Source organism: Pseudonaja textilis, chromosome 6 (genome assembly GCF_049901715.1).
Source record: "Pseudonaja textilis isolate UNSWEBS1 chromosome 6, rPseTex1.2, whole genome shotgun sequence".
NCBI lineage: Eukaryota > Metazoa > Chordata > Lepidosauria > Squamata > Elapidae > Pseudonaja > Pseudonaja textilis.
The window spans coordinates 40,874,263-40,946,351 of record NC_141995.1 but is presented as its reverse complement, the minus strand read 5'-3'; the positions used below and the strand labels follow the sequence as shown (position 1 = coordinate 40,946,351).

Genomic DNA, 72,089 nt, shown 5'->3' with positions numbered 1-72,089 from the left:
ACAAGGCAGTTTTCTAGAATTTTCTTAGTGATATTTTTTTTAAAAAAATTAGCCAATTATATTAATTTTATTGATAATCTGTGTTTTACTAATATTCCTAGACTAATTATAAAATTAGTCAAACAAAGTATGTACAGTTTTGATGTAGCATGGTGATAACCACCAAGGACCTTTGTTGTAGCACTATCTGCTGTGTGTTCAGCAATGCAATATCTTCATTTCATTTGACATACAACTCCCCCAATATTTTGGCGCTCTCTATGTTGGCTGGGTGTGGTAGAAGGTGAAATCCAAATAGATCTACCCCACTTGTGCATTCAAGCTTTTATTCCTTGCTTATTAAAAATGTTTAGATTCATAAAGTAATTCTGTTTCCACTCACACATGATTTTAAATCCTCTTTGCTTATCACCAATCTTTTTAAAGTGAAAGTAAAGCCAGCTTACCATTGAAAATTGTCAGTTACTCACCAGACTTAGAGAATATTTGCTGAACAGGATAACTTTAATATTAATCTAAATGCATTGTTTTTTGGTACTTATATATCCATCCTGTTTATTTTATATTTAATGTTTAATTTGGGATTATATTTTGTATTTGTCATTATAATTGCAATACAGTCAATAATATATACTTTATGAAATGGAAATAATAATTAGGAATATAAAAAGTATAAGTAAAATTCATTGTGGATTTGGGATATAATTCTGTTTAAGCTTTATGTGCTAAAATGCCATAATTTTCCTTTTCTTCATAATTAAATATTATAACATTTTACACAGAAGTAAAAGAAGCTTTTCCAGAATCATGTATCAGTTAAAGATTTCTAGTTCCTGGACATAAATTATTCTTCCTGTAAACCAAAATCGTTTTTTTCTGTTGCCTGACAGTTAATTTTAGTAAGCTGTGTTGATAATACCTAGGTTCCTAGTTCCAAGTGATTTCTTGATCCAAGTTTTTCCTCTTTTCCAGAATAACAGCTGCCAACATCTACTGTATTTAATGTATAGGATTTAGTCAAAGCTGAGATACTAATGTGGAATGCAAGTTTTGTTTACCTGTGATTTTTGTTTTCCAGATGGAGCAGATGGCCTAAACCTGTTTCATTTTATTTCTAGCTAGCAATGAAGCTGGTTTTGTGATCATTTTATCCATGTTTGTGGCATACTGGAAATAGTAGCTATTCTAAAGAGACAAAAACTGTGTCATTTGCATAGCTGACCAAGGGAATACAAGAACATAGTATAACAGAGTTGGAAGGGACCTTGGGGGTCATCCAGTCCAGTCATCTGTTCAAGCAGGAAATCTTATACCATTTCAGACAAATAACTGTCTTGTCTTTTCTTCAAAGTCTCCAGTGAGACCCACAGCCTCCGAAGGCAAGCCATTCACTAGGTGAGTGTTCTCAATGTTAGGACATTTTCCTTAGTTCTATGGGTCTTGTGATGGGTCTTGTGATAAGGAGATTACATCAGGTCAGGGTCATTAGGATGTGAACTGCTGGGGGGGGGGGGGGTTGATTGGGTTGGTTGAAGGTTGGTGCTGTCCCTGGTCTCTGGCAGTTGATTTGGATTCCGAAGAGTTTGTTGGCTGATTTCAGGTCAATGTATTTGTTGATGGAATTGCTTGTGGAGTGCCAGACTTCGATAAACTCAAGAGCATGGTGGGTGGTAGTGTGGCCGATGATTGTGAAAATGTGGGACCCTATTTTCATCTCTACTGGTTTGGTAAGGAGTATGGCATGGACCACCCCACCCCATCATGGATTCATCCAACTGGGAGAAAGCTGTGAGATTGTTCAGCTGCCTAAGTCATATTCCCAATTTCGTTACCATATTCTGACTAATTAAAAACCTAGTGCACCCCCAGTCTAATAAAACAGTTTGCTCAAACTCATTGGTTGGACCTGCCCCAACATCACTGGAGAATGGGATGAACTCATCAACCTCTATACCTTTCCATCTCCTTTCCTTGGGTTTGGGACCACATGTACATCATCACATGGTTTCTTACACAGGCATCGATGTGGATCTGGGGCCTAAGCATTCAGCTGCCCAATGGCCTGCCTGGTCACATCAGAAGCACTCTGTCACACTTCATCATAGGTTGGCAGGTTGTTGGGACTCTGATCCTCCTTTCCTCAGTTTTGGGATATTTCTCCATCCATTCTGGTCCATTCTCGAGCACTTCATTTGTGGAAAAGGGTTAAGTTGATGTCAATCTCACTGGCTAGGATGTACCACCCTTGCAAGTTTCTTGGGGCCCTCAGGATAGGCGTATGTACTCCAGTTCCAGGTTTAGGCCCTCTTGGAAGTAGTTCATTAGCAACTGTTGGGGCCATTCTCCCAACCAGCTGGCTAATATCCAGAATTCTTGAATGTCGTCCACCACTGACTGCTTTTCCTGATTAATGACTTAGATGCAGGCCTCTGCCTGGCAGTTAGCCAGTGACTCTTAAAATTGTCTCCACAGGGCCCTCATTCATGTATCAAAATGGTACCATTTATTATCATCATTATTGTGTAGAGTCACCTACCAGTCACCTACCTACCACATGTCAGTGCCACACAGTCAATTTAGGCTGTATCATCTAGATAGAGTACCCCATGTCACACCATATAGTGTAAAGTCTGCACTAGAAAATATGCCAGCTATTTCAAGCTCCCATGGTATTTCACTACCTGGGTGAGGGGTGGGGGGTAGTTTCTCCAGCTCAAGAAAACAGCTGGTACTGGGAGTCCAGCTGAGAGGCAGTAATGCTGGGGTGGCTGGCACCAGTAGGATGGAGAGAATATCAGCCTCAGTGTCAGTCAGCCATCAGGAACTCTCCCTGGGCTTGTTGGGATAGATCCTTTATCATTGGCGGCTCCTCTCATCTCTTGGGGCCCCAGGTTATCGATGTTTGCTTTCATCTGCTTGTGCCATCATCAGATTTCATCAGCAGGCCAAGAAGGTGGTAGCTCTTGCCAAATTCATCACAGCTTTAGGGCCTGAGGGAGCTGTAGGTCTCCTTATGTGCCCTGCAGGCCACAGGGCAAGGAAAGGCCTTGCTGCATTCCTGACAGGGGAAGGACTTCTCTCTTATTTCAAGGTTTTCACAACTGCCCCCCAATCCTGTTGCAATTGCCTTTCCAATCTTTGTCTCTGCATGGTCCCTAAGGGAGACAATCTCCACAGTAGGTTAGCCCTCTAGGTGGATTGATGATGCAGTTCTGGCCTAATGTCAAATTTGCCTCAACTTGGGCTTCTAGTTAAAAATGATCCTTAATTCCATTTGTTGAGAAAGGTACAGTTTACTAGAAGTCAAGGGAATTGCAGTAGTGTAAGGCCAAAACTGAGAGTCCATGCCAGATTTCTGTCAGTTTTCACAGATAAATCTTCTCACAGTTCAGTTTCACAGTTCGTTTTACTTTCTCCCAGACCTTCCCTTCCAGTTTCCTCCCATGGTTCATGGAAGATTGACAGTGAGATGAAAGTTCTGACATCTATTCTATTCTGTTCGCTAGACTAGATATACCCAATCCCTACAACCATTCTTCATATGTTTTAGCCTCCAGACCTCTAATCATCCTAGTTGCTCTTCTCTGCACTTTTGCCAGAGTATCAACATTTTTTTATATATTGTGGTAACCAAAACCGGAAGCACTTTCCAAGTGTGTTCTTACTAAGGCTTTGTAAATCAGCACTAATATTTCATGTCATCTTGATTCTATCCCTCTATTAATACACCCTAGGATTGCATTGGATTTTTGGCTGCCGCCGCACATTGTTGACTAAGTGATTGTGCACTTGTACTCCAAGATCCTTCTCACACTTACTAGCATTTAGCCACATTTCACCTAGTCTGTACCTGTATAGTTGATTTTTCTTGACTAAGTGTAAAACCTTACTTTTATAATTTCATTTTTGGGTCCAATGTTCAAATCTGTTAAGTTTCTTTTGAATCTTAAGTTTACTTTCCGCAATGTTTGCTATTCTGCCAGTTTAGTGTAATCTGCAAATTTGATGAGTTCCCTTTATATTACATCATCTGGATCATTTATGAACATACTAAAGAGAACTGGGCCTAAAATGAAATTTGGGGTACTCTATGCTTATTTCTCTCCATGCGGATGTATGGTGTGCAATTTCCTGGATCTGTAGAAGCCAGATAAGAATTAAAAATTACAAGTATGTCTTCAAGTTAGAGTGAACATTGCAAAGTCAAAGTCAGAACCCCCTTCGTTGCCTCATTTACATTATCCTGTACAGAAGATAAATCATGGGTGTCTTTGTTCAAGAAAGAGAGATTTGCTTCTCCTTTTTTGTCTGCTCTGTGGCTCATTATACCTCTGTTTTTCATAAGCCACTAATTTGGCTTATGAAACAGTTAATAGACCCCTAACGTCATGTGTTTCTGATATACCAAAAATGCACAGTCAATTAGTGTGAAATTTGGCATGAATTCTCTTACAGAAAAATTATTGTCATTGTAAAATTCATTATGTTTCATTGTCTCAAAGTCACAGGCACTTAAACAACTGAATTTTAAAAGAATACAGCATATAACTCTGCATTGCATTGCATTGTACTGCACTGATTTCTTATCTGCGTAAAGCTTTAAATAATCAACACATTTCATCCCTTTCTGCTGAAAATACTAGTACCAGATATTCAGTTTTGAAGTGGCCAGGACCAGACCAAAGAATTTAGTACATATTTAGACTTCTGGGCAAATGTCCAAATCATCTCATGCAGGGGTGGGATCTAACACGGTTAACTACCAGTTCTGTCATTTACGAGGTTTGGTGATTTATGATGTGCTTCCCTGTATGCTGCCTGCACATGCCTGTAAATCATCATCAGCATGCTGCGGGCAGAGAAGCAGCCTTTCAAAAAAATCCTTTTTCTTGCTTTTTAAATTGCAGCTGTGCCTCTCACGGCCACTGAAGTGGAAAAAAATCAGGTCAGGTAAGAGCCCAGGTGGGCAGAAACATCAGCAGACATAGAACCGGTTCTATGTCTGCTGCTCTTCAGAGCTACAGGTGACAGAACCGGTAGAAACCCACCCCTGGTCTCATATACACTATTAAAGATAGTTCTCAATGTAGCATCTACTATTCAGTTATGATTCTAAGTTATGGTGGCCCTGAACAGAGGGACTTAAGTCTGATCCCTAAAGTTATGGCCAATGCAGCACCTATCTGACCACACCATTAACATTCAGGCAGTTGTCAACCTGCCTGTCCTTATGGTTATAGGAATGCTTCAAATCCTCCCATCCACCCAAGTATCTTCCCATCTATGCCCTTTTAGACCTCTGCACACCACAATCCCTCATTCCCTAAATGACCTCCTCTGACTTCTTTCTTCCTTTTCTAATCAAGAACACACTTTGTGAGACCGCTGCTGGCTACACAAGGTTTTCTTCCCCAGGTCATGCATAGATATTTACTAATGAAAACTGGGGAAGATGGCCTCCTGTGTCCAGTAGCCATCTCACAAAGGGCAAGGCTATCTCATCAATAGTAGAAGAAAGAGGATGATAGGGCTCAGCTGGCTCAGTGACTGGACTGAAGCAGCAGTGACTTCATGGGGTGGCAAGGACACCCCTTGCTGGACTGTGATTGGGCTTTGACCCAGAGCTGCAGCATGGCAAGAAGTCCCTTTCCATCACATTGCTGGGCTTAGTTAGGACTGGGCTTTGTGTTGTGATGCAGGGGCTTCTTGCATCACACTGCTGGGGTTCCCAGGTGTGATGGCTTTGTGCCATGCTGTTAGACCATCCTGGGCAAGGCAGATTTTCACAATGTTGCTGGGACAGCCTAGGCAGCAGAGGCTTCTAGGGGCAGCTGTGGTTTCACACTGTGCTATCACTCGGGGGCTTCTTGCAGCCCTAGAACTGTGGTGTATCAAAAATCTGCATCACAGCATATTCTTTTCTTGGCCTCTCTGTGTTCACAGACATGCACAAATCTCAGACCTTCTTTCTTTAGCCTTCCTGAGCTCACACTGCACTGCAGCACCCTCCAACTCACATGTGGCACCTCTGACCCCACTATGGCACCCCCACATTCCTTACCAGGGGCTTCTTCTAAGCATCTGAAGTTAAGACAGCAAACAGGGCTGTGAGGGTTTCTATAAGCAAATCATGTCATATGACATTGCACATCATGACTTCAATGCTTAGTGATGGAAATTGTGGTACTAATTGTTGTCATAAATTAAGGACTTCCTGTGTTTCATATCCTGGTTCACATTATTCAAAATATTAACATTTATTTATATATGTGTGTCATGTGATAGTGCTATCCTTTTTTAGAAAAGAAATATATACAAACATTTCTCTCATTTAATAATACATACATTTATGCTAATATGTTCAGCAATGTACTATTGTGTTCTAGTATCACTGAAGACAGATAATGAAAAGTTAGTATGTCAAGCTTGGTTTTTCAGCAACTGATTATGGATTGGCAGATTTTCAAAAATATGATTGGGCTTATACATTGTCATTGTGGAATAAGCGCCAAGTAGAACATCAGCCTTTCTAGATTCTGTAGAATGTTTTTTGTATTTCCATTAAAGAATGACCAATTGAGTCATTCTTGATTCAATGGTAGAGATAGTGAACATAATATATAGTATACAATGGTTTTATTTCTAGATATACAAGCAACCAAACATATTTGGGCCTTGTTGAATTATAGGTTGGGTTTTAATGTGAGGCCCATGAATTTTTAACTTTAACTTAATTGAAAAAGATGTAATGTAAAAATAGAGAGCAATATGCTGTATTGGAAACTGTGGGAAGAACCTTCTAAAAATATTTTTAAAATTTTCTAAATTTTTAATTTTTTAATTTTAAGAGGTTTTTAAGAAGTAGTCTTCAATATCTTCATAAATAACTTAGATGAAGTTAGTTAGAAGAGGAACTTATCAAATTTGCAGATCACATTAAGCTAGCAGGAATAGCTATCACCAAAGAGGATCCAAAAAGATCTTGACAGACTTGAACAATAGGTCCTATCCAACAACTTAATGTGGAGAAAAGCAAGGTTTTATACTTAGTCAGGAAAACCCAATGGTATAAGTACAGATTAGACAAAACCTAATGTCAGCGGTCCAGCTAATTCAAAAAGATAATTCTGGGGACATTGTGTTTCCTAAAAGTGAAGCATTATTGAATATACTACATTGGCACAGAAGAAGTGAAACCCGCTCTGAGTTTCCTGTGTGAAAGCTCACACAGTTAAACTTACTTTTCCCTTTAGTCACCTCCCCTCAGTTCATTGCTTCTTTTGTTATGAGAATGGCTGCAATCATTCAAACACTTGTGCGGCATGACCTTTAGGGTGGCAGCAGGACCTCATGATCTGCAGACAGAGTCTTGGCATTCCATTCCACCCCAACCTTCTAACCACCCCCCTCCTGGCACCTAGCTCAAGAACAGTAATTGTGAGAGAAATCTTGGAGTCCTAGTGGAAAATCCCTTAAATATGAACCAGCAGCATGTGTGGCAGCAGCCAAAAAGCTAATACAATCCTTGTAAAAACAGGGGCATAAGAACCAAAGCATGTGAAGTATTAGTACTACTTTATAAAACCTTAATAAGATCTTAGTAAGTTTTGGTCGCCGCATTATGAAAAAGCTGAGACTGTGGAAAAAGTGTAGAGAAGACCAGTGTGGAATTTTGTGTTTCAAATTCACAGTGGTGGTAATATATATATTTTTATTTATTATTTAAATTTGTTATAACTGCAAAATCTTAATACAAGCATATTTTAATGCCACTGTATGAACTAAATATATTGACTGCATCTGAAAAGCTTGCAGTGTTTGTATAATTGATGGAGTTAACAGCTGAAATTAAATTTGCACCTGTTTTGTCACAAAACTGAAGAACATTTTAAAAGTTGACATTTAGGAGATATGTGTGTGTGTGTGTGTGTGTGTGTGTGTGTGTGTGTGATTTCCCAAAGAATATATTTGTAAGGATGAACGCACACACTCTCTCCCCCTCCTTTCCTATTTCTTTCTCTTTCTTTCTTCCTCTTTCTCTCTCTCTCTCTCTCTCTCTCTCTCTCACACACACACACACACACACACACACACACACACACACACACACACACACACACACACACACCCCTGCGCAAACGATGGCCCTGGCCTTTTGCACAGCCAGCCACACAAAATGGCGCAAACTCACCACAAAAAAACCCACACAATAGCCTAATTCCTGGCCCTTCCCTTCCCTCTCCATCCCAGCCAAGTCTCTGGAATCCCCAATGCTGGCAAGATCATCTCCCCTAGTGAGGATGGGAATGCACCTCCCTGCTAGGCCCCTCAGAGCTTAGGATGTGGCTCCCTTCCTCCTCACCATGCCCCAGCTTTTTTATCTGCTGATCTTCTGAGCAAAAGGAAAAGCATGTCCTCACAATCTCATGCCTGCAGCCAGAGCCGGGTTTGGAAAGTGCATGCTTGGGGTGGGGTGGGGTGGGAGGAACAGTCCTTCTTAACAAGCTCCAAACTGTTGCTGCTGCAAGCCATGAATCCAGGCTTGGAACAGTTTTGGAGCTTAATGGACCATTCCTCCATCTGAGTCATGTGTTTTCAAGTGGCTCCTTTAAACTGCCCCAACGGCTGTATTCCTCATGGGTGCTAGAAGTACCAGCTTCCCCCCCCCCATCAGTATGTGCTCCCTCTTACTCCAGGCACTTAAACTCACAAGGGAAAGTGATACTTCCAGTGCCCATGAGGAATCCAGCCTTGGAGCAGTTTTGGAGCTAAACAGATTGCTCCTCCACCCCCAGCTGCTTGAAAACACATGGCTGGGGTGGAGGAGCAGTCTTCCTTTAAACTGCTCCAAGCCTTGGTTCCTCGTGGGCACTGGCTAGTTGCCTTCCCCTCAGCCACCAGCTGCGGGGGGGAAGTAAGGATGTGGGGATGGTGGGGCGCCCGTGACAAGCTGGAGTGGAGCTGCACTGGGCTATGGTGGATTAGCCAGCCACGCGAGCACGGTGGGGATGGTGGGGGGGGGTAGCAAGCTCCAGGGACAGTGGGGGCACACCAGCAAGCTCTGGAGATGATGGTAGTCAGGTGACCGGGTCAGGGCATGGCCAGCCAAAAGTCGCTATTGGTTTGGTGACCCATGCTAATTATCGCTACCGGTACGTTAGAACTGGCACGAATCGGTTGAATACCACCACTGACTGAAAAGCATAATTATATTTAATACTTTTTTTTTAATTAAAACTGTTTCTTACTGAAGTTAACACGGAAAACTTCATCAAATAAATGCAGAAAATGCTTACAAGACAATGTAAGTATACACACAAAACACAAACAAAATGCAAGTGTTAGTTGCACAAAATCTGATAATACAGAATTAGCATGCAAGGAGTTTTGTTTGCTGTTAAACTCAAATGCACCTGGTAAATAAGGTCAATGAAAAACAATAAATGTCTTAGGAATGTAGGAAATCCATTTATATTGACTCAGGAGTTTCTTCCTGATTTTTGAAGGCAATTACAACTGTGCAAAAGGCTTCCATTGAAGCTCTTGTGCCTGCTTTTAAATTATTTACATGTGAATCTCACAAAATCCAAACATCCTATTTTTTTCTTTTTGTCTTTTGGTAGGTCTTAGCAAAGTTTATGATCATCAGTATCTAAACATTTAGTGATCTATGCTATTTCGAGATGGTGGTGGTGGTTCTTTTTTTATATGTACTTTAGGCAATAATAAATTGCAGAATAAAAGTTGCCTATTTTATGTGAAATATAAATGAGGGGTGATTAAATAAATGTTGTATTATTACATTTTTTAAACTTCAGAATAATAAATTGCCCCCATTTTCCAAATTATAAAATAAGGAAGTCAATAGGAACAAGAGTTTTGCGAATGCTATGTTAATGAGCCACCTGATGAGTTAAAGGCCAATCTGAAACTAGCAACTTCCCAGTTAATATTCAGATTGAACTTCAGTACTGTAACTCTGGATGTTATAAAAAATTCCAAACTCCTTGCTGTAAAATGTGATAGAAGCAAATGTCCACTGTATTTACTCCTCCAAACCTCAGCAACTGGACCTATGTAATTGCAAATGAAGAATAGTTTTTTTCTTCTGAGAAGAATAAACTCAGAGCCAGCAGGGTTACACTTCTTGTATGGAGTTGAGAGGTCTTCAGTCTTCTTTCTTTTACACATAAGCTTCTCTGAGAGATAGAGTCTTCACCAACTGCTTCTGGATGATCCAGATGGCACAGGACACCTAAACAAGAAATCCTGCCAGAGATTCTGTATCAGGAAATGGCCACTTCTGTAACAGCCACAATAGTTTTTGTATTATGACTTATGTATTGAAACTTGTAGTGATTGTGTGTCAGCATTCAACAATATTTTGGCACCCTTTTTGACATGATCTGGAAAACAGCTTGAAGAAATATTGTCTAATGATGAAAGGTTCTCACTTGCCAATCACAATGTCAGAGTTTAAACAAATCATGCTATGTTTTACAAGAGTGAGTCATACTGTTTGACTTGGCAGCATTCAAACGAAGATCAAAACAAAATAACAGAAGTTATTTTATTTTTAATTTCTCAGTTAGCTTCATGAGCTTTAAAACATTTGTATTCTTGAAATTGTACCCCATGTGTCAATATGGATTAGCTTCAAATCTAGCACTGACATTTCACATACATTTGAAATAGCTGTATGAATAGGTTAATATAATTTATATGGATCAAACTGAAATACCAACTTGTTTGCCTGCCTTGAGCCTTTAGAATCCATTCCTCCAGATTATTATGCACCTTCTATTCCTCGCTATTGAATTTTTCCAGATCCAAATGGGAAACTTTGGTTGTCAAATTTATCTTAAATTTTTCATTCTTTCCTAGCCACACAAAAGTTCTCTTTCTACCAATTTCTCTATGATTTAAGCAAGCTTACTTGAGGTAAATGGAAAGGCTGTATTGATTAAAATGGGGAATATAACTTACAATTTTACTGAGGGTAGAAGGAAATAAATTGGAATAAATTCATGGAATAGTAATTTAGAATTATGTGAATCACAGTTATTTAGATGTTCTGAGTTCAGCCAAAGTCATAACTCCCCATTATAAACTTACTATATTGATAGAATAGAAAATAACTTTCATAATTGAATCTTCTAACAACCTATGTAAGGCACCTATGTCAGATAATCATATTATTAAGTAACCTTTTATTTTTCAGTCAACCATACAATATTTGAAATGGAATAGAATAGAATAGCTTTCCTTTATTTGGTCATGTGTGATTAGACACACAAGGAATTTGTCTCTAATACAGAAGAACTCAGTATATTTGCAAAACAACAGAAAAAATAATAATACTTAAAGTGTGCAATCAATAAAAGGGGAAATAAGAGGTAGTAAAAGGATAAATAATACTACAGCCACACTGTGGGTGTGGATAATATACATATTCATTAAACAGAACTTAGTAGTCAGTATGGTTTGCAACTGTGAGAATTACTTGTTCAGCAAAGTGATGGCATGAGGGAAAAAACTATCCCTGTGTCTAATTGTCTTGGCATACAATACTATATAGTGCTGTACCAAAGGAAGAAGTTGAAACAGCTGTTTTCACGATGTGAAGGGTCTGCAAATATCTTCTCAGCCTTCCTTTTGATCCATGCTATGGAAGACAGGCTAGTTACAATTGCTCTTTTTGCAGTCCTAACTATCTGCTGGATTCTGTACCTGTCCTGTTTGGTTGCTGTACTACACTAGACAGTCATAGAAATACAAATTACAGACTCAATAACTTCTCTTTAAAATAACATCAATGGCTCCTGAGCAATTTGAATTGAGTTCCTGAGTTGACACAGGTTACATCAATGCTAAGTTCTTTTTATGCTGATCTATAAAAGTGATGCACAGAGTGATATGTGTAGAATTTCAGAAAGTCTCTATTGGTTCTATTCCACATTTTGTGCCAGACTCTGCTGTTTATTACCGAAACCTTTGCCCCAGGCAGCAGTAATTAATCAGCAATTCATTTTTGTAATACAGAAACTGCACTAGAAGGTATGGATGTGGACGCATGTAGATATAAAATAAAGCAAAGGATAACTTTCACTTCATCCTTTTGAGAAGACATAGCAGCACTTGTTGAAGGGCTGGTTTTGCTTGGAGTGTCATTGAAGCAAAGCACTTTTTCACTATTTGCACTGTTTGTGTTATTTGTACCATTATTACTTCTCCTTCTTCCCATAAAAAGGACTGCTTTGGGGCAATAGAAGATACAACTGGGACAGTTGAAAGAACTATGGATGGATTTAGAATCATCAGTCAAAAAGTTTACACTTTAAGCATTTTCTTCTCTGCTTTTCTTGTTTTCCTACCAAAGTAAGCAAACCCGCTGTTTTGCATTGCATATTTCAAAGTTACAAGCCTAGAAAGTGTTGGTTGTATTTTTATTCTTATAATTTACAAAAGTAAAGAAGAAAGATTAGCTTTTACTAATGCTAACTATCATTTTAGACAGTTGTCCTGTTTATTTTTTAAAAAAAGCAGAAACAAAGTTGCCTCTTGTCTCTATATTGATCAATTTTCTAAAATAAGTCCAACTTTCCAGAACAAGCCTCTCAAGACTTTTTCTTTAGCTTTCTTAGTTCTTGAGTGACACTACAGCCAATTCTTGGCAGAATTGTTTACAATACTATTCTAAACCCATATTTCATAACATGTCATGGCACAGTTCAGGAAAATGCTGATTTTTGTTATTGTTGTGGAAATGAGTGTTGCAGGTTTTTTTGGTATGATTTGAAAAGTTAGTGTCAGTTCTGCTATCTACGTCTTGATGTCTTGCTGGCATCCTGCCATCAAGTGCGGGGGGGGAGGGACAACTGGGAAATAAATATGTATGGGGCAGAGATAGGAAAATAGGGAGGGGAGATGACAACTGACAGACCAGAGGTGCACAGAACCAGCCGGTGCTAGTCTTCAAGGAAATGAGGCCTGAGAATGGAATGTGGATTGCATCCAATCAATTCTCAAAACACATATGCAGCTCTCCATTGGGTGAAGATGAACCGGTCAATGGGGAGGGCCAGGATGATGGGAAAAGTTTGTATCCTTTTGTATGGGAACTTTAGTTTAGTTCCTGTGGCCAACCCAGTTCTAGCCTGACTTTATTGCAGCCAGCAACCTTTAGTAAAAGAGCCTAACACTTCAACCAAATGGAGTTGAGGGTCTTTCTTTCCTTAGAGATCCAACTGGGGCAGGTCTGACAGTTTGTCTCATAAATGTCTTGGTTCCTTAAAGAGAAAATTTCTTAAAAAGTTACTAATAAGCAAGTGGGAGTAACTAAAACAAAAATACATACTAGAACAAAAATACAACTCCAGATAGATAATTTTTAAAAAGGGGTGGTGGTGAAGGAATTAATAATATGAGATCAGGGACCAGAAGAAGCAACAAAGAATAAGAAAGTTAAGTGACATGCAGCAAATCAGATTGACCCAACAATCTAACAGGTCAATAAAAGTATAAGGTGAGGTAGAAAGCAATGTGTGACAGATGCTGCTGGCAAAGGATACAAGAATAAGCTGCACAAAAACTCCATTTTCTGTACACTACGCAAACCCAAGCTACATAGATGTCTTCCCTTACAACCCAGGTTGAGTTTGGCCTTTTCAACTGTGGCTAGATATGAAGGTAATTATGAGTGAATACATGTTTGAACTTCATATATATATATATATATATATATATATATATATATATATATATATATATATATATATATATATATATAGAGAGAGAGAGAGAGGGAGAGAGAGAGAGAGAGAGAGAGAGATGTGTGTGTGTGTGTGTATGTATGTATATGCATATGTAGGTCTAGGTGTGTTCGGGTCTTTTCCTGTGTAAGATTAAGAGTATCTTGGCAACGTTTTTATCAAGGTTCCACTCGCCATCTTCAGGCTGGTGCTTTCGGCTTCATGCCAGTGCAAGCAGTGTGTGATCGGAGCTGCCGTCTCTCTATAAATACTGGTGGTGGGGGCTGGTGTGCTGGGCTGGTTGGCTGCACGGCTGCCTCTTGATTGTTTGATGCAGTTGATGTTGGTATAATGGGCTGTGTGATGGACTTGTGAGTTTTGTTGTGGAGATATCCTGGATCTTGTGCTGTAATCTCCTGGGTTGTTTGTTTTATAGTGATCTTTTTTCCATTAACCTCTTGTGTTTTAACAGCTTGAGTAATGGGTTGTGTGATGGGCTTGCGAGTTTTTTTTTTTGAAAATTTTATTGATTTTTAAAAACAAACATAAACAAACAAAACATAAAAACATAAAAACATAAAAACATAAAACATCTTTTTTGAAAGCTGCATAATCCCGGGTTACATCTCTTCATACAGACACAAATTCAAATTCATGCTCATTTTTAAATTCCATTCCATATCTTAATACTATTCTACATTTTCTGTATAGCTTCTCCCCTCTTTTAACTTTCTTAATTTTATTTTATTTATTTCATCTCAATTCAGATCATTGTACTTATATTCTTTGTCTGTCCTGTTTCAACTGTCTATTATCTTTTCTCATTAAACAAAATTTCTCCTGTAATCACTGATTGGAGTATGACGCCTTTATATCTTTCCCCTAAAATTATAACACTTAATATAATACATAACTTCCATTTGGATTCTGCTTGGTACATTCAAAAACTACACACTGTATTTCGAAAAAAGAAAAAAATATAAATATATAATATAATTAAAACAACAATCCATTCCAATTCAATTCTATCATTAATATTAATGTTTATTTAAATCTTAACATTTTACACATTACTTTTCAGATAAATATCATACTTCTATGGGAACACTTATAAACTTTCCATAGTTAATTCCCCCCCCCACTTCACTTATATTTTATAAAACATTGAGTAATTAAAATGTTCCTGTTCCTTCCTAATTCAATTCTCTCATTTATTTTATTTCATTTATTTTGTTCACAAAAGTTTCACTAAATTACACTGACTATTTTATCCCTCTTTTTAATCATATATTGTTTCCAATTTTCTAACATCATTTCTATTACAGATATAACAATACAATCTTATGTACCTTCACAAAATCCCTTTTTCAATTAAATTTTCACCCATTATCTCTGAATAGGTCTTGTTTCTTTACATCTTGCTCCAAACCTTTATAACTTCTCTTCCTTTCCTTCTTCCCTTTCTTCTTCTCTCTCCCCCTTTACCCCCCTGTCTCTCCACCTCCATTTCCCTCTTCTGTATTCCCCTTTTCTGTTGCTTTCCAACATTATATCCACTTTTCAAATTATTTTCCCCTTTTTTGGCTGTTTTTTTAAGTCTTAAATTCTCCATTCTCTTTCCCCCCCTTTCCCCTTTCTTCCCTAGATAGAGTTACTTGTTCATTAAAGTCTTCTGCGAAGACTTATGTATACCAACAGGGAACCTGCAAATATATAGTAACAATAAACCTTAGTTCACAGCTAAACTTAAGCAGCTACACCATCCCAATGAGGAAGCTTACAGAAAAGCTGACAGAAGGTGAAAGCTATACAATCAGGCCTGAAACATATTGACAAGAGTGATCAGAGCAGCAAAAAGAAGCTACTTTGAAAAGTTAAGGAATGAGTTCTCAAAAATGAACCAGCAAACATGTGGAAAACTCTTAAAAACATCACTGGATACAGCAAACCTCCTTCCCAGAGAGAAGGAAATCAACAACTAGTAGATGACCTGAATGTGTTTTACTGCAAGTTTGAAAGGAAATTACAGCCACCTATTTCCATACCCCCCATCTCAAACACACCAACCACAGCCAAGCCTCCTACAACTGTTTCCAACCCATTGGGTTCACAACATCTGGTGATCACAGAAAAAGAAATGCAAGATCAATTTCACAGACAAAAGCCAGGAAAAGCACCAAGGCCAGACAAGATAACTCCTTCTTGCTCACAAGTCTGTGCTGACCAATTGGCCCGCATCTTCACCTGAACCTTCAATAGATCACTAAAGGTGTGCAATGTTCCTTCTTGCTTCAAATGCTCTACTATCATCCCAGTGCCAAAGAAGCCCTCCATCAAGGAAATGAATGACTACAGATCAGTTGCTCTACCATCTGTAGTTATGAAAATCTTTGAAAGGCTAGCATTGTCCCACCTGAAAACCATCATGGATTCACTGTTAGATCCCATGCAGTTTGCATACCGAACAAATAGATCGACAGATGATGCTGTTAATATGGCTCTGCATTACTTCCTACAACACCTTGAATCTCCAAATACCTATGCAAGGTCCTTTTTGTAGACTTCAGTTCAGCATTCAATACCATCATTCCAGACATTCTTCTAACTAAATTAAACCAACTTGTGGAACCTGAACACACTTGTAACTGGATCATAAGCTTCCTAACAGACAGGAAGCAGCAGGTGAAGCTAGGCAGAATCACATCTGATACCTGTACAATTAGCACAGCCCCCACCCCCCCAAGGCTGTGTGCTTTCTCCACTTCTCTTCTCCATACATCCAATGACTGCATCTCAAACAATCCATCTGTTAAAATACCGAAGTTTGCAGATGACACAACAGAGATTGTTCTCATTTGAGACAATGATGAATCCAAATACAGACAAGAGGTTGTACAACTTGTCTCATGGTGTAACCAGAACAATCTGGAACTGAACACACTCAAAACCATAGAAATGGTGGTACACTTTAGAAGAAACCCTCCCATAGTACCACCTCTTACAATACTAGACAACACAGTATCAACAGTAGAAACCTTCAAATTTCTAGATTCTATGATATCACATGACCTAAAATGGACACCTAACATCAAAAATGTCATAAAAAAACGTACCAAAGAATGTTCTTTCTGCACCAACTCAAAAACCTCAAACTGCCCAAGGAGCTGCTAATACAGTTCTACAGAGGAATTGTTGAGTCTATCATCTTCACCTCTATAACTGTCTGGTTTGGTTCTGCAACCCAACAGGACAGACACAGACTTCAGAGGATAATTAGGACTGCAGAAAAAACAATTATTACCCACCTGCCTTCAATTGAGGACCTGTATACGGCACGAGTCAAAAAGAGGGCTGTGAAAATATTTACAGACCCCTCACATTCCGGACATAATCTGTTTCAACCCCTTCCCTCAAACAACGCTATAGAGCACTGCACAACAGAACAACCAGACACAAGAATAGTTTTTCCCCGAAAGCTAAACACTCTGCTAAACAAATAATTCCCTCAAGACTGTTCAACTATTTACAAAGTGTGCACTATTATTACTGTTAATCTTTTCATCACTCCTTATCACCCATCCCCACTTGCGATTGTAGGACTGTAACTTTGTTGCTTGTATCCTTACGATTTATATTGACTGTTTCCTAGTATGATTTGATTGTTGATTGTACCCTATGACTATCATTAAATGTTGTACGTTATGATTCTTGATTCTTAATGAATGTACCTTTTCTTTATGTATACTGAGAGTATTTACACCAAGACAAATTCCTTGTGTCTCCAATCACACTTGGCCAATAAAGTATTCTATTCTATTCTATTCTATTCTATTCTATTCTATTTCCTATTCTATTCTATTCTAAGAAAGGAAAGGAAAGGAAAGGAAAGGAAAGGAAAGGAAAGGAAAGGAAAGGAAAGGAAAGGAAAGGAAGATATAGATGGAGACAGAGATGAAGAAGCAGCAGTAAGAAAGAGCGGGGCTTGTTAATGGTGAACTCATCCTCTTTTTGTCTCTCATCCTGCTCATCATTGGTATTCAGCACAGTCTCCAGTAGCACAGCTGCTATGGAAATGTGGCCTTCAACACTCCTGATATGAAATGAGATCACTGGAAATTGATTTATATTCATTGGCTATTCGTCCACATAACCAAGTGCTATCTACTTAAGCAGGCAGCAATTTTCCTGGATTTAGCAAAGAAAGATCTTTCATAACATCTGTTGCTTGATCTTTTGTCTTCTTTTGTTTTAGTGGAGATGCTAGAATATGGGAACACTCTGTTAGCAATCCTTGGTTTGTAAAAGAAAGCTTCATCATTGCATTTCATTTGTGAAAGTCTGCTGTTTGAAATTTGAAGGTTATTGCATTTGTTTTCTAGATTCTTTGCACTATAAAAGTATACATTATGAACATATTATCTTCAAAAATAAAAAATAAGTTTGCCAGAAGAACTTTTAATTAAAGCAACCAACACAAAAGAATAAGTCCTTTTTGTGAGTAGGTAGGGAAATATAAATTTTACATTGAACAGAAGTGTGATTACAGATGAATGATTTGGGACTAATTTGCATTTGTTGTTTACAAAGTCAGCTATTAGCCTGGTGTGATAAGCTTGTCCCCAGGTGTCATAATTGTATTTTCATGCTGCCCATTTTCCCCTTTTCGTCTTTAAATAGATGTTTACCAAATGCCCCAGCAACTGTTTGTAGCCCATGGCAGTGGCACTATTGTAATTCATCTAATGCTTACTAAGCGTGACTAGAAACTTAGTTGGGAAGATACAGACGCACACACAAACAGATTCACACACACACTTTCATGGATTCACATACACACACACGTGAGTAGACACTGAAAAATAATTTGGATAATAATTTATCATCCAATTTTCCCTACATTTTATATAACAGCATACTCACTTGTTTTTCTTTCAAGTGTAACTTTTTTTTCTTTAACCCTAACCACTATTACAGGGCTGATATTGTAGAAAAAAATTAATTTATTCTTGAGATCCTGAACAAAAGATGGCATATAAATAGAATTTAAAAAATAAAAAACTGATGACAAAAGTTTTGTATTATGACATTTTGATGTTAAGACTCATAGTCAGAACATATTCTAAGTGAAAGAATAAGTGCATCAATGTGAAGAGTTTTGTTCCGAGTAAAGCACATCTTATGCCTCTGCTATCTGGGCCACATTAGTTGCCAGTTCAATTTAAGGTCCAATTTAAGGTGATTGTGTTGATCTTTAAAGCTCTACTGTCATTGGACTGGGATATTTCAGGGACTGCCTCTTCCCAATTTCATTTGACCATCCTACCAGATTTAATAGAACAGGAATGTTACAGTATCTTTCCTCTAGGGAGTGAGATTTGGTGGTGTCTAGGAGGTGGGCCTTTTAAGCTGTGGCACACATATTGTAGAGTCTTTTCTCTAGACATGAGGTCAGCCACATCACTTCTGAGTTTTTAAAGGTCCCTTAAGGTCTGGTTGTACCACCAGGCCTTGGGATCCCAAGAGATGGGTAAGCTCTATTATTATTAATATCCTTTCATCTATTATTTTCCTCTTTAAATAGTTTTTAATGTTAATAATTTTACAGTGGTTTCAGAGGATAATTAGGACTGCAGAAAAAACTATTACTACCCACCTGCCTTCAATTGAGGACCTGTATACTGCACGAGTCAAAAAGAGGGCTGTGAAAATATTTTCAGACCTCTCACATCCTGGACATAAACTGTTTCAACTCCTTCCCTCAAAATGATGCTATACTGCACACCAGAACAACTAAACACAAGAACAGTTTTTCCCCGAAAGCCATCACTCTGCTAAACAAATAATTCCCTCAAGACTGTTCAACTATTTACAAGTGTGCACTATTATTACTGTTAATCTTCTCATCACTCCTTATCACCCATCCCCTCCCACTTGTGATTGTAGGACTGTAACTTTGTTGCTTGTATCCTTACGATTTATATTGACTGTTTCCTAGTATGATTTGATTGTTGATTGTACCCTATGACTATCATTAAGTGTTGTACATTATGATTCTTGATTCTTAACAAATGTACCTTTTCTTTATGTATACTGAAAATATTTACACCAAAACAAATTCCTTGTGTGTCCAATTACACTTGGCCAATAAAATATTCTATTCTATTCTATTCTGTATTTATTGTATGCTGGCCAGAGTCACTTTCGGTGAGACAGCCAGCCATATAAATTTGATGAATAAATTAAACAAATAAATAAGAAATTTTGCCTTATACACATGATTCATTATTTCAAAAATAAAGCATGTCAATACCTACTTTTTATGAAACATATCACCCAGAGACATAGATTTTATTATATGATTTTTTCCCCAAAGACACCATTTTCTAGATGCTTTATTTCCACTGTTTATTGTGTACATTTTAGATTAAGGCATTCTATTAAATTCTCTTCATTTGCAATCCATCACTGTCATGAAAGGAATACATTTTGGCAGATCACTTCATTTACTTTCCAACAAAAACCATGGCAGATTTCTTTTATATCTTCATAATTGTGTATGGGCCATTAAATGAATGATACTTGGGACCTGACTGCCTTATCTAACAAGGTTTAATGCTGCAGCTCAGCCCTTGCTCAAAATTACCATGATTATCTTCCTCCCTCCCACTCCTGTTCTATAAGTAACATAATGTTTCTGGAAATAACAAAAAACATTATGTCCAAACCTTTCAAACTCAGGCACCAAATTTCACAACACATTTGGTGTGATAGATGCAAGTAGCCCTTTACTAGGATATATGGCAAGACTATTAAATAAAGCTGTTGTTGATATCTGAATTTTAAAATTTCAGTATCAAAACAAGTGGCCCAAAATAGAATATCTTTTTCTTATTAGGGATTCATCTTTTGGAAATTCAGTAAGATTACCATGGAAAACAATTCATCCATTTGCTATAAGAATATTACATTCATACACATATATAATTTATTTCTTTATATTCTGATGACACTACTAAAAGAACTTTATGGGTCTGGAATTTGGATAGCATTCAGCATATAATTTTCCACTGCTTTTTCTGTTTTGTTTTGTCCTATATAGGAGCAGCCATATCAGTAACCTTTACCACTATCTTTATTTTTATTGAATCTGACTGAATAATTACTTTTCATTTTAAGAGAAGAATTAAATGTGTATTAGATATGTAAATAATGCATAAGTCCCTGTAATTGAAGAGTTAACTTATATATGAATTCTATTTTGTACATAAGAGATGTAATTTGTGCACTGAGGAAATATTAAAATAAATTGGCACTTCATTCCACTGTGGGAGTTTGACTTCCTTTCTCAATCAGAGTTTTTCACAAGAATTAAGCAAATTAGGAAAATAAAGGTCATTAGCTAAAATTAGATTGCTCACTATTTAACAGGTGTTTGGTCTATTTTACCCTGAGGGTAGATCACAATGCTGTCCAAGAAGTTAATTGTGCAATAATTGTACAGTTTGCACATTAATTTCTGACAGTTTAGACTATGCTGTACTTTTATTGAACTTATTGGCAGTTGCTTTGTTTACATGTGACCAAGGGTAATTCAGTCTCTGTCCCAAGATGACTTACCAATTTATTAGTCTAATTTTGAGTAATATAATAATTTTTTTAAAAAATCAGGGAAACACAACTAGATTTGGCAGCTTAATATTAAGCAAACCCCTGGTGAATTCTTGTATTAGGATAAAAACACACACACACACACACACACACACACACACACAATTGGTTTCCCCAGAAACATGGCTATCCCAAATCTTCTTAAAAATAGAAGTTGCTAGTCCTTCTGAAACTCCTGTGGTTCTTTCAGGAATTTTGTTATATCAATATTTCATTTAAATGTGTCCTAGGGGAGAAGTACTCCTAATTACAAATTGATTTTAGAAAGTTCAATGGAAAATTGTTTATCTAAAAGGTCCCATTGCAGTTTAAACAATGATTCAAATATTTTATATGATCAGCTCACAGCAAATTTGTCTTGACTTTTACATTTGATGGCAGTCTCTGTACCATGCAGATTCATCAAAGAACAGTTATCACAGGTAAAGGACTTCCCATAAATCTGACTTAGAATTTTGAGTTCTCTGTCTACCTTAATGAATCACAAAGGACGATGTCCAGATCATGAGATTTGGTTGGAACAGATTATAAAATGTAATATATTGCAAGGTGACTCATTGCACCAATTTTCCCATTTCAGAGGCAAACTATGTGTTGTGTTGCAATTTAGATGCAGGAACAGTTTCACTCAGGAATGAAGAAAGACAAAACAAGAAAAATTGGTTTTGTTTGTTAGTTTCAGGTGTAACTGTGGATTTCAACATGTAGTTTCTTCATCAAGGGAATTGTTCTATTATGTTGAGTTTATAATAAGGGAAATGGTTTCTCAACAAAGCAGGAAGCTATTGTGCAACCAGGCATTGATATGTGACAAGTCTTCCTGCTGTTTTCTTTTATGAGAAAATAATAAACACAGGTCATAATAAGAAGTTTATACTGTGAGCAATTTAGGTTGTATAACTGTACTCATGGCCCACAAAGTTAATGTTATTATCATTATATGAGCTTTGGTGGCACAATGGTTAGAGTGCAGGACTGCAGGCCACTTCTGCTACCTGCTGGCTGCCTGCAATTTGGCAATTCAAATATCACCAGGGTCAAGGTTGACTCAGCCTTCCAACCTTCCGAGGTTAGTAAAATGAAGACCCAGATTGTTGGGGGCCTTATGCTAAATCTGTAAACTACTTAGAGAGAGCTGTAAAGCAGTATATAAGTCTAAGTGCTATTTCTATTGTTTAGATGAACCATATATTAATTATTGTTGTGGCCAAGACAGTGACATTTTCTACATTGCTATCATCAGCAAGCTACATTGAGAAAACAATATGGTATCAGGTTAAAAATAATTTTGCAAAATATTAAAGTACCTATGTCCTTTTATCAGCTTGGATATATAAGGGGTGGGATTCTACCAGTTCGCACCTATTCACTGGAACCGATTGTTAACATTATAAGCAGTTCGGAGAACTGGTTGTTAGAAGAAATTGCTGGCCTAATCCTGTAAGGAAGGCAGGAAGGAAACATTCTGATGTTGCTTACAGAAATTGCCTCTCTGTTAACCCTTATTACATTCTTGGCAGGACTAGACTTCCTGTCTCAGGAACGTCTCTGAAGGTTTTTTTTCCCCTCCTTTGCTGGTACTTTGTTGTGTGGACTGACCATTCAAAGTTACAATGGTACTGAAAAAAGTGACTTATGACCATTTTTCACATTTACAACTGTTGCAGCATCCCCACAGTCATGGGAGGCCAGGCAAGGAGTCCTTTACCTGTGATAACTGCTGTTCTTTGATGAATCTACATGGTACAGAGACTGCCATCAAATGTAAAAGTCAAGACAAATTTGCTGTGAGCTGTTCATATACAATATTTGAATCATTGTTTAAACTGAAATGGGACCTTTTAGATAAACATTTGATGTGAGTGATGTTGAGTTGGCCATGCTCAGCCAGTCACATGAACACCAAGCCATGCCCACCAACTAAGCCATGCCCACCAACTAAGCCTGCCCACCAACTAAGCCACGCCCACAGAATTGGTTGTTAAAAATTTGAATCCCACCCCTGATATACTCAAGAAGCTGTCTATAGCTGGGGCCATATGTGTGTGCAGGCACAGTTACTTTGGTGTTTTGAAGAATTTGCATGAAAATAAGAACTCTTAAGTTAGGATTTCTCTTTATTGCAATTTTACTATGTGATTCCATTTCTGAATTAGCTGATAATAGATAAAACTCAGAGTTGCTTTCCTGCATCCTATAATTAGACCATCAAATTTGACAGCATTAAGACTTGTGGACTTCAACTCCCAGAAGTCCTCCTCAGTCACATTAGCGCAGGAATTCTGGGACTTGAAGTCCACAAGTCTTAAACTGGCCAAGTTTGAAGACCCCTGAATTAGACCCTTTTTGCAAAAACAATTTAGGGAAACTAGTTGGCAAAAATATCATCTATATGGTACAGTTAAACCCGCAGGAAGTATCAAATGATGACATGTATTATCATAACACAAAGAATATGAATTACAGATCTTTCTGCTCCAAATCACATAGCATGATGATTTCATTTGTTTATTAAATACATTTATATAATTGCTGATTTGTTATACATGCTCTGAGCAGTAAACAAAGATGAAAATAAAAATTAAATCCCTAAAAAAGAAAAATAAGTTGACCTCCCAGAATATCAACCTGCTGCACCCATAACATTTCCAGAGCTCCAATAACATTCTGGCTCCAATAACTTGGAGGTATCATGACACTTTAAAAGACCAGTAGGATAGAGGCCATCTGTGCTGATTTTGTGGAATGGGCAGAAATCATTGGGGAGTTCATGAATCCAGAACTTGACATTAAATAAATGTTAGAAATAAATACCAGTAAACAATCATTCAGTGTCTTCTAATAGGGAATTTGCAGTTATCCAGAAGTAAAATGGATTAAGTCCAAAGAGTCTCAAATATGTATGAATAACATAGCAATCCCACAAGTTTCCAAAATGAACCTTTCTATATAGCATTATCTATTAGTCAATGAGATACTGTAATAAATGCAAAAGGGACATTTGGTTTTATCTGTCCAGCAGCCTTATAAGTGTTTTGAACTGTCCATTCCAATTCCCTGTATCAGTACTTGATAAAATATGATCTTGTAAATCATCAGTGAACCCAATACAGAATATTTTCATATGGCAATCCATCAAGGAGCTTAGCATGCTACTCATACTAAGCTCCTGAGTTAACTCATAGATGTTTTTTTTAGCCACATGGAAGTTATAGTTTCAAATCAATTTATTTTTTAAAAAAACTTTAAGAAATACTATCTGGTTTTGTAATAGCTTTATATTCTCAAATGTTTTAATTAGAGAACATGAAACTGTTCTCTGAAACTTCAAAAGTTTTTAAAGAGCTTCATTAAGCTCCTTAATATTGTCAAGGAATACAAACACCGCTATACTTTCATATTCTCTCAAAAAGCTTTTTCAAATGGAGCTCAGGCAAAACTGGGCATTTAAATACATTCTAACGATCATGTTTTAAGGCCTAATACTCAATCGTCCCAAGATGTAATAGCTGGAATTAATGAGGAAAAATTTCCATTAGGGACACTGCAAAACTTTAATTGATCAAAGTTGCTTCATTTCTCTTGAACACCATTCAACAATAAGAGGATTCCATCATCAGTATGGTGCAGCTTCTCTTTTTGATATTTACCTTTCATGAAGTTTTAATATCAGCATGTTATGAAAGCCTGTGAGCTTAAAAGAATGGCATAAGGCAGAAAATGGCTTTTGAACTACAATGGACATCAGAGGAATATTTTGATTGCAGTAGACCAGTGTCCAATTTTTCCAATATTACCAAGGGAGTGCAGTATTATGGCCTTTTTTTTTCTTTTAATATAATTTTTATTTCATATCTCTGCCACATCCGCACACACAAACACAAGGCACATACATATAATGTATGACAAAGTTCCAGGATCTCTGGCACAAAGCTTTGGAGTGAAAGTGTACAATACTCTGAACAGATAAGGATTCTATATTTGTCTGCTATGTTAACACAGTGGATCTCATTAGTGTGCTTACTTTTTTAAGTAAAATGTTTTCTTGTCCTTTTAAGGAGATAAGGTCATTAGTGCCTTATGTTTTTATTTTAGGAAACTCTTCTGCCTGTGAAACAAAATTCTGCATTATCCTTATTTAACACTAAGTAGCACACAGAGAACACCATTACCACTAACAGCTTGTGTTATTGGCAAGGATACAATAAACAATGTGCAATGTATTTGCTTTGTTAATTTCTTATGCATCGTGAGTTTAGGAGCTGCAAATGCCAAAGGAGGAAAAGGAATTTTATTGGCTGATTATATATCTCTTTCTTCCATCATTTGGTCCCTAGTATATGAAAATAATTTACAGGGTAAATTGTTGGATCATTTGAATGTAAACACTTTTTAAAGTTTGAATTGATAGTATTCCAATGTAATTTTGTTAATGTTTTCAATTGTAAATGTATCCAGATGTACTCAGATGAAAATGTTTTTAAAAGGTCACTCACATTATTTCTCACTTTAATATAATTACAGTGTATTACATTTCTTAGACTGGCATTTCCAGATGGTTTCCCATCTGGTTATCAACTGATTCTGCTTAGATTTTTCTAGATAAACCTAAGATTGCTCAGCCTGCCAGCTGGCATGGCCTAAACCACTTAGGGGTTTATACAAATGTGAAATATGTGTGGGTTGGAGTACATTTAAGCAGTGGTGCAATTCAACCATTGTAACAAGCAGTTTGATGAGCGCACACTATGCACACATATGCACAGCATTTAGAAAAGACAATTTTGAGCTATAATACTTACCTCCTGCTGCAGTCCCGGTGAATAAAACAGCTGATGCACAGCAAGCTACACTGCTGTGTGAATCAGCTGTGCTCAAAAACAAGGAAATAAAGCACAGGAAAAGGGCAGGGGAAGGTAGGCGGGGCCAAATAGTCACCAGAACTACTGGTTCACCCAAACTGCTCTGAACCAGTAGAATCCCATCCCTTCATTTAAGGATCTATATGTAATCACCAGGACTTAAAATCAACTTTATGAAGTTATATCTTTTTTTACAAAATAGTTTATAATAATGCTAAAAAACGACAAAATAGAAGATAGATAGAAGATAGAATACTTTATTGGCCAAGCGTGATTGGACACACAAGGAATTTGTCTTGGTGTAAATAGTCTCAGTATACATGAAAGAAAACATACCTTCATCAAGAGTAAAGAGCCATAAGGTACAACACTTAATTATAGTCATAGGGTACAAAAAGCAATCAAATCATACTAGGAAACAGTCAATATAAATTGTAAGGATACAAGCAACAAATTTACAGCCATACAGTCACAAGTGGGAGGGGATGGGTGATAAGGAGTGATGACAAGATTAACAGTAATAGTAGCGCAGACTTTGTAATAGTTGAACAGGGTTAAGGGAATTATTTGTTTAGCAGAGTGATGGCTTTCAGGGAAGCCATCTGTTCTTGGGTCTAGTAGTTCTGGTGTGCAATGCTCTATAGCATCGTTTTGAGGGAAGAAGTTGAAACAGTTTGTGTCCGGGATGTGAAACAGTTTATGTTTGGGACCCTATTCTCTAATAAACAATTTGGTTTCAGGAAAAAACAATCCTGCAATCTGCAACTCTTACATTGCAAAAACATATGGACTACACAACTTGATCAGGGCAAAGCAATAGATTCAATCTACATAGATTCTGTAAAGCCTTTGATTCGGTGGTACATGACAAACTACACCTAAAACTAAAATCTTATGGTATCTCTGGACACCTTCATAACTGGACAGAATCATTTCTGTCAAACAGACAACAAAAATTTGGGAACATCTTATCAAATTCTCTACCTGTCAACAGTGGTGTACCCCAAGGCAATGTTCTAGGACCAACTCTTTTTCATATTGTACATAAATGACCTCTGCGATCATATCAAGAGCAACTGCATTCTCTTCGCTGATAATGTAAAGCTATTCAACACCACTGACAATACTGCTGCCCTTCAAAAAGACCTTGACTATGTGTTATGACTCCCCTTCAAAATTCAAAAGAACAAAACAGAAAGCAGCCGTTTCACAATTAAATCAAACGGAAAGAAGTCTTACAAGATAACGGCTGGCAGAAACCACAGCATAAATCTTTACTCTGTCCGGCAAACCAGTCCTGGCAATAAATCTCCAGCCTCAGAGCTTCTTGCTGTAATGTCCTCACTCAAATAGTCATTTTGTTCTTGGCAAAATGTACCAGCCCAGCTGTGTCCTTTTATACTCATTGAGGCAACGTGCTAATTTACTGACTCGCTCTCCTCATTCACTCCAGCTGATTTTGCCTTCTCAACCGTCTTCTATTTTTTACATTTAACCACAAATTTTCCAAGTTCTCATCTCCACTAGAAGACTCTCTCAAAACTTCCCTGTCGGCCATTCCCGGCTGTTGATCAGATAAGGAACCAGAGGAGGTCAAAGGTCCTGACAATTCTAATACATCAGGTCTGTCGTCCTTTGTCATGTCCATCTCCTCATCCTGGTTATCAGTCCAATCAGTAAGCCAGGCCGGCTCATATTTTTCTGCCATGACCTCCTCACTTGAACTCATATCAGTCACAGGAGCTGAATCCAAGCCCAGAGCCACAACACTATCCCTCACCACAGGGCCCTTCCCCCGGGTCTGACAATCCGGATGCTGTTTCGAAGGGAAACGTTCATGAAAGTCCCGAATGATGTCTGGAGCATGAACTGCAGATGCATCCGTCCATGAGCAAATTTCCGAGTCATCCACTCTCCTCGTGACTAAATACTGGAAACAACCCTTGAGCCAATGCGAATCAGTAACGCTGACCACCGTGTCATCAACCTCCGCCTCCTCACGGGGCATTGATGGGGAAGTTGTACCAGCTGGAGCACGCAGAGGACAGTCCGGGGAGTCAGGAATCAAAAGAGAGCAATGGAATACAGGGTGAATATGCATGGAGCACGGTAAGGTGAGCCGGTATGCCACAGGGTTGATAACCGCCTCAATCGGGAATGGACCGATGAAACGATGGTCCAATTTCCTAATTGGCCGATCGATCCGAAGGTGTTTTGTGGACAACCACACCTTGTCACCCACAGCTAACGGAGGCAGTGCTCGACGTGACCGGTCCGCAAACCGTTTATAGTCCTCTTTCGCTCGATCAAGTTGTTGCCTTACTAAATGGTAGACCGCTTGTAGTTCCTCCAGAAAATCTTGTGTCTCAGTAAGCGGTGAATCCATCCAAGTTAATGGGAAGAAGCGCGGATGATAACCTACGTTCGTGAAAAATGGCATTACCCGAGTGGAGGTGTGCTGCGAGTTATTAAAAGCGAATTCTGCCAATGGGAGGTATTTCGCCCAATCGCTTTGTCGCTGATTAACAAAACACCTCAAATATTGGGTAAGAATGCCAATCACCTTCTCGAACGTTCTCGCACTGTTAAGCGAGGGTGAAGTGCGCCTAACTCCATCGGCTCCTCAACATTAACCGTGGGTTGGAAAACTCTCGGTTGCGTGGGTTGTGCACAAGAAAACGAAGATGGTTCCATAACGAGCCGTTTGCGTCCACGTTGCTGTAAACGAGCTTCAATTCGTAAGCACTGAACTATCAATGCATCCAAAGTTAAAGCCCGCTCTGTATGGACCAGCTCATCTTTGATGGCATCAGACAAGCCTTCCTGGAATGCAGCCATATGAGCCAGTTCGTTCCAGTTAGAGTCCATACACAGCAAATGAAATTCTGCAATGTATTCCTGCAGGGAACATTTCCCCTGATTAATGTCCCGTAACCGTCTGTCCACAGTTTGTATCTTAATTGGGTTCTCAAACATCACTCTCATTTGTTGGAGAAAACCCTGGAAATTGTTTAACAACGGGCTATCTTGAACTAACAAGGGAGTAGCCCAATTAGCAGCCTGCCCGGTTAATAAACTGATCATAAATCCTACTTTAGACCAGTCGGTTGGGAAGTCTTCAGGCCTCAGAGAGATAAACAATTGGCATTGACCCATAAATGCCGGGAACCTGTCCATTTGCCCAGAAAATTTCTCCGGCATGGATACTGGGCTTTTCCTCACAGGAGGGGCAGGGGGAACAGCAGCAGGGCTTGATAAGCTGGAAACATAATTCAGCAATTGTGTTACCTGATTCTGAAGCGTCACATTGCTTTGCAGTAGCTGATTAATTTGTTGTTGTTGCTGCTCTACCAAATGCTGCAGTTGATTTGAATCCATCTTGCTTTAAAGATGGTTTGTTTGGGCCAGGAACAATAATGTTATGACTCCCCTTCAAAATTCAAACGAACAAAACAGAAAGCAGCCGTTTCACAATTAAATCAAATGGAAAGAAGTCTTACAAGATAACGGCTGGCAGAAGCCACAGCTTAAATCTTTACTTTGTCCGGCAAACCAGTCCTGGCAATAAATCTCCAGCCTCAGAGCTTCTTGCTGTAATGTCCTCACTCAAATAGTCATTTTGTTCCTGGCAAAATGTACCAGCCCAGCTGTGTCCTTTTATACTCATTGAGGCAACGTGCTAATTTACTGACTCGCTCTCCTCATTTGCTCCAGCTGATTTTGCCTTCTCAACCGTCTTCTATTTTTTACATTTAACCACAAATTTTCCAAGTTCTCATCTCCACTAGAAGACTCTCTCAAAACTTCCCTGTCAGCCATTCCCGGCTGTTGATCAGATAAGGAACCAGAGGAGGTCAAAGGTCCTGACAATTCTAATACATCAGGTCTGTCGTCCTTTGTCACGTCCATCTCCTCATCCTAGTTATCAGTCCAATCAGTAAGCCAGGCCGGCTCATATTTTTCTGCCATGACCTCCTCACTTGAACTCATATCAGTCACAGGAGCTGAATCCAAGCCCAGAGCCACAACAACTATGTATCAGAATGGTCAAACAAATGGCAACTTCAAATCTCAACAAATAAATGCTCTGTCTTACATATTGGCAAAAAAAAATCAGAAAATAAAATACAAACTGAATGGTTCAAGAACTTGTTGATGATCCAAACTCTGTCCAGGACCTTGGAGTACTCATTTCTAATGATCTAAGTGCTAGAGCCCACTGTAACTACATAGCCAAAAAGGCATTAAGAGTTGTTAACCTAATCCTACGTAGCTTTTTCTCTGGTAATATCACACTACTAACTAGAGCATACAAAACATTTGCTAGACCAATACTTGAATACGGCTTATCAGTCTGGAACTCGCATTACGTATCTAATATTAACACAGTTGAGAGTGTCCAGAAATATTTCACAAGAAGAGTTCTCCACTCCTCTACTTATTGCATAATACCTTATGCCACCAGACTTGAAATTCTAGACCTAGAAAACCTATGCCACCTTTGGTTTGATCTAAGTATAGTGTATAAAATTATATATTGCAATGTCCTACCTGTCAATGAATACTTCAGCTTCAGACATAACAAGAGCACACAATAGATATAAACTCAAGGTAAACCGTACCAAACTTGATTGCAGGAAATACGACTTCAGCAACAGAGTGGTCAATGTCTGGATAATTCTACCTGACTCTGTGGTTTCTTCCCCAAACCCCAAAAACTTTAACCTTAGACTGTCTACTATTGATGTCATCCTTTTCCTAAGAGGTCAGTAGGGGGCGTGCATAAGTGCACCAATGTGCCTACCGACCCTGTCCTATTGTTTCTTTTTATTTTCTTATATGTATCCATTTCATGTATTCATAACTATGTTTATATTTATACCTGTTATCTTATAATCACTTGACAAAATAAATAAAATGTGAGGGGTCTGTAAAATATTTTCACAGCCCTCTTTTTGACTCCTGCAGTATACAGGTCTTCGATTGAAGGCAGATTGATAGTAATTGTTTTTTCTGCAGTCCTAATTACTCTCTAAGTCTGTCCCTGTCCTGTTGGGTTGTAGAACCAAACCAGACAGTTATAGAGGTGCAGATGATAGACTCAGTGATTCCTCTGTAGAACTGTATCAGCAGCTCCTTGGGCAGTTTGAGCTTCCTGAGTTGGCGCAGAAAGAACATTCTTTGTTGTACTTTTTTGATGATGTTTCTGATGCTAGGTATCCATTTTAGGTCATGTGATATAATAGAACCTAGAAATTTGAAGGTCTCTACTCTTGGTCCAGTGTTGTCTAGTATTGTAAGAGGTGGTAGTATGGGAGGGTTTCTCCTAAAGTCTACCACCATTTCTACAGTGTTCAGTTCCAGATTGTTCCAGTTACACCACGAGGCAATTTATATAACCTCCTGTCTGTATGCGGATTCGTTGTTGTCTTGAATGAGACCAATCAATAAAAATACTAAAAATATTATTGGCCCATACTGACTGAAAAATAAATATTGTTCCCTAGGATAAAAACTAGATCAGTGATCATAGTGAAGACAGCTTTCTTTATGTATAATGAGGATAATTTCTCTACAAATTTTTATAAAAGAATTCCATCTTGTTGGGCATGGATTACTTGCACTGCTGCCAAGGCAATTCCTTTCAGTCTTGTGGAATGAATCTGCACAGATGAAAGACTTTCATTTGTCATTGTTGAACATCATCTTATAGAGTTTGGCCCAATATTCAAGTTTGCCAAGTCATTTTAAATTGTCATTTCTACAAATTTGAACATGCATTAAAGTTTGGTATCGTTTTTACATTTGATAAACAAACATCCTTTCAACTCCATCTTTTAAGGTAACTTAAATATTTTTAACAGCATTAGGCTAAAGGCAAGCCCAAAGAGCTGTACTTTACATTAACCTACTTCATGTTAATTCAGAACTATTTATGAACACTGTATTCATAAATACAGTGTATATTCACTGTATATGAGTGAGATTGCTCAATCTAACATTGAATGAGTGAGGTTGCAAATGCACTTAGTCAACCAAACCCAACATTGATATAAAATGAGCTAATGGTAGCCCGATACAATTTGTTCTTGATCAAACAACCTTGAATTCCATTTGTTTCTTTTCTCAATTATGTACTGTAATGTCTTCAATTTTGGGGACAAGAAACTAATATATTATGCAGTACTGCCTTATTCCTTTCTTTTCCATACAACAACCACCTGTCCTTCTTTAACTTGTGATGTATCCAAATATCTATTTTGTTATGGTTACTGTCCTTCCCAGCCTCATCTCATTTCAGGCTTTAGGCTTTCTGTTTGCATCAGGTTTCAGATTACCTTTTCTACTTCTTCTTAGTAGTTAACCCCTGTTTATACTTCCTAACCCATCTCTTACTGCTTCTCAATTTGCCAGCGAGCTTATTATTCACTGATATTGAGTTCTTCAAGCTTCTCAATTTTTTCCTTTTCTTTATGTTCATGTGGAATGTATGTTCATATGGAAAACCTCAATGGTATGTTTCAGTTCTCCAGATGTTTGGCCTGGTGCTGTTTTTATGTAGTACAAGCAAAGTGGCTCCTGCTTCTCCCTGAATTGAATCTGTTATTCCATATGATATCAACCACTTTACTGTACATGGTGCAGAATCTCAGAAGACATTTTTGCTAAAGTTAATTGGCCAGTCAAATCCATAAGAAGTCCACTTCACTTTTTTTTTTTTTTTGCCTGAAAGTGAATCACTACAGAGTGAGTGGTGTCTTTGGAGTCCAGGCAATCCCACAAAATGAAGCAGTAGTATTTCAAATAGCCTACTCTTTAGGGTAACTAAATCTTAATTTTTAAGGTCTGGATGGCTATAACAAATACAGAACGTAGTTTACAATCCTTCCTGGCTCATTTAATGAAACTTAATGGCATTGTTAATTAAATTTCTGCTAAGATAGTGGATGCTTCTGAAAATATTTCAGAATGGACATTGAAGTGAGCCTGAAGCAGTGGGGAAAAAATCAAAACAGTATTTGATGTTCCTGTCATGGACAAGGGGTGAGGACAATTGGGAGAATGGGTGAAGTATCATGTGCATGCCTGGCTCTGGTTTATGAAACTAGGAAGAAAGGGGTAGACCAAATTAGAGTGATATCATAGAAAAGAAAAGATAAAATCAGATTAAAATTTCAATTGGAATATTATGCATGCATTGCTAGAAAGGATAGAAAAGATGTATTTGTCAAAATGTCCTTCACTTTTCAAGCATTAAAAGACAGAAGATCCTATATATTTAGCCACAGGTTTTATATTTTACAATGTAGCCACCAGCATATTTCCCAGTGCTACAGCAATATCTATTGATTTAACCCCACCCTGCCACCCTTTGTTTAATTCTAAGGCCAAACCAGAAGAGAAATTGGGAGACTCTGTAACTGAACATCTTCTGCCAGCACTAAATAAAAGCTTTCATGGTAACATTTATTTCTAAGTAAAGTTTAGCATCAGTGGGAAGCTATTTGCCACTCTACAAAATTAAGGAGAATAAAATAAGGCCCTGTGACTTTTATCATCTGCATTAACTTCTTAACTGAATGAAGGGACTTGTACTCAGCTAAAATTGCAAACAAGCAGATAGCAATCCTACTACATGCAGATGCTACAGCAATCTGCTCCAGGAGAGAAATAGGTTTGAGGCAATCACTGCAAGACTTTGCTAAATGGACCATTTTATCTGTGATGGAATCAATTACAAGAAAACACAGTCTTGGTTTTACAAAAAAAAAAGAGAGAGAGAAAAAGACTAAAATGCCTAATTGGAGTTGAGTGTAAACAGGGATGAAGCTTTCCATTATGCTGGCTTTCTTAAACAGCAAGCCAAGTTCATAGCCAAGTGCTGCACGCAGAGCTGCTGTATTCTTATGGATATTTTATCCATAAGCTCCCATTTTACCCCAGTATACCTTAAGTTGGTTTTAAATAATACAGTCTCACAAATACTATATGGAGCTTAACATGGGTCACTTTTCAATCTACAAATATGGAAATAATTCAGTCACAATTCTTAAGACGATTGTTTTGAATGTTACTTCAATAACAGTTAGTGATTCCAAACTGGACTTTTGAAAGTGGGGAAAAAATGAATTGCAGTATTAATTTTGGTTAAAATTTGAATAAAAATTCTTGTTTCTGAGTAACTTGGGATTGTTTTTTGGAGGTAAGTTCTAATTACACAGCTCTTCTGATGGCAATCTTGCCACTATAGTTAGAGGATGTCAGAAACAATTAAAAAACAAAAAAAATGAGATATGGATTACAAATTAAATGGGTAAGTCACAGGCAATATTATCCTCAGGAAATCTATTGGGAAATTTAGAAAAATATCACATTTTAAAATAATTTATCTTTGGAAACTTTCATTTTTCTTTCAGTTGTAAATTTTGTAAGGACATCAGGTATTACTATGTGTTGCTATTCATTTTTATTCTTGCCATTTCAGACCCATAAATATATATAAAACTGGCCAAATTAAGGTTTAAGAAGAAATATGTGTTGCTGTTCTTTGATGTAGATCTCATTTTAATAGCCCAATTGAGAGGTGAGTAAGGAATGAATGACTACAACGTCTTCTGGTCCAGGAATGGGTGAAATTATCATAATAATTGAAGTTCTGAAAGGATTTTTTGGTGATGGCTAACACTTACAGGAGAGGTTTAGGGCTCACTTACTGCAGGGATCCCCAATCCCTGGGCAAATGGTGAATGAGTGGGCAAGCACGCAAAAGTCAATTTGTGCAGGCAGCGGATGTGCACACTTATGTGCAAAGCTTGCACCTAACCATCTCCTCTCCCAGCTATCCCATTTCCACTGCCACTTATTCAGAGAGCTGGAGAGGTTGGGGACTGCTGATTTACTATATAGGTGAGTTTGCATTAGGCATATATCTTAATTCAGGATCACAGGTAACTCAATAGCAACTTTTCTATGACTACAGATCTGTTATAATGCCTGCATTGTGAAGAAAAAGGCAAAGGATAAATATATCTCTAAAATTATTAGGAAATTGAACTTTTAAACTATAGATGAGGTGTCAGCAACCTTGGTGTTCTACTCGCTGAATTCTACCATCAACCATTTATGAAGTTTTGAGTGAATAAACCCATTCAAATTATTCTGGTCTAGATATTATCTTGAACTGTATAAGTGCTGGGCACCATATGGAAATATGTGTAGAAATTGATGCTCTTGTCTAAAGCAAATAAAGTTCTTGTGCCTTTTCAACTATTTATCTTTCTTTTTATAACCACCTCCAAGGAATCTGTACTGACAGTGGCTTTTGAGATCATTAATGCACGAGTGTCAAACTTGCGGCATCGTGTTTCCATCATGTGATTTTTCATGATGGTTTTTTTCTTTTGCAGAGTAGGGGTGGGTGTGGCCTGCATGTGACACATCTAGCCGGTGGGCCACCAGTTTGACACCTCTGATCTAGGGCCTTTATCTAGGGCTGAGTAAAGACCTATCTTTGGCAAACAATTGGACTTGGAGATCCTGACAAACTATCTGTACTGAGAAATATGCTGGTAAATCTTCATTTTGCCATATCAAAATGTTAAGCAGCTTTAACACTTGTTCATTGTAATGCTTTATCAATTGCAGTTTTGCGAGGAAGATTCTGGAAAATCCATACAATGTATGATTTTGTCACTGAAAGTCAGGAGCAATTGAAACAACAGCCCACATACTTTATTGTCAATCTTTGTTCACACTATGGTACTTTCATTCCCTCAAGTTTCAGGTTGCATTGACTCTTATTTTCTAAGATACCTTCTAGCTGCTCTGAATAATGTATTCTTTGACAATGCCAGAACATTTGTTTAAAGCTGGTAAGAACTATCAAGAGCAGGACCAGTGCAATCTGATTATATGTTTAATTTATCTTTGTTTGATGTCTTTTATTTTTAACTTTATTTTATCTCTTTCAACTTACTTTACTGATTTTGTTCTGCTATGTTTGCTAGTCTGGTCAATGACCAAAATAAACTACTTCAACTTTTTTGGCATTTGAGAGTCCTTCCTGTGAAGTATAGGAAGAGAGATTCAGAGGTGAGCATTTTCTGACAGAATTACTCTCAAGTGTATATTAGCCCCAAAAGTAACATAGGCATTACCATTTAAAGCATTTGGAAAGCTTGTTAAAACCTGTATGTTTTGAGGAGTACTTTGAAAGAGTTGAAGAGAGATTGTTACTGGGATGTATAAATGCTAAGAATAATTAAAGAGGCTTTAAAGAAGCATACATGCATAGCTTTATTGGAGAACCAGGAGGCATTACATTGGAAAACATTCATGGCCATCCCAATGAACTCATGATAACAATCTTTTTTTTTTCTGTTTTGTAAGGGGATAATATTGCTTATAGACATCTTTTTAAACTGGAAAATTTCATATTAACAATTAATAAACAAATTATGTATTGTAGGTAGATGACCCAGACTAAATAAAACAGAGTGGAGCTATAAGAGATAACATATAAAAAGAAAATAAAGTAACAGCTAAAAAAAAAGACAGCCTGATCTTCCTTTTCCTTTAGTTGAAAAATATAAAATGCTGACAAACCACATATATCAGAATCAATTGCCGCAAGTCAGGGATACACTTTTTTTTCTTTTCAGTGTTATAGAATATTTAGCATTCCCTGTGCACACAAAAGTGCAATTCACAAATACTATGGTTACAGGCAAGATGGAAATATACAATGATCAGTCTGCAGTGACATTAATAATATGGTAGCTTACAGAAGTTTGAAGTTAATAAGTCCTGCAGGATCCAATCTGGTTGGTCAGGACCAGAGGCTTTGTCTTCTGAGCTTTCAGACTTCATGCTAGAGCCCATCTTCAGGGAACTTCTCTGTAGCAGAGTGTGTGCTATTCTGTGTGTGGTGACTGACCCAGATTGGATCCTGCAACATTATCCTGGGACATATATATTTGCCTTCATTCATTAGTAAGTCCTTTTAAAAAGAAAGGAACATGAAATGAATCACCATCTGAAATTATGCTGAGTTTAGAATTTTAAAGGATTACTTCTTAAAAGGTATATTTAAGTGGAGCTAGCTTGAATTGAGTCAAATATAAAGATATCAGTGGATGAATTTGAAGAAAACTGTCAAGTCCTTAGAGATTAGAAGGAATCACTTTTGAGCAAGAATGTAGTCATTAATATATCCTTCTTTCTATTGTATGTGTTTATTTATGATAATTTATTTCAAATATAGTAAAGTCAGGGACACTGACTTAAATAATATCTAACTTGGCTTTTTCAACTTGGCAACCTGCTTCTGCAATCCCCAGTCAACACGACCAATGGTGTATGATGAACTGTCCAAATAAAAATGGATAGCATGATGATGGGAAAGGTAGGGTAAGTGAATGGAAATCCAACTGCCATTATCTCCTGAAAATATCTCAGTATTTTCACTTTTTGCTCCATAAACATGCTTTATTCTGAAACATTTCTGGTTTATTATATGTATCTGGAAAATGAGGGATTGTGTCTATAAGCAAGTGGAAAGCACTATGTTTCTTTGCATTAGACAACAGCCTCTTACAAATCAGTAGCAAATGATGTATAAAAATCCCTTGGTACCTTAAAGAGGAAAAAATTACGCAGATAACAAGATAAATCTTGAGTACATTTGTCTTTAAAGGAACAGTTTCTGTTGTTGGTCTCTAACATGTAGGGCATTATTCTTCTCTAAATTGTCCTCAGTACTGTGATAAATAGAAATCACAGGATTGTAACATAGACAAAATTGTTCAAGTAGTCACCAACCTCTGAGAGCACAGAGTTAGACAAAACATGTTAACTTCAGTCAAAATGTACAGTATTTCAGTCTACATTTCTGTGGAACAGACCAGGGTATAAGAACAAAAGTGTATAAGAACTGCATGTGAACCATGTGTGTATCTCAATGAAGCCTTTTGGATCTTTTGGATTCCATGAAATTATGTGGGGGATTGCAATCTACCTAAATAGGTATCAACATCTCTTAATTAAGAATGAGTGTCACTATTAAAACAGCCACATTTTTTTCTAAAGCTGTAGACTCCTGAAAAAAAAGGCTGCTTTATTGAATAATAGAGAGAATAATAGTCTATGAAATTCTCAGGCAAGCAGTAGGGACAAGAATAACCTCAAAGGGCAATAATTGACAACTATAGGGGTGAGTGGAGCAAAAGGGCCAAATAATGATGATATAATACAAAAGCTGCAACTTTCATGTTTAAATGTCTGGAAGTAAACACATAATTAAGGTACTGCATTAAGATATCACTTTATATATCACTGCACTTATCATCATGTTGGTGTTGCAGCCACAGGTCCCACAAAGACAATAATACACATTTTATAAATTAAAACCTAGTAAGAATAAGAAAATTGGTGTCTTATTCCCTGTGATACAGATAAGCAACACAATGCTTTAAGCAAGCTGGCTGAATTTTAAGGCAATGTTAGTAAAAAAAAAAAACAAGTGGAAAACATCAGATTTCATACTCATTTTCCTGCTACCTACCATTAGATCTGCAATGTTCAAAGTGAAGGTACTTTTTTTTTCCTGCAGAAGAGCTGAACTGAAAAAGAATATAAGCAGTGGGTTCCAAGCAGTCATAATTTTATTAATCACATATTTAATAGCATATTTCTATCTTTTTCCAATGCATGAATTCAGACATAAAAAAATCCAACAGTTGGCCAATAATATCCCTCAATAATCATGAATGCAGGTACTAAAGATACTTTTCAACTGGATTTAACCTTGAGGTGATATTCTTATAGAAACTGAAAGGAACAAACATTTTTAATTTCACATAGAACAGAAAGTTGTGAAAAATACAGTGAGACATCCTACAGTAGAAGAAAAAATTTTCTACATTGCTAAATCACACCTTTGGACTCTTCCTTTTTTTTCCTCCAATTATTAAATTTGGGAAAGAATGATGAAGAAAAGGAATAACTGCAACTGAGAATTAAGCCCATATAATTTAAATTTCACATTATTGATGTTTGCAGTCCAAGCAATAGAATAGAATAAATAGTCTTATGGGAACAAAAAGTATTTAATTAGGAGCTGTTGCCCAGTACATTAATTTTGAACATGGCAATCAATTGATAATGTGACTATGTTGCTTTGATTCCAAGATGCTTTCTGGAAAAAAAACAAAAAACCACTATAGCATGAGAGAGGCATAAGACCAACCTGATAAAAAATAAATAACACAGCCAATAAAATCAGAATTGTACATGTAAGTAAACAAGACATATATGAAGGAGGAATAAGTCAAAATTTATCAAGAATCTTAATCAGAGAAAATAAACATACAGAAGTGTTTAGGAAGACTTCTAGCCTTTTCTATCCATGCTAATTTTAATTAGGTAGGTAACATATTGAATAAAACATAAGTCCTGTTTTGTCTTACTACTGAAAAATGAAGAATACACCATTCTTTTAAAGCTTGTATAGATTCACTACTAAGAAACAAAATCAGATGTAAACTTAAATATAATTTCATTGATTCAAAATACATCAATATAGACTGAAGTAAGGAATGATGCCTGTGAAATACCCATGCAATTAATATTTGTTTAAATAAACTGGTAGATATAAATGCTGCTTTCGTGCATACATGATTTATCATGGCCTATAAATTTTGATCTTATAAAGGAGTATATATTTTGCAGATCTAAACATGAAAGAAATTTACAGGGGAGTAGATCAGTTTGTAATTACATTTTGGGAGGTCAAGTATATGTCTGGATTCCTGCCTAGCAAGGGAATGAAAAGTATGCTAGCAAATTTAGCTTGGAATTGCAGCTTTTGGCTACAATTGTATATTTTATTGAAGGGTGTTTTTATATTTAAATATTTTAAATCAAGAATCTAGTAGCAATATTTGACTTCATGGAGGAACAGGAATTTAAAATTTAAATAGTGAATAATTAAACTAAATATATATAAAGAACACAGTGTTAACTAAAAATGCAAAGAAAGAAAGAAAGAAAGAAAGAAAGAAAGAAAGAAAGAAAGAAAGAAAGAAAGAAAGAAAGAAAGAAAGAAAGAAAGAAAGAGGAACAAAAAAAAAAACTGGCCAAGAGAGAATACTGTAAATTATAAATAATTTTGAAAAGTGCATGCAAATCTTAGAAATATTCAGCACAAAATGTGATAAAAATATATAAATTTTGCAAATTTTAATTTTAAACAACAAGGAAATAGCATTTCAGATGTTAATGGTACAAATAGGTAATAGAAATGATATTTAGATGACTGCTTCCAAGATTTTCTCTTGTTTTTGCTTGATTATTATCAAATGCAAAGGCTATGTATGTTTCATTAAAAGCAAAAGCACTTAGATTTATATACCACTTTATAGTGCTCTATAGCACTCTCTAAATGGTTTACAGAGTCAGCATATTGCCCCCAACAATCTGGGTCCTCATTTTACCTGCCTCAGAAGGATGGAAGGCTGAGTCAACCTTGAGCCTAGTGAGGTTTGAACTGCCAAATTGCAGGAAGCTGACTGCAGCAGAATTAACTTGCAGTACTGCACTCTACTCATTGCAGCACCACTGTTAAATGATAAACCATTGAAAATCAAGAAATAACTGTAACTGCAAAAATGTTTTGTTATATGCTAGTTGGAAAATTTCTACTTATTTCATCTTCTGGAAAGATACTAGAGAAAGAGTCAGATTTTTGTATAAAGGAAAGCTATTCCATAAAACTAGGTCTTCAACCAGGGGTGGGATTCAAATTTTGTAACAAATGGTTCTGTGGGCGTGGCTAGGTAGGTGTGGTTATGTGACTGGGTGGGCATCGCTTCTTCTTTTTTTGGCAGCACCCCCTCCTTCTGGAGCCTTCTGGAGGGTATTTTTGCTCCCAGAAGGCTTCCCTGGCACTCAGGAAAGAAAAAAAAAATGAATCATGGAGGGACATGCAGCAACCCACTGCTCTCTGTTTTGGGCCTTCTGGGCCTCAGGCAAGCCTCCTGGGGATACATTTTTGCTCCCAGAAGGCTTCCTGGAGCCCAGGAAATAAAAAAAAAAAACAGACCATGGGGTGTCTACATCCCTTCCTCCATTTTTTGCCTTCCTGGGCCTCCGTCGAAGCAGTAATTAACTTATGGGAATCCCAGCACAGCTGATCATAGGAACAGCTAATCTTGGGAGGGGGAAAAAATAGAAATATGTTAAGGAGTGACTGGACAGGGAAGAACACAGTCAGTGATGTTGGAGATGTGTGCAATGTTGCGCATGTGCGATAAGGACTGACTGGGCAGGGCGGGGAGGTGCAGGTAGAGAGGGGTGAGGCCAGCCAGAGGCACGATTTGCCGGTTCTCCGGAATGTGCAGAATCATAACAACAAGTTCTATAGAACTGATCCGAACTGGTAGAATCCCACCCCTGTCTCCAACTAAGAAATAGCAATTCCTAGTTGATTTAACAAAACCAGGACTTTGAATAGCACTAGAAAACACATCATATATTTGAGACAGCTATGCTGGCTAAAAAGTGGGTCATCACATGATAGCTTCCAAATGGTGTTCAAAAGTACATGCAAAAGTCTTGAGTTGATGAGGGCATGAGTCACCAATTCAAAATCCTTAAGAGTGCCACATTTCAACTCTATATCCGGTGAAAGTCAAGAGATGCTATTTTGAGGTGGCTATAAAGTTTTCCAACATTTATTTCCTTTTGATGTCCATTTCCTTATTGTGTGTAGCTAGATGGTGGAAAGAGAGACAGTGAGAATATTTTCAGCAGAATCTGAGGTGAAGTGTCATTTTGGTATTAAAGTTGCTTAGTATTACTACCAATGATAAATTATATTGCATTATAGTTATGATCACTAGGATATCTTTTAATTAAAATAATTTTAATAACTTGCATTGCAACCATCAATAGCTTGCACTGTGCATTCATTCTGACATTACACAACATAAAATTATCCATCTGAAAAGGGGTTCAAGGAACATTTTTCTCCCTGAAAGATTGTCACAAACTTTCCAGGAAAAAAATAGTTTTAATAGTGTAAGGCTTTTACATGAGGAAAATCTGTCTTAGAGCATTATAATTCTAAATAGTGACAACTGTTAAGCACTGGTAAAATCTTATAAATCCATTATGTTAGTAACAGATTGATTTTTTAAAAAATTTAAAGCTGTATAAAATTTAACCATTCCATAGGGACTTCCAACCTTGTGCTTTCTTTTGATGTACTCTTCATTCTTTACAGTACTCTAGGTTAAACAAATATTTAATAAAAATATAATAATTAATTGAAAATAAATAAATAAGTAAATAATAAATAGATAACATAATAAGGATTAGCTATATCTTTTTTAAAAAAAAGAAAATGAAAAATATCCATATACATTATAAGGGCCACTTTATACTTAATATCAGTTTATGTGCATGTGTGTATATGTATACAGTTGCATAGTGATGATTTTGTACGTCATTATGATTATTTTTATTGTAAAATACGAAAAAAATCGAAACAATGATTAGGAAGTGGAGGAGCAATGAAGTACAAACAAGTTGCTAAGCTAGTCATTAAAAATACGTTAGTTTGTCTACTCATAATTTAATTTGTCTACTACTAATTTAAAGTATTAATTCAAGAATATAGCAATATTGTTTATGGCATTTATGACTAATTATGTTATTCATATATGGCACACTCTGAGTAACAACATTCACATATTTCACACAGCTTTTATTTAATACTACATCTTTTGTCACAGAAGTAATACAACCATAAATTACAAAATATAATTTGGGAGAGGAAAGGGTTTTGTTCTTAAAAATCAAGGTGATATAATACTTCTGATTAAAATCAGATGAAATCAGTGGTGGGATTCAAAAATGTTGCTACCTGTTCTGTGGGCATGGCTTGGTGAGCGTGGCAGAGGAAGGATACTATAAAATCTCCAGTCAGAGGTGGTATTTGCTGATTCTCCAAGATATTCAAAGTTTCTGCTAATTTCTTTTCCAGAACTGGTCAGAACCTGCTGAATATCATCTCTGGATGAAATGCTTTGGAGTGCAAAAGATTACAAAAGTAGATGCTTGCCTATAACTCATTAAAGCAGCTGCCCCTGTTTCCACCACCACATGGCTGCTAAGACAGGGAAGTGATTCAAGAATCTGAAGTCTTGCAGTCTTATTAATAATCTCACAACAGCCCTGAGTTTCCAGTGCTGTCACACTGTTACATCAAGTACATGACTAATATAGGAGTGAAGAAGGGGCAGTTATATAAGAAAGCACACTTCATATTTTATGATAAGTTAAATGACTCCAGAAAAGATATTATTTGTGAGCTTGATGGTGCTTAGAAATAAGAAGACTGATTATGATAATGAACTGCTTAGAAAAGAAAGAATGGTTATGATAATGAAATAAATAGAAAGAAAACAGTCAAAATATTACTCTAATGCCAGATTGCCTACTAGAAAAGTGTAAATTACAACTGAGTCTGCTTTTTGTTTCATTCCTATACATAATCTGAACCCAGGCTTAATTAGAATTTTTCCCTTAATCACAAAAGTGACTTTATATAGATATCTGTTCACCATGATGTGGGAGAAACTCTTAGATAAAGGATAAACTTTCATACAAAATAGAACTTCTACATCAATTCGAAGTGTATTCACTTTGAAGTACAAATGTATTGATTCAACATGAACTTACTTTCAAGTAAATGTTCTTAGAAACAAATCCTATGGTAAGAAAAAAAGTTCAGATGATAAAAAAAATCCTATCAGCTTTATCTTTTTTTTTAGAATGCAGCCTTATCCTTTTTCTTTTTAATAAAAAAAATGCAATAAAATGGACACTGATATTTTGGAACATTTCTCATTAATACTTGAACTATTTATTTATGTATATTTGTATGCATTTATGATATTTATGCACTGCTGTAATCTGTTATGGCTATGATCATGAACAATTTCTCTAACTAAATATATAATTCAACCAAGTTTGATCAAATAGAAACCTAAGAAAACACATAATCACAATCAACAGCATTTGCTGTTAGATCTCTTTCTGCTAATTTCCATTAATTGAGGGTTGGTATGTTTTTTTTTTAATGTGAAATACTAAGGAATGTCACTGCCTGATAATCTGATAAGCAGCTCAGGCAAGTCAAAGGTCAGTTTTGTCAAAAACATATTTTTTTCAATATATTATTTGCAAATATGATTATTCTGCTTTTTTTTCTTAGTTTTACAGACATTTCTTTCATTATAAATATTTATCTCTCCTTTAAAAATTTACCTAGTCTTCAGGGGCGGAGCTGGCATCATGACGATACGGCATGCAATCTTGGAGGTCTGAGATTGCTGCTGATATCTTTGCTCCTGGACGGTCCAAGTGGATCTAAACCATCCTAAAGAGACGGTGAATATAAAGAGCACATCCTGTTGATCCCCAAAGTCCCTGGTAGATCCAGGAAAGCTCTTTTTGCCAGCAGCAAAGAGGTAGCCATTAAAGCTGCTGAAGTTGGGACAGCTCCGAAATGAAAAAGAACGAAAGAGAAAGTGTGCCGGTTTGGTGAGAACTTTTCTTTATTTAAAGATTTGAGATGACACCCTAAGGGAAAGAAAGAATCTGTAAAAGTTTTTTGACAGAAGTGAATAAGTGGAGATTTTGATCCTATATTTTGAAACTGGACTGGTTTTTTCCTTTTTTAAAAATCTACTCTTTTCTTTCCCCTTTTAGATTTTACAATATATTAAGCCAGAGACTCCCTTTTAGTCTTTTTTTAAAAAACATATTTTCTTCCTTTTTAAACTAATTCTTATTATACTCTGCCGGAAAAGGACGGGGAAAGTGAAAGCTAAAGAAACTTTGTAACACTGCCAACTAGAGGCTTGGAAATACTCTACTTTTCCTTTGACCAGACAAAGCTGAGAAAGAATTGAGACTTTTTTCAAGGACACTGCCTGTTTGATAAGATAGAGATAAGAGCATGGGAGAGTATTATTGCAGGTGCTCTTCTGGGTTTCTATCGATAGTTGGAGTCTGGTGTTGAAACCTAGGGGAAAAAAAGGTGATAAGTTTTTGGAGAAGAGAGTTATAATAAGAGCCTTGGATAATTAAACAAAGTGCAGTGTGCTCTTTTTATTTTTTCTAAGTTGTGCTATCCCTCCTCACCAGTTTTATTTTATTTCATTTTTTTTTTTTTGCAATAGCTATTTGGATCTTTGGCTTTGTTGGAGCTTGTCTTTTTTTTTCTTTTTTTTTCTTTGGAAGTCCAATCTCTACGCTTGCTTTTTATTTTAAAGGGAAAGCTTTAGTATTAATGTTTCTTTTTTTTTTAAGGGAATAGACTTTTTTTCCTCCTTTCCTGGTATTTTTGTTTTTTCATCTACCTTTCTGATTTATTTTTATGCACTCTTTTCTATTTGAGACCTCTCAATTGGATTAAGGTATTGAAGAACCTGAAGAATTTTTCCTTTCCTTTTTCTTTTTTACAAGCCTTTTTCTTCATCTAACTACCGATTGGATTAAGGTATACAAGAACCTGAAGAAATTTTGTCCTCCCCCCACTTTTTTTAATCATTACTATTTGGCTTCTTTTTTCTACTATTTTTATTTCGAACTACAATTTGTTATTTCACAATTGGATTAAGGTTTAGAAGAACCTGAAGATTTTGAATTGCTTAAAATGAGTAGGAAACTAACAGCTCCTGGTTTTTCAACTTCTACTTCCTCCTCTCCACCATCTGGAGGACAACGTTCAATACAGATAATGTTAAAACAAGAAAAAGAACAGGAAAAAGTGACTCTGCAGATGATTATGCAAGGAATTCAAAATATTCAAGCACGATAAGAGAATATTGAAAAGAGAATAGAGAACATTGAACAAAGAACAGAGAACATTGAACAAAGAACAGGGAAAACCAATGAAAAAGTGGAGAACATCCAACAAATTGAAGAGAGAGATTTCAAAAAATTGAAGAAGATAAACAAAGAGACAAGAAGATTGGAGATATTGATAATAGATTAACAGTGGTTGAACAAGATAAAAGTGGTATGTTGAGATGGGAGATGGATAGATCAGAATTCTATCTTAGATTCCAAAACATAGAGGAAGAAAAAGGACAAAACTTAGCTGAGATAATGATAGAAATACTGTCTGAAGCTTTGGAAATAACTCAAGAGAAAATGATGGATGGAATAGATGAGGTTTATCAAGTTTTCACAAGATATGCGATGAGAAATAGCTTACCAAGAGAAGTTCACATTAGATTTACAAAGAAAGCCATTAAAACACAAATATTGCAAGTGGCAAGAGAGAAAACATTGAAATACAAAGGCAAGGAGATTGTGGTCTTAAAATAAATACCCAGAAGAGTGACAGAGATGAGAAGAGAATACCGATTCCTGACTAAAATGCTACTTAAAAAAGAGGTGAATTATAGATGGCTGATTCCAGAAGGGTTAATATTCACATGGCAAGAACAGAGACATAGAATTGATTCAATTGAGAAAGCGGAATTATTTTATACAGAATTTTTTGGAAGGAAAGAGGAAGAGGCAGAAAAAGAGACCTCACTAATTGAATTCCAAGAGGACTGTCAAACGGAGACTGAAAAAGAAGAAGGAGCAGTAGGTGGAAAGGAGGGAGCCAAAGAACAACGTGAACCAAGATCTACGAGGAAAAAGACTTCACACAGTGGATGGAGAAAGAATTGGCTTTTTTCTTTAGAGAAAACAAAAAAGAAGATACATCAGTTCAGAATGTATGGGATACAATGAAGGCATATGTTAGAGGCTTGATAATAGACTATACAAGGAAAAGAAATACTATGAAAAGATTAGCCTCTAAGGCCTTAGAGGATGAGTATAAAAGACTTGAAAAAGAGCTACAGAAAATGCCACAGAAAAAGGACATCAAGCTAAAAATGGATATAGTTAAACATAAAATGGGTCAAATAGAAAAAGAAGAATTAGCACAGAAAATTAGAGGTGCTAAACAGAACTACTTTGAAGACGCAAACAAACCAGGTAGATGGTTAGCATACAAATTGAGAAAGGAGAAAGAATCAAGGAAAATATTGCAATCAACAGATGACCAAGGCCAAGTTTTGCTATGGTAGTAAAGAGAAGAAGGAAATCATTCGAGACTTCTATGGGAAACTATATATGCAAGAGAATATTGATGAGGAAAGAGTTAAACAGTACTTACAGAATGCTAATTTACCTCAGATACCTACAGAGATTGAAACAATGTTAGAAAGCAATATAACGATGATGGAGTTAACTGAAGCACTCAAGCAGCAAAATAATGGAAAGGCACGAGGCCCAGATGGACTTCCTGCAGAATTTTAAAAACATTATAAGAATCGTTGAATCTTCCATTGCTAGAAGTTATGAATGAAGTTATGTTAAAGAAGAAGATACCTAAATCATGGTCAGAAGCCTATATTACACTTATTCCAAAAGAGGAGGCCGATCCATTACAAATTAAGAACTATAGACCTATTTCTCTACTAAATGCAGATTATAACATCTTTGCTTCAATATTGGCAGAAAGACTTAAAAAATATTTAAATAATTTTATTCATCCTGATCAAAATGGATTTCTGCCAAAGAGACAAATTAAAGATAATATGAGAGTAATCTTGGACACCTTGGAATACTATGAGGCACATCCTGAAAAACAAATGGCTCTGATATTTCTAGATGCACAGAAGGCATTTGATAATGTGAATTGGCAATTCATGTTATTACTGGGAGATGGGTTTTGCTAGAAAATTTATTCAAGCAATAGAAGCTATATACTATAAGCAAACGGCAAAGGTAATGATAGAGCAGGGGTCAGGGAATTTTTTTACCTCTTACCCCAAAAATTTATAAACGCAGACGTTACCCCTTGATTTGAAAGTAAGGAAATCATACATCCAATAACATTTTGAATTCAAATACTGTATTTAAAATTACTTTGAAAGCTTCAACTTATTTGAAAACTTCAGGTTTTGGAGAAATGATGTTGCTTCATCTTGGATACGAGATCATCAATATTGGGACATTTTGATGTCAGAGCAATATGGATACAGTCTTCCGGGTCCAATCGATTTCTTGTCTTTGTTTTTATGTTCGTAAGAGTGGAAAATCCTTGTTCGCAAAGTGTAGGTTGTTGCAAAGGCAGCAACTTTTTGAATGCTTCCTCATGTGCAATTTTGAAGGCCTTTGCAGGTGTTGACATCCAAAAATGTGAAAGATCTGCTTTGTTTTCAAATGCAATCTGTGCTTCATTACTGCATCGAAGCTCAAGAAGTGACTCTGCCAACCCTTGAGGCTCTTCTGGTACAGCACAAATTTCACATTTAAAGGGTCTACAATCCAACTGACAGCATGTGAATCAAGATCTGGAAAGTAATCAGAGAACCGCTCTTTGAGTTTAGTAAGATGCCTTATAACTGTATCCTTGATGTCTTCAAAAGTAATATTTTCACAATCTTCCAAGAACAAAGCTAACGTTGAAAAGGTAGCTATCTTTTTCTGTTCAACTTTTTGCCTCCAATATGAAAGCTTTGATCCAAATGCAGAAATCTTTTCTCTGGCTGAAATTATATTTATGTTTTTCCTTGCAATTCTTTGTTCAATACATTAACATGCTCAAACATATTCAAGCAATATGCAAGATGTGCAACCCACAAGGGGTTTGTAAACTTCTCTGCAAGAACATGCTTTTTCTCAACCATAAAACTTTCAAGTTCAGTTTTGAGAGCCCACACTCGGTTCAGAACATTTCCACGTGAGAGCCACCTCACTTCAGTATGATAAAGTAGGTCTGTATATTCAGCATCACCAGCTTTACATAATTCACTGAAATAATCGCGTGTTTAGTGCATGTCCTTTTGACAACATTGACAATCTTCATAACATCATGCATGACGGCCTCTAATGTAGGTTCCAAATGTTTCACAAGCAGAGCTCTGGCGATGGATAATACAGTGGTTTACTTCAACTTTTGGGTTTTCTCTCTCACAAAAGCCACAAAACCATTAACATGACCCAACATAGCTGGAGCTCCATCAACAGACACAGCAAGGCAGTCTTCCCACTTTAAATTGACGTCATTAAAGTATTCATTAACTTTATTGAAGATATCAATTCCACGAGATCGCAAGTCAAGAGGAGAACAAAACAACAATTCCTCTTCAATTAAATGTAAACCTTTGTAGCGGACATATACCATCAGCTGAGAATTACTACTAACATCCGTAGTCTCATCTAGCTGAATAGCAAAGTATTTACTCTCTTTTACTGAGGAAATAACTTGTTGCCTCACATTTTTTGCTAAAATAGAAACTCTTTCTTTAACAACTCTTGCAGACAAGGGCACACAATTTAGTTTCTTGGCTTCATTCTGACCACACATAATCTCTGCCATTTTCAAAGCTGCTGGTTTAACCAAATCCTCACCAATAGTATAAGGTTTTTTGTTTCGGGCAATCAACCAGGCCACTTCAAAGCTAGCCTTGGATGCTGAACATTGACTGAATGTACCTCTAAAGCTGCTGTCCAATCTTTGTCTTTTGACAGACATTTCCAAATTGACAAAATATTCCCGTGGTTTTGAAGCCAGATGTGGGTGCAAATTATCCAAGTGTTTCTTCAATTGACTCTTTTTCAAAGATTCTGCAGTCAGTACTTTCAAACAAACAACACACTGTGGTTTCATTATTCCTTTGTCGTCAATTTGGGTAAACCCATAATCAAGGAATTCTTCCTGGTATATTCTTTTTCTAATTGATGTCATCTGAAGGGTGAAAAAGACAATGATTGGAAAAGTTGTAACCCTGACTGACAGGCTGTGTACCAATTAGCAGGATGCACCAAATTTAATAAAGATGTGCATTATTTTTACTGGAACATATTGCACACCAGCCATGGGGTGGTATATAATAAAGGCAGTTTCTGTGCACTGAACATAACGCGTGCACACACACACAGCTTTAGAAAATGCAGCTGCAGCTGCTGAAGATCAAAGCCCCGGATTTGGCAAGTGTGTGTGTGATGTCGTGCTCCTCTCAAGGAAAAGAAACGGGCAGAAAGAGAGAAAGGAAAGCCTCAAGCCAAAACTGCTCCGGGTGCCATCCTGTCCCTGAGTCACTCCAGGAGAGTCCCTGAAAGAAGACGAGGTAGCTGGCCCAGTCACCTTCCCTGGCCGCAGCGTGGTTTTGAGGCCAGCAAATGAAAGTTTGGCGGAGACTTTGAAACTGCAGCTCTGACTCCACAAGGGAAGATGGTTGCACAAGATCTGTCGCCCCCCCCCACACACACACCCGCCGCCTTCCCCCTGTATCCAGCTGAGTCAAGGCTGGCCACCAGTTCGCACTCGCACCAAGCGGAGCTGCCACCCCTGACTCCTCCGCAAGGCACGCACGCTGACGCACAAGACGCAAGTCGGAGACCGCCGGTCTTGCATGAAGGAAGCCAAGGCAGCGCCAGAAAATGACGCCCTCCCGGCCTCTCCCCTCCCGGCCACCTCAGGCTGCTGACACATAATTTGGAGGTCGAGGCGGGAGGAGGTGCCCTCCCCCCCCACCCCGCGGCTGGGAAGAAGGCGGGATAGCTCGCCCAGGGAATGAAATGTCACCAGGCTTCCTGAGGGCTTCTGGGAATTTTCTCGGGGCCAAGGCGGCAGTTGCAGGTGCCTCTTCGCTTCCTGTGTGCCTGGCAGTGATGAGAGGCTTCGGGAAGGAGCCGGGCTGGCTGGCTAGTTGGCAGGCAGGCAGGGCCTGGGGCGAGGAAGCGGGAAGGGAGGATGATATTTGGGAGCCACGGTGACACAAACTGCGCGCCAAAAGCGTGCGGTCATCGCAGCAGCGGGGAAAGCGTCCCTTTTCCCAAAATGCTCTGCCCTATGCCAGAAGCTCGCCTTCCCTAAAAACGGGCGGCGCGGCTCTTGCAGAATCTAGCCTGGAGTCATTTCCGACCCAGGAAACAAGGGTGGGGTGGAGGGGATAAATTTGCCTCAAGGGTGTTTTAATAACTGCTGCTATGCCGATAGTTCCGCCATTGGCCAGCGCAACCTCCTCATTACCCCCAGATTTTCACTTTTACCCCATTTGGGGTAATTTACCCCTGTTCCCCGACCATTGTGATAGAGGGAGAACTAACAGACTCTATCAATGTAAGAAAAGGAACAAGACAACAGTGCCCACTATCACCTTTGGTGTTTGTGTTAACTTTGGAAGTGCTAAACAGAAATATTAGAGATGAAAAGAATATAAAAGGAATGAAAATCAAAAAGGAAGAATTTAAGGTGCAAGCATTTGCAGTTGGTCTGGTTTTCATCTTAGAAGACCCTCTAGAAACAGCACCAAAATTGATAGAAAAAATAGAGACATATGGAAATGTGGCTGGTTTGAAAATAAATAAAGATAAGACAAAGATCTTGACAAAGAATATGCTATTAAGACAAAAGGAAGAACTGGCAGACCTATTGAAAATTCAGGTCACGAATAAGATCAAGTACTTGGGGATATATTTGACAGCAAGATATAGTACACTAAAAGAGAATAATTATATCAAACTTAAACAGCAGATAGCGCTAGATCTGGCGAAATGGAAAAATTTACAACAGTCACTAATAGGGAGAATTTCAACAATCAAGATGAATATATTACCAAGAATTTTATATTTGTTTCAAACAATTCCAATTAGGCTTGGAAAAGATTACTTTGAAGATTTAAATAAAATTGTGTTGAAATATATATGGCAAGGTAAGAAAGCGAAAATAAAGTTAAAACTTTTGCAAGATGCCAGAATTAGAGGAGGATTTGATTTGCCTAATTGAGAGTTGTATTATCAAGCTACAAATCTGATGTGGGTTAAGGAATGGATAACATTAAGAAATACTAGATTGTTGACATTAGAAGGACATGATCTGTTGTTGGGGTGGCATGTTTTTTTATGGTATAAAGGAACTAAAACACAGGAGTATTTTAGAAGACATTATATATGGGAGTCTCTGTGGTTAAACTGGGAGAGGATTAAAAGACAATGTTATTTGAAAATTCCAGTCTGGCTATCGACTATTGAAGTATTTTCTTATCCTATAATATACAAAAAGGAACAAACAGTTAGATATGGTGAAATATTGAATGAAAAGGGTGAACTCAAATCTATACAAAAACTTGATTTAGATAAGATTTTGACAGGTACTGATGAAAAGGTGATTAAAAAATTGTATGGATATTTATTAGAAATTAACAAGTTAAAGAAACTATGATTGCTTGGGGGAAGATTTTTGAATATGGGATTGATTTAGAGAAATGGCAAAACTTGTGGTCTCAAAATTATAAAATGACAATGTCAACAGCATATAAAGAAAATTTGTATAAGATGTTTTACAGGTGGCATTTCCCGCCGACAAGAATAGCAAGAATGTTCAAGAATAAATCTGAAAGATGTTTGGAAATGTCATCAGACACCTGGCTCATATTACTATATGTGGTGGACTTGTGCAGATGCTAAAAAATACTGGACTAAAATCCACACGTGGTTGGAAAAAATGACAAAAAAAACATATAGACTTGAAACCAGAGATATTTTTATTGGGAATTTTACCTGAAATATATAGTAAAGACTTGAAATATCTGATTGTAAATGTATTAACAGCGGCTAGGATTGTATTTGGTAAAAACTGGAAGAATGAGAAAACACCATCACAGGAGGAAATCATTAAGAAAATATTGGAATGTGCTGAAATGAGTAGATTGACATTTGAAATTAGCGAACAAGAGGATAAACAATTTTATAAAATTTGGGATCTATTCTATCAGTGGTTAGACAATAAAATACAGTAATTAAATATGTAGACTTTTACAAAATAATAAATATATAAAGATGTACTTCTTTCTTATTATATCTACAAAATGATTGTAGGATAGATTTGGGATGATAATATGAACTGTTATAAAACAAACTAAGTAAATTATGATTATCCTGTAAAACATGAATGAATAAAAGTATAGTCAAATGATTGATTAATAATGATACTAAGGTATTTAATTTTTAATTGAAAATACGAGATTATATGCAATGTAATTGTAATTGAAGACTACGAAATGGAAGCACAAAACAATTTGTAAACCAACCGGCACACTGTATGTATACATATGGAAGATGGCTTGATTTTTTTATGTTTTGTTTGTTTATGTTTGTTTTTAAAAACCAATAAAAACTTAAATAAAATAAAAATAAAAATTTACCTAGTCTTCTAACAACTTTCTCAATCCAAGATATTTTTCACAGTTGTTGAATTTTCTGAATAAAAGAAACATTTGCATAAGAATATATTTTGCTTTATCAGTATGATAATTTCTATGTCCAAAACAGAAAACAAGTTCCAATAGAAGTCATAATGGCAGAGGTATATATGTGTGTGATTGTTTGGATAGTTAGATTATATATATTATATATAAATTTATATATGTGTTATTTTAAACAAACCTGGGTAAATTACCAAAAATAGAGTAATGATGGTATTCTTTTGGGTAATAAGACATGAACCCATTACCCTATCAAAACAGAGACATTTAAGTTGTCTTAGTTTTATCTGTATTGGGTAAAAAGGATTTTCTGATAAGTGATTTTGGGTAACAAAAGTAAAAGTTTTGGTATCACTGCACTAACCTAATCTAAAATAAAATGAAATTCTTTTGGACATAAGGAACCATTCAAATAAAATTACTGATCAATCAATCAATGTATGTTTTCCTAGGATACAACCCAATAACCAAATGCAGATATTTGTCATTAAAAAGAAGTTAATATAAATAGTGACAAATAATATAGAAGCTGTTCAGTCTTAAAATGTGGATATAGCAAAGAATTCATACTTTGTTTTCACAATATTTCTTTTCTTTCTCTTCTTACTTCCTTTTCTTTTTTCTTTTCTTCTTTTTTCTTTTTTGCCCTAGCACTTCAAACAGAAGGTTTGAAATTGCAGTCTGCCCAAAGCACAGTTTCTATTACATCCTCAAAGGCAATCACTATTGCAGAAACAGACATTTGAGAAAACTAGATAATTAATCCAGTGCAGCTGGCATAAAAAATATATTTTGGCACCAAGTTCAATACCATTAAATTTTTGGCACCACAGTATATGAGTAGCACCTTGGGGCAAGTTAAATACATAGAGACCTAGTAAATTGTTAAAGCTGAGAAGAGAAGACAGAGAGACACAGCTCAGTTTTCTTTTCCAAGGCCATTGGACTAGGCTCAAAACAAAGAGACCAAACCTAAAAAAAAAAAAGTACTAGAATATAGCCTGAAAGGTAATATTCTCAACGTACTTTTCCTCAACAAGCCTGGTGTAAGACTTCAGTCCTTTAGGATTCTGTCTGTCTCCAGTTAAATTGCAGGTGACTGGGACAGATGATATTAAGGGTTATGTATGTATAGGCATTTTATTGTAACCATCCACAATTACTTGTTGAACAATTTGGAAAGCATTCAAACACACCATATCTCAAATCAGCCACAGAAACTGCTGCAGTGGATTGAAATGAAGCTGTAACATTGTATCAATAATCAATCATTGTTCTCAACTTTAAAACTATAAATTAGTGGAAATACTAATTATTGTATTTCTGGTATGGTACAGCATATGTTATAACGTTACCATGTTAAAATTATATTTAAAATTTTACTGGCCTAAACAAGTCAGAGATGTTGAACACTGTTGCAAATATTGTCTAGTTGCATCAACAGATCAAAAAGAAGGTATTTCTACAACTGGCTGCTGCACAAGTCAACTTTTACAAGTCAAGATCTAATTTATTACTTTAGAAATGGATTCCAATTCATTAGATATACTGTATATGTTTGCAACAATATATGGGCTTCCAAAATAACACAAATTACCAAATGCTTGATAAACAAAGTAACAGTCCAATTTCCACAAGGGGAACTGAAAGAGGATTACTCAGATATAAATAAATGCACTGCAGCCACTCAGAATACCAGGGAAAAGAACCCAGATCATCTATACAACCTTCCGACAAAAAGAATACACATACATTTTTATTAACCAACTCTGCTATGGAAAGGATAACACTGTCATACTCAAAAACATATCAGAAACACTCAACAGACTATTACAACAAAACAGCATCTCTATAGCACACAAATCAGCTAAAGCCATGCAAATCTTAAGTAAACCAAAAGACCCAGAAACCCAAGAAGAAAAATCAGGAGCCATATGCAACATAAAGATTGTAACAGCCTAGACAGGACAGGCAGAGGACTAGCAGAGCACATTCATGAACAGCATGTTAAAGGACAGGATGAAAACTTAATCTTGCAAGACATGGACAGACCAAAATGGATTTGCCTTGATCCTTGATATAAGAGGTAACAGAAAGAAAGTTTTGCAAGCTTTCAATATTCTGTTATTATGCCTTACAACAATAAAGTAACATTCCTGCAATTCTTGTGAACTTTCCTGACTTGACTTTGAATGGGTAACAAAGAGCCACTGGAAACAATGACATGGGTAATTAGCATGTACAGCCCCAAAAGGATTGGCCTTTGATTATTCCATCCCTAAATGTTTTACAGCAGCAGCAGCAGAATTACATATAGAAGTATAAAACAGTTCCTTTTTCTATTTTGCACTATGAAGGAAACAATTTGCAGATGATCATCCAACAGATGATGGATATGGATTGATGTATCGATGATAGATAGAAAGATAGATGATTCCCCCCAATTTTCTAGGTAGTCTAAGTTTCAGCAAGTGTGATTGGAGGCATAAGGGTTTTTTTTTTGAACAGGATAACATTGTATTTCTTCTTTTACTAATATTACAAAGAAGACAACTTAAATGATGACTATATGCAAATACTTTTATTGTAAAGGACATTTTTGTCTTGAGTAACATGTTCAAGGTTGTATGAATGACTTATCTATCAATACATTTATCCTCGGCTATCTCTGACACATGCTTAACAAAAACATTGTTGTGGTTATGCTATACTTTGTGGCATAAGGAGAATACATACTTTCTTTTTTTAAAGCATTTGTTCTTTCATTTTCCCCCTTTGAAAACCTTGACATTTGCATCAAGAGTCCCTTGAGGTCTTTCCATATCTGCTGGTTTTCTATTTCATTACATCAATAGCACACTTCACCCATTTTGGGTCCTCTGCTTTTTTCTTCCTTCTATGTTATAATGTATGCACAATAGTGTTATAAAGACTCATCAAAGTCACTGAACTGCATTAGTCTTTCAAATGTTCTCCATATTTATATAAAGCTACTAACATTCTTCAACTTTTATTGTTTTCTGTCAAACTTTTTGTGGTTAAATTTTTTTCTCATACCATGTATAACTTATTGAGGTTTCCATCAATTTATGATGAGCTTTCTTAAAATCGGTATGAGATATGCATTTGTACAGTATTGGATTTTAACTATAAGTTAATTTGCTGAAACATAAATATATAATATAAATTTAGGGTTGTATCCAATCAGTCCAATTTAATCAGTAGGTCCCTGGTATTGGAGAATTCCAATAGAGGTGTCCTATTGGAAGAAAGGAAAAGTTGATTGTTTATTATATACTCCATCTTTACTGGAGACTTGGGTAGATATTTCAAAAAAAGTATCATATATAATACAATGGACTGTTAGAGATACTCAAAAATTACCTTCTTCGATACTCAGACATTCAAAAATTACTTTTTTTGTATTCAATGAATAAGAGCCTTTACTTTTTTTAAAAAATAAATAAATATTGTTTTGGCACATCTTTGATACAACAGTATAGTTTCCACATCTGCAACTCTATAAAAACTGCAATGTCTATGAATTTGCCTCTGAAACTGTTGTCAGAAGAAAATTCTGGATTATTTTACATCATAATGATTTAAGCATGTTCATTCTTTCTGATTATATTTTATTACTTCTCTGCAGAGGTTTAATATTTGCTATACACATAATAGACATTCATTTTTTGCCAAGAAATTCCATCAGAAATTCCCAGAATAATAGAGTTGGACACATTTCAGATATTGAAAGCATGCTATCTCATACAAAATCATGGAAATGATGGAAATGGTTCTCCCCCCAAAAAAGTGACACTATGACATTTCCTAAGATAAATGGACAAAGTTTTTTTTCCTAAGTAATCATATAAACTCCAGAATGTCCTGTGTAACTCATCTCTTTCTCTTTTATGGACAAGTACATATTTCCCAATACCATAAAGAACTACAGCCCCTACAAATTTTATTGTATTATATGTTTCTATATTTCTATAATTGCAGAGCATTCCTGGAAATAAATGTGATTCTAGAATTTATAAATTAATTTATTATATACCAAACAGTTTCGTATATACGTGTGTGTGTGTGGGTGGGTGGGTGGGTGGGTGGGTGTAGGTCATAGATAGCACACTGGATCTCTTGGTATTATATTGAGAAACATAAAATTAAACTATGTGCTTTTCATGTCAACTACTTTGGAGAGCAGTAAACTGTTTCCATGGGGAAAAAGCAAGCACAAAATCCTTTCTTCCACTAGAATTATAATGTGGCACATAAGATAAGTAGTTCAGTCAGGATGACTGGTTTACCTGTTTTTGCACAAAATATTTCCCTTCCTTTGAGGACAAATTGTCATCTAAATTTGACTTCTATGAGCAATATTTATCCTGAGTGATGTATTAAGCATACTCCTGTTAGTCCCAGCACTGCTTGAAGGAATGGGATTCTAATTTACATATTTTTATCAATCAAGCTGCAGTTGGTTCCTTGCTGAGAAACAAAAGAATTGTGATTGTTTTTTTCTGGAAAGAAAAGAATAATTAACAGGAAATCAGCTGATATTTTTGTGGTTATCCTGGCATTTACTTTCCCTGCTCTTGGTGACCTTTAGCAATGGGTGTAGTTGGAAGATTTTGACCATATAAAACACTTTGTAAACTAATTTGTAGCATATACTGCATACAATGGACCAGATGCTGGAATATTCATGTATATACATATTCATGTATTTATGAGACTGGGATTATGTGTTTTATTCCCAGTAACAGAAATATAATGTCTGTCTTCTGGTCTGGATACTATCAGAAAGTTATGAATTGGCCTCCCTTATGTTTCAGTGCAATTATTATGTCATCTGAAACTGCCTTTCCTAAGCAAGAAGAGGAGAGGGAGAAGAGGGGGAGAGAAAGGGAAAGGGAAAGAGAAGGAGGAGGAGGAGGAGGAGGAGGAGGAGGCAGCTAAATTGTCGTTCTTGGTCTTTAGGTCCAACACTATTTTTCCCAAAGTACATTCAAAACTAATGCATCAGACCATGTTGGCAGGGTTGAAAGCAATGTGCCAGCTAGAAAGATATGTAGAAGTGATTTTTTAGTCAATTCTTTCATTAAAAGTTTCTGAGCACATTTTAAAAATGATCCATTAATCTTTCCTATAGAGACCTTTTGAGGTTTTTGTCTGTATCCTAAATTAATGTGCTGTAAGAAATTAGTTCTGTTCCTGTCGTGAACTGCAAGTTTAGTATAGTTAAATATTGGAAAAATAATATATATACTTCACTGGTTTAGTGATATTTAAAAATCTAGAAAAATGTTCTGTCTGAAAAATTAATACAACAAATAATAGCAGTGAAAAACCTAAAATATGTGCTTGTTTTATTCAAAGCTGATCATTTATTACTTATGTTAGAAATGCTTTTTCTCAGCAGGCTACCTTCCTTGTACAAAGGTCCCTGTCTACAAATATTGAATATGTGATTGTGTTTATATTTCTTTTTAAAATCAATATCAAAGTGTTATTCTTTCTTTCATTTCATTTTATTTTATTTTTAATTTATTTTTCTTTCTAACCCTATATTTCTTTAAAGGTGCTTGTCTTATTTTGTCTCCCCAATCAAAAATGGTTTATGAAAGATTTTAGAAAGCCAATTCATTTTCAGGGTGAACAAAGGATTTATGGGTTCTTATTCCGTAGAGGTATATATTTATTTTCTGTGATTATTTGTTTTCTTTTTTCTAATGCCATGTTTCCTCCTTTCCTTTCTACTATTCATTAAGGTATTGTCTTCAGTTAGATTTCTACTAAAACATTAAAAATTTTCTCACTTCGAAGAAAGTGTACTTTCATTTTTAGTATATTTTTCAAAAATCAGTACTACTACTAAAAAAATTTCATCAAAGGAATTCTAAAATCTTAATTCCTAAATATGTCTTGGTGGAAAGAGACAAAGAGGAAAAAAAGGTATAAAGTGGGTATAATTGAGTGGATCCAATGTAGTTATTCCATTATAAAAAAATTTGCGAACAGAATTTAATTTAGATTGCTTCTGTTTTTGAAAAGAAAGTGAAGGCTCACATATTACTTTGTCTATATTCTTGAGGAACCTGTACATGTCCTGAAAATGTTTTATAATGTACAATTTCTATTGAAAAAATGGTTCACTGGATTTGATATTTCGGTGGATGGACAATCATGGATCCAAGCCTACATAATATAAATGTTTTGTTCATTGCATGTGCATTCCCTCACCAGTTTAAAGATGTCATACAAGTAACATTCTCTTTAAAGTTATTTTTGCAGTGCATTAAACTGAAATATTGATACCTCAATGTCACTTATGAGTTTCAGGATACACAAGAATAAAGGTTTGCATATCTCCAGTTTGCATCCAGAAATTTAATCATTAAAGTCAGGGGTGGGATTCAAACATTTTAACAACCGGTTCTGTGGGCGTGGCTTAGTTGGTGGGTGTGGCTTAGTGGCCATGTTATTGGCTGGGTGTGGCCAACACAATATCACTCACATCGAAGCACGCATCTCCTCGCCTGGCCTCTCATGACTGTGGGGATGCTGCAACAGTTGTAAGTGTGAAAAATGGTCATAAGTCATTTTTTTCAGTGCCATTGTAACTTTGAATGATCACTCCACACAAGCAAAGTACCAGCAAAGGAGGGGAAAAAAACTCCAGAGAAGTTCCTGAGACAAGAAGTCTAGTCCTGCCAAGAATGTAATAAATGTTAACGGAGAGGCAGTTTCTGTAAGCAACACCAGAATGTTTCCTTCCTGCCTTCCTTACAGGATTAGGCCAATAATTTCTTCTAATAACTGGTTCTCTGAACTGCTTATAATGTTAACAACCAGTTCTAGCGAATAGGTGCGAACTGGTAGAATCCCACCCCTGATTACAGTATATTATCTCATAAGGCATTTCATACATATATTCTTAAACCCTGCTCTTTTATGTATAGAAAAACAACTCACCAATCAATGAGTAGTACTAGTGCAATAATAAACATTTATTTGACATTTTTAAACCATTCCAATTATAGAAAAATCCTTTGCTTTTGAAAGGAAGACAATATCTTGCACTTATATAAGTGAATAATTTTTGATAAATTCCACGTCTTCATTTGTCCAGAAATTTGAAGCTTACCAGCCAGCCTCAGCTAATTTCCAAACAAAGATAGTATAAACTATCTTTAATGCCAATGATGTTCAAGTGGGGTTCCAGTTATTTTGGGATTGCACCCAAGGCAACTATTATTATTGGTACTACCTTTGTTTGTCTTTGCCACAGTCATTCTATTTCTATTTCTGGTCTTTGTATATTTGTATCTTCTCCAGTTCTTTCTCCTCTATTCTGCTGTTTCCAGACACTAGACTTTTTTGTCTTTCGTATTGACAGTTGTTAAGTCTCGAATGTTATGTGGCGGCTGCCTGTCTGTTTGAATTCTAAAGTCCCAGAGCAATTTAACTTCTTCATTTTCTGACTTTCTCTATTATATGGTCCTAGCAGTTCTTGCTTGCAGGCAAATGATATTTCTTGCAGATCTTCCAATGAACCATTGTTGCTACTTTGTCATGCCGCTGCTTGTTGTCAGTCTGTGCGATCTTCTCACAGCAGGTGATCCCCTGTTTCTTCAGCTTCTTTGCATAGGTGGCACTTACTGTCTGGTTTCTCAATTCTGGCTATGTACTGATATCACTAAATTGTACGTTTCGGTTTTCAACAACTGTGATATCTGGCGTGTTATGTTCCAAATGATGATCCATCTGTATTCAAAATTCCCACAAGATCTTCAACTTCTCATTTTCAATAACTTTTTCTACTTTATGTCCCCCAGGACTTTTCAGATACAGGTAAGTCATATTTTTTACATAATGATCAGTGGATTTATTTAGCAACTTGGTCATGTCTTGCTTCGTAATCTGTTTGTGCAATTTTGCTGCATTCACATATTAAATGTAAAACAGTTTCAACTTTGTCATTACTAAAACAGCAGTTTGGATTGTCTGTGGTTTTTTGTATCTTCGCTTTCATGGCACTGGTTTGCAGTGCTTGTTCTTGAGCAGCATATATTAAACCTTCCATTTCTTTCTTGAAGGTTCCCATCTTAAGCCATGCCCATGTCAAGCTGCCATCACATTTTCCTTCAGTGTTTTTCAAGTGCTGTCCATGCAAAGCGGTTTTGGTTTTCCATCTATTCAATTGTCATCCAGCTGTTTTTCCTTATATTCTGCCTTTGTTTCTGTTTTTATAATGTTCTCTGTTTTCACAGGCTACAGCAATTTTTCTGTACTTTGGTTCACATAATCATTCAAACTTCATATTTCTTCTTCTACAGCTTGATGGATTTGCAATAGCCCTCTGCCCCCTATTTTTCCTGGCAGGTGCAACTTGTCGATGTCACTTCGTGGATGTAAAGCATAATCAAAGTTTGCATATTTTCCAGTCCACATTGATAATTCCAACTGAGTAGCATATCACTAGAACTGCCCATGAATTAATGGCTTTAATTATGTTTCCAGAACTCAGTTTTGATTTTAATATTTTGAGGAGCCTCCTGATGCGTTAACTCTTTGACTTTTCCATTCAAGATGTTATCTGCTTCCAATATGCCTAGGTATTTGTAACTGTCATCCTTTGCTAATGCTTTCACTCTGCTTCCATCTCTCAGTTCTATTCTTTCTATTTTTTGCATTTTTCCTTGCTGCATGGATAATATAGCACATTTTTCAAGTCCAAAGTTAATTTTGATGTGGCTGCTGAACAGTTAAACTCTGTTGAGTATTTATTTAAGTCCAGTGGGGCTTTTTGCATTTATTATTATTATTGTTATTGTTATCTGTTTTATTCATTAAACACAAAACTCAGTCAACTGGATACTTTAAAATGTATCACAAATATAATTGACTGACTCAACCAAGTATTTTCTTAAAATATATGTTCCGAGTAGGGTAGTCTTTTGCAACTCCACTGGTACCAAGTGTCCTGATGACAATGATTATCATTGTTATATGTTTCATCCCTAATTTATTATTGAGAGGCTTAACTGTTCCAATGAAGCTGAGAGCTGTGCTGGCGGTAGTGCAAACTACCAGCAGGTCTAACTTTGTCAGAGATGTCTAGGCCGAGGATCAGAACTGAGTGCACTCAACAACCCATGCAATGAATCATGATGAAACACAACTGAACAAAGCTATACAGGCTCGGTCATCACCCAGGTTAACAAGGACCGTGTCAGGTGTTGAGGAACCTGGGCTTCCATCGATAAGTGGGTTACAGGCCATGGGTCCCACTGCTGAGTAACCAGGGCATGGGCCTGCAGGGTTATTGGAAGCTGAACAACCTCAGAAGTGGCAGAAATACACCATGTCAGAGAACCGCACTGTAATGAAATGCTACTACAAAGCAGAACCAGAAAAATGAGGCTCAAAAAAGGATGTACTACTACTACTAATAATAATAATAATAATAATAATAATATTATTATTATTATTATTATTATCTCTTTAATTCATTAAACATGAAACTCAGTCAACTGAACATTTTAAAATGTATCACAAATATAATTGCCTGTGCTAACAGTTGATACAGGTTGCTAACAGCATCCTAAGTATCAACCAAATATTATTATTGTTGTTATTATTGTTATTGTTGTTATTGTTATTTAATCTTCAATTTGATTTACAGACTAGGAATGGTAAAAATGTAATAGTTCAAGTCCTAATCAAGAACCTACGAGCTATTAAGGTAGCATCTGAGTATATAGGCAGTTTCTAATAGGGTGTTGGTTTTTTTTTTTTTTTGCAAAGTCAGGATATTTAGGTCTAATAAGTTCAAAATTCCTCAATAGTTGCTCAACTTCAATGTTCAAATCATGTAATTTTATTATTTTTTCTAGTTTCTATTTAATTCATCTGCTATTGCAATATCAATGAACCAGACTGAGGTGTGTTGTGGGCCAAATGCATGTCTGTTTGGATCTGAAAATCCCACAGCATTTTGACTTGTTTATTTTCAAGAACTTTGTCAATTTTGTGTTCCCAGTCATTTTTTCTGCATTCAATCACAAAACTTCTGGCAAAGCTTCCAATGTATAATTTTGGCAATTTGATCTTGATGTAGATAATCAGTCTCTGAGATTTTGTTGTCACCACAGACAATGTGATCCACTGTTTCATCTTTTTCCTTGCATAATCAACATTTGCTCTTGTTGCTGACATGCTGAATATTTGGTTTCATGGAATTGGTATGTACTTCTTCTAGAAACAATTTGCAATTGGAGAGTAAAAAAAAAACCAAAAGAGTACCAGTGCTATTTCTATAAAAAAATCTGAACATGAGAATACTGGAATTAGTGTGAGTATACCTAAAGATAAGTATATTTTTATAACTTAACTTTTAAGTGCATGACATGATAGGCAGATCTTGTATTTATCAAAGAAAAAGCTTCTCTAGGAAGGTTTCATGAATACCACTTGATTTCTATGCTAGAAGAAATATGGCAGTGAATATGTATATTCTCTATTTAAATTTTTGATTAGTGAAAATTGTACTGCACCAGTAAATATCATTTATATATCTATTCACTAATTTCTAATTTAGTAAAACACATTTCTACAATTCTAATGGATCTAAAAATAAAACTGCCCCTTACTGCTCAGAACTATATTTTAAAGTTCAGTCAAAAAACACCATGGGACATTTTAAAATGAATGAGAAAATTTAATTTAAAAATTCTACATGCTTCTTTTATGATTAGGGATATATTACTAATCTTGGTTAAAGTCTGTCCTTCATTCGTATTCTATACATAATCCTTCAACAGGTAGGAACAATTGACATTAACAATTTGGAACAAGTGACTTGTGTTTTATATCTATTAGCATTAAAGAATGACTAACTGCAAAATTTGCTATTTTCCTCCATTAAAACTGTCTTTCTCTCTTGGAACAATGCATTATTCTGCCTACCATTACTGATTAATGACAAAGAAATTATATTTGTGATATACATAACCTTTAAACGCACATTTTAAGTAAGAATAGACATTAACCAAGTGTGCAGCAGGATAGAAAAAAAAATGGTTTGAAAGCAGATTTCCAAAAGAAGGATAGTATTCCGAAGACAGGGTTTCTAAATGTCAAAAGTTCCATTCTGGTTTCATCCATTCTGTCTGAAAAAGAACTATCAACAAAGCTTGGTGAAAACAGTTTAATTATTGCTCTCTTGACACTTGTAATACATTTTCAGAAGCAGCCCTGTACATTTATTTAGCAGCCTTGTACATTTATTTAAGCCAAACAGTTGTACAACTAAAATGTCCTTTGAGGGATTTCATTTTCCCATCCATATTTTTCCTACCTGATCTATGTGCTAATATTTTTCAACAACTTTGTCATTTCAGTACATATTTTAAAATGTATCTAGAACTGTGTTCTCAGTTAACAGGCCATCAGTGAAGTGAGCAGCAAACCGTCAAAAAATGGTACAGTAAAAAATGAACAGTAAAAAATGGTTAGTACATTCCAGCCCTTTTTCTGAGTCAAGTAATTACACCACACTAAGAAAAGAAACTTTTGCAACACAGAAGACATGCTGTCCCTGAAAGCTAAACCATGATAACTTTAATAATTTGTTTGTGCCATTATCATAATGACATTTTTTTCTGCAAAAGTCTGCATGAGCAATAAATTCATGGCAGCTACCGAAACCTGATCAAGTGAAAGTTGTGTTTCTCAAAACTATGCAACTTGTGTTATAAATTAAAGCCAGGGCCTTAAGGCTGTAGGTAATGTGACCAATGGATAAATGCAAGGAATTCATCAGCCTACTTGAGTAAGACTCTACCCTGATTAATTTTGCACATACATAATCACTGTGAGGAATACATGTCTTTTTTCTGACAGAAGCATGATTTTGGGCTCCATTCAGACAATCTAAATTCACTGAAAAAAAATTAGGAACAGCCCAGTTCAATCTCACACAAAATTATTGATTTTTTTTCTGTCACATTATTCTGAATACAGGTAATCCTCAACTTACGGCTACAACTGAGTCCAAAATTACTTTTGCTAAATGAAATATTCCTTAAGTGACTTTTGTCCCATTTACAACTTTTCTTGCCACAGTTGTTAAGTGAATCACTGCAGCTGTTAAGTTAGTCACATGGTTAATAAGTGAATCTGGCTTCCACGTTGGCTTTGCTTGTCAGAAGGTTGCAAAAGCTGTTGACATGACCCTGGGACATTGGAACGATCATAAATAAGAACCAATTGTCAAGCATCTAATTCTGATCATGTGACCATGGAGATACTGGTTGTAAGTGTGAAAAATGGTCATAAGCCACTTTTTTCAGCAGCACTGCAACTTCAAACGGTCACTAAGTAATCTGTTGTAAGTCCGGGACACCATTTTTGTACTGTTTGACTATATAATTACTTGGAACCTGACTACTCACTGAAAGTGCCCAACCACATTGATTGTGCAATCAGCACACCAGCTCTGTGGTGTCTGTCCAGTTTTCCAGAATTCTAATAGTTATGCAGCCAAACTAAGACCAAGGGAGAGAAAAAAAAGAAAAAAATATTAATGAACCTTGAAAAGTAAATAGAAAACAAGTCAAAAGAGAACTGTGCATTTTTAATAGAAAAATAAGGTGAAGGACATAAAACAGAACATTTGAATTAAAATACAATTGTATAATACATTGCTGGTTAAATAAAATTGGCATTTCCTTTTATCTTCACCTCTGATTCTGGGAATTTTGGAAAAACAAAACAAACAAAAGAAACAGTTGACAGGTGAGCAATGAAGGCTATGTGTGAGAAAGGAGCAGGCAAGGCTCCTTTCTCATACATAGAGCAAAAGAGCAGAAGATAAAAGATAAACTATTTTCTCTATGCCTCTTCCTGTGTCTCTTAATGTTTCTCTCTTTTTTTTTCATTCTTCATTTACATAAACAAATTAGTTAAATGTGGATGAAATAATTCCATTTCTTTGGCTACTTCAATGGAATGAACACATTAAATACTAAATTGCTAAAGGAATGAAGGCTGATTACAAGGAAGCTCTAGCAGATGATAAACAGTAAATGATAGAAACCTCTAGGGAGCTGAGCACCTTCTAAGAGCCACTCCATGCTTTCCACTTATAACTAATAGGGCTCCATTACTGTAAATGCTGTGCCCTCTTGGCAGGAAAGTAAGCAAATTGATGGCCATTACCTATGCAAAAGATTCTATATGCTGCATGCAAAGGCTGGAAACATTTGATAGCTTTGGAGAAATACATTGTGTCTGACAAAACCAGAATTGTGAAGAGTCATAAAATGACTCACCAGATGCCAAAGCAACTTTCACAATGAATAAAAGATGAAAATGACATCTATTTTTCTTATTCTGTGAAGCTGGTAACTAACAAATAATCTTAAATAAATCTGATGTATTGTTCCCAACTGACATGCTAATGCTCCAATGACCTAGTTCTTATAGCTATATCTGTCAAATAAATTTTTAATACTAATAGGCTCTTTTATCATGTAGTGCTACAAGCAAATTTGTTTTAGCACCCACAGTATGATGGTATAATTTGTCTCTGAGTCTCCAAATTCATCAATTACTCTTAAAGCAACTGCTTCACTACCATGTGTTAATGGTCAAAAGCTATATAAACACCCAATGTATGCATCCTGTAGGACCATATAGAGTGAATTTTTCTATAATTAGAACCATATTACAGAATCCACACAGCTAGCAAGTGATGTATTGCTATTGTATAACACATAAAAAACAAACCGTTCTGAATAGCACTCGAGTGGCTATGGTTGTTTGTGAAGTTGTAACCTCTATTGTGTTGTATGTTTCTATTAAAATGGAAACTGTTGTTTGAATGACAGATCTCTACTGCTAAACAAGCCATGAACATTTAATATCTATTTTTCTATTTCCTTCATCCTCGGAGAAAGATAATGTGATTTTCTTTCTCTTTTGATTGTCTAACCCCAAAGAAAAGCTGTTTGGATATGTGCTTTCCTTTCTTGGATGCGTGTGACAATTAATCATTGTATATGTCTAGACCCCATGGTAATCTTTGCTCATGTTCCTGTCTCTACATTCATCTTTGGCATTGTGTGTTTAGCTGTAATATAGTCCAATTGATTTGTTTGTAGTTGCAATGCTGTTCTCATTCTTGTCCTTCTGGAATATCTTTATAGCACAAACTTGCCACATTCTCAACTCCTAGCATACAAAACTGATTTACAGGATTAGAGCAAAAATATTTAACTGTGGAAGTAATAGCATAGATGCATATAGACTTGTCTCCTTCTGTTATTGTGGAGATGTGGCAATTTTTCTTAAAAACTATCTGAAAAGAAAAGCTAGTGAGAACATAAACATATGTATAGAGAAATCAGTAATTCATGGATGCAATAATTTTGATTTTGGAATATCTTCTACAACAAATGTGGGGAAACTGCCCTTTCACATACTGTTGAATTATAGTTCCAGTACTGATACCCTCTTCCCATTTACAGATGCTTGAGAATTTCTTGTAACTCAGGAATAAAGTTACTATATATACCTGTATACTGCATGAGTCAAAAAGAGGGCTGTGAAAATATTTACAGACCCCTCACATTCCGGACATAAACTGTTTCAACTCCTACCCTCAAAACGATGCTATAGAGCCCTGCACACCAGAACAACTAGACACAAGGACAGTTTTCTTCCAAACGCCAGCACTCTGCTAAACAAATAATTCCCTCAACCCTGTCCAACTATTTACAAAGTCTGCACTACTATTACTATTAATCTTCTCATCACTCCTTATCGCCCATCCCTCCCACTTATGACTGTATGAGAGTAACTTTGTTTCTTGTATCCTTACGATTTATATTGACTGTTTCCTACTATGATTTGATTGCTTATTGTACCCTATCACTATTATTAAGTGTTGTATCTGATGATTCTTGACTCTTGACAAATGTATCTTTTATGTACACTTAGAGCATTTGTACCAAGACAAATTCCTTGTGTGTCCAATCACACTTTTGCCAATAAAGAATTTTAATCTGTACATGGGTTGAAAAAGTACAGAGGCTCAGAAGTTATTATTTTCTTCAGAACAACAACCCTGTGAAGTGGGTTAGGCTAATAAAATGTGACTTGCCCAAGTCATCCAGCCAATTTTCTATGCCTAAAGTGGGACTAGAACTTATGGTCTTCTGGTTCCTAGGCATCATAAAGACATTATCCCAGTTGCCCAACTAAAGTAACCAAGCACCTATATTGGGCAACAACATTATAGCAACATCACCACTTTAAAAATGACTGAGGTATATTTTCATACTGCACAGGAGAATACAGTGGTAAACACTGCTGTATTTTACCAAGACAACCATATAAAAATAAAACAGAATGCAAAACAGAGGGCTTCAGAAGTCTTCAAGTGACTGGTTCTTTTTGCCACAAAATGAAATAAATGCAATGTTGGTCCCACCTCTACAATGGTCTGGTTTGGTTCTGCAACCCAACAGGACAGACACAGACTTCAGAGAATAATTAGGACTGCAGAAAAAAACAATTACTACCCACCTGCCTTCATTTGAGGACCTGTATAAAAAAGAGGGCTGTGAAAATATTTACAGGCCCCTCACGTCCTGGACATAAACTGTTTCAACTCCTTCCCTCAAAATTTTTCAGGCTGCAGAAGTCAGAAACTGAAACTGGAAATCAGATTTATTTGCTTCTTTTTTTCTAAAGTGTTTGCAATCTAGTGTCTTGTGTTCAAAAGTCCAATAACATTCAGATACAGTGTAATTATTATCACCTTACAGTTGCATTGCAACAGAGCATTATAAGAAGCTTTTAATATTAAGAATTACAGCTTGGGTTTTCTTTCTGTTGAGTTTACTTGTTTGTATTTTGGCATTTCTTATCTTGTTTTCCATGTATATGGAAAAATGTGTTTTGTATACTTTTAAGCCAGTAAGCAAGGACTATATTTTTGATTGGTTTTTCTGTGTAAAGTGACTCTTTCTTGAGGAAAAGACACTACATGTATAAATGATTTTCTACATAAAATATACATATTCATATCCATTTTAAGGGAAGCGGTGGATCAGTGGCTAAGATACTAAACTTGTCGATCAGAAAAGTCAGCAGTTCAGCGGTTTGAATCCGTAGCACTGCATAACGGAGTGAGCTCCCATTACTTGTCTCAGCTTCTGCCAACCTAGCAGTTCAAAAGTTTGTAAAAATGCAAGTAGAAAAATAGGGACCACTCTGGTGGGAAGCATTCTGTGCGCCTTCGGTGTTTAGTCATGCTAGCCACATGACCACGGAGGCATCTTCGGACAGCGCTGGCTCTTCAGCTTCATAATGGAGATGATCACCTCCCCCTAGCACATATGCGCGAAGGGAACCTTTATCTTTACCTATATCCATTTTGTCCTAAAACACCATTTTAATCTATTTTAATATGTCTAGACTATAAACTGTACCACAGCTTCTTTCTGGTCCATGTAATCTGTAAATCAGGTTAGCTCAGGGTTTGTTTAAGTTTTTCTTTTAGCATTGTGCAATGTTTTATGCAGAAAGACTGGATAAATTAGTCCTTGTTGGATAAGAGAAATATCTAGGTAGCTCAATTTTCTATGAACAATGATCATTATTGCTGAACTTTAAAACATTGTTTTAAAGACAGCAGGATGCAGTGAGAAGTCATGAAACAACCTGCAGAAACAGTACACATTATCCAAATACAAAGATTAACATGGGTGATAAAATAAAACATGCAAAAAACAAGTAAAAAAATATGAGAGGTATGATTTATTGCGATCAGCTGATGAAACTAACTGGTTTAAATTAGTGCTGCCATGATTCTGGGCAATTGACAACAATTACTGTAAAACATACAAATAATCAAGGAAAGATAAGTGTCTATTCTTCCATTTAGGGCAAACTATTCCACAAATTTGGGATGTCAAAAGGAAAGGCTTCTCCTGTCATCCTTGTCCTTTTTGCTAACTCAGATGGTGAGATAGTTGTTGGATCAGACGATCTCACAAGTGACCAAGACCCAGTAATTAAGTACTTTGTAAGTGATAAGCAACAATTTAAATTATACCTGATATATTCAAGATACCTCAGCACATTTGCAGCTGCATTTTGAGGCAGCTTTATAAAGAGTTTTCAAATGTTATTAATTCAGTGCTCAATAAGGCCATATAAAGTTTTTTAAATGGGCATTCAGTTTGACAAAGCAAAATGGTCTAAGTAGATTCAGGGACATGCATTGAAGCAAGGAATTAAATTAAGAGACATCATGTGTTTTTGCTGCTTATAATACTCCATAAAATGTATTTTCAATTCTATATATGGCGAGGGTGTGAATTGTGTGTATGTGTGTGTTCAGTAATAACTAAGAAATTGTGGCCTTGATATGAACAGCTAGTTTTTGAGATTTATCAACCCCCTAAACTTTCTGCATATTAGAGCTGTGGAAGACTAACTTTGAGCTTAATTCAGTTTTGCAATCTTTAATTCCTCAATGTGGTAAGCCATAACTTCTGACTTTGTTTTTCTTGTCTGCTAATAAATGTTTCATTTCCATGTAAACATGGTTCATTGTTAGCTTTATTCTTAGATTCTGCATGGTTGAGAAAGATATATGTCTTTTGACAACGAGAAGTTTCAAACTTGCCAAGCAAATGTAGCAACTCTCTGGATAGTACATAATTCTCTGTAATCAAAGGCAGCAACATTATATTCATAAGGCAAACAAGGGTTATATAAAAAAATGTGAATTGTATATTTATTTAAATATAATAAATGGCCTGAGAAGAATATTGCAAAAACTAAATAGCTACTGGTTTTTCAAATCTTTATACATCAATAAAACTAATGTGATGTTATTTAGCTAGAAAAAGTGTCTAATATAATATACCTGGTAGCTGATTGGGGAGCCAATTGAAAAAGTGAAACATATCACTTAAATAGAAGACATCTATTTTGCAGAGTAAGTCATTCGCTTACTGGTACTGGTATTTATTTTTTTGTTTTCTGACATTTTTATGGACTCAGAACGCTCCACCATTACTGCTCCCTGTTGCATCTGGACATTGGCTATACACTTTCCATAGCATCAGCTGGTGTCAGTTTATGATTGGAGGAAACCAATTAGCTTGTCTCTGCAATTGGAAGTTTTGCTTGTGAGCTAGTTGTCAGAGATAAGGTATTGGCAACTCTGGTTCCCCTCTTGCTCCCCTGTGTATAAGATGCCCCTCCATTTTAGGTGAACGTTTTAAAGAAAAAATATAATCTTATACACAGAAAAATATGGGTAATAAAATTAAACATTAAAATCCAGATAATTTAGGATTACAATTTTTAAATTATAAATATAACATTATAAAAATTTCAAAAGATGAGGAATTCCAAGATGGCAGATTAGCAAC

At 36.3% G+C, this 72,089-nt stretch overlaps 1 protein-coding gene across 1 annotated transcript; it reads right to left on the bottom strand.

Moving 5' to 3' along the window:
• Nucleotides 1–49,304: 49,304 nt before the first annotated feature.
• Nucleotides 49,305–50,108, bottom strand: LOC113435903 (protein FAM200C-like). Its single transcript, XM_026700028.2, has one exon. It carries the CDS (start codon nucleotides 50,106–50,108, stop codon nucleotides 49,305–49,307), a length of 804 nt encoding a protein of 267 aa, XP_026555813.2.
• Between the last annotated feature and the right edge of the window lie 21,981 nt (nucleotides 50,109–72,089).

Excerpts from the sequence above, each read along its gene's own strand:
- LOC113435903 (XM_026700028.2), bottom strand. The coding sequence starts at position 50,108 with ATGACATCAATTAGAAAAAGAATATACCAGGAAGAATTCCTTGATTAT.